The sequence below is a fragment of the Microtus oregoni genome, unplaced genomic scaffold (assembly GCF_018167655.1).
Source record: "Microtus oregoni isolate MIOR12 unplaced genomic scaffold, Mior012 000029F_ref0000214, whole genome shotgun sequence".
In the NCBI taxonomy this organism is placed as follows: Eukaryota; Metazoa; Chordata; class Mammalia; order Rodentia; family Cricetidae; genus Microtus; species Microtus oregoni.
In genome coordinates, this window is record NW_024543088.1 from 11,031,062 (window position 1) to 11,102,385 (window position 71,324).

Here is a 71,324-nt window from a genome sequence, read left to right on the forward strand (position 1 = left end):
GTAGAACTTCGTCTCGATTTTATTATTCATCGTTCATCATTTTCCACCGGGGCCAGTGGCAGCCTGTGCATACGGAAGTAAGTGGTTCGTGCTCCCAGGGATGATGGAAGAGGCGCTGGAAACCCAAAGGAGCTCCCCTAGCGCTCTGCCACTGCAAACCTGTCGCTCCCCGTCCCATGTGCAGACAAGGCTCAAAGCATTGTCTCTACATGGTCTTGAGTTCACAGGGCAAATAACTACGTTGCCTATGGTGTTTGCAGAACCCTTCTGCCTCTGGGCACCCTGGGAATGACACTAAGAACAGCGTCCGGAGAGACACACAGCCGCCAGGCACGGTGTGGGGCACAGGGCCCTATAGTGACAGATAGACTAAAGGAAACAGTGGGGGTACACAGGGGAGTCCCCAGCGCAGAGAGCAGCAAGCCAGGAGGGAAAGTAAGTGGCCCCGAGCCTCTGCAGCTACGGAAGGAATGATTCCACACACGGCACAGTGGGGGTTGGTAAGAAAATGCCTGCCCCCCCCCCCCCCCCCCCCCCGCAACAGGAGTGGCTTTGTTGGTATGGTATGCTTGTAGGTATGCTCTTGTTGGAGGAAGTGTGTCACTGTGGGGGTGGGCTTTGAACTTTCCTATGCTCAGGACACTGTCCAGTGGGTCTCAGTCAGCTTCCTGTTGATGTGGGAGTGTCATATATCGATCTGTTGATTTCATTGGTTAAGCAATAAAGAAACTGCTTGGCCCTCATAGGTTAAAACATAGGTGGGTGGAGTAAACAGAACAGAATGCTGGGAGAAAGAAGCTGAGTCAAGGAGTCGCCATGATTCTCTCACTCCAGACAGACGCAGGTTAAGATCATTCCTGGTAAGCCAGTTCGTGGGCTACATACATTATTAGAAATGGGCTAGTCCAGGTGCGAGAGTTAGCCGAGAAAAGGCTAGATATAATGGGCCAAGTGGTGTTTAAAAGAATACAGTTTCCGTGTAATTATTTCGGGGCATAAGCTAGAGCTAGCCATGTGGGTGGCCGGGTGGCAGGAAGCGGCCCGCTGCTCCTACTACAACATTCTGTTACCTGCACAAGATGTAGATCTCTTGGCTCCTTCTCCGGCACCATGTCTGCCTGCATGCCGCCACACTCTCTGCCATGATAATAATGGACCGACCCTCTGAAACTGTAAGCCACCACCCCAATTAAGTGTGTTCCTTTATAAGAGTTGTCATGCTCATGGTGTCTCTTCGCAGCAACAGAAACCCTAAGACAGACACTAAACTTTTCCTCATTTGATCATCTCCCCTGCCCAGGATGCCCAGCAAAAAGGGGGGTCTCTGACTACCCTCTGAAACTCTGGGCCTGCTATGGCACTGTTCCTCAAATTTAAGCACTATGAGCTAACATCCATGTGGCAGAGCTGGGATTAGGCCCAATGAGAAGCCACCCTAACTTTAGGACCAAGTAATCCAGTTATAAAGCAAGTGGGGACAGGAGAAGGGCATGGAGGGATGGATTGGCAGTTAAGACCACTGCTGAGAACCCAGGTTCCGTTCCCAGCACCCACGTGGGGCTTACAACTATCTGTTACTCCAGTTCCGAGGGATTGGAAGTCACAGACAGGCCTTCTGCTTCCCTTTCTCCCTACCAGGGCTTGGGTATCAAGGTAGAGCAAAGCCCCTCTCTCAGTTTTTAACCTAACATAAAGGACTGGAGCTATTGGCCAAGAAAACTTCCCAGCCTTCCTGGAAGGGCTTGGCTCAACCTCTATTCGTAACGCTCATGAATCAGAGGCAGGAGGATCACAACAAGTTTGAGGCCAGCCCGGATTATATAAAAAGTTTCAGGCTCAGCAAAACTACAGAGAGACTATCTCAAAAAAAAAAAAAAAAAAAAAATCAATGGGCCACCAAACAGCAGCCTGAAGTGTTATTCAAACAGTTCCTCCCGCACTCTGCTGGGACGTGCGTGGGCACCAGATGTGAACCCAGCCTTCTCACTTGAGCAGACTGGATTTGTCAAATCAGCTCGTCTGGGGGTGGGCATGAAAGGGGGTTTGCACGGGTGTGTTCTGGAGACTTCTGAACATACCGGACCATGGAAGCAGAAAAACTCCCTTGGGGGGGGGGGGGGGAGGGTTCTCCAACCATCATGATGGGGTGTTTTCTGCTTGCTGGGATGAAAGAGAAAAAGTCATGTTGGATCATAACTGTCCCATTATCTCTTCCCAAGCCTCCATTTCTTTCGTCTCCAAAGCAAAAAAAAAAAAAAACCAAACAAACAAACAAAAAAACCCACCTTGAATGTCCTATTATCTCTTCCCAAGCCTCCATTTCTTTCGTCTCCAAAGCAAAAAAAAAAAAAAAAAAAAAAAAAACCACCTTGAAAAATGTGTCCTCAGGGCCAGAAATCTCAGTGTGTCCCAAGACATCCTTGTAGAGTTCCTCAGGAATGACTGAGTGCCTCTCCAGTAAACCTTCAAACTATGGCCGGGCCAGCCCCTCTTTATTGCATAGGCTTTGCTGAATATGGATGGGAGTAGGGGTGACTTTTGAAGCTTGTTGTATGGTGCAGTCCTTCTGCGTGGGGTTACTGGTCTAGGGCCCAGGGAAATTCCCTAAGAAACCACAAGGAGACGAGTTATGCAGCCTATCACACACAGACTTGGCTGCAGCAACACCCCGGGGGTTGAAGAGGCAGCTGAGCTGACAGGGCCTATTGTGAAACCCCCAGCTCTTGGCCTGCGCTAACCAGGTGTTGCTCAGCAACCAGGTTGCCCAAAGACTCCCGCACTCTTTAAGTCCAATCAGGAATGTTGGAGTCGGTTTTGAGACCCAGAGACACAGGGAGACACAGGAAGAGCTGTGTGGTGTGTTCATGGCCAAGCCCCTTTAGCCTACCCACACCTCAATCTGTCTAAAGGAGACACACACATTGTTATAAGGATCGTTGCCAAGGAAGTCGGCGAGGCGGTTAGCACGATGCCTGGAGCATCAGCTAGATTTACTGCCTGCCCGCTTGTGAGACCCAGCTAGCTGGACCAAGGGAAACCAGGCGCTCGGCACACACCTACATCACGGCCAGGCCCCAAGCTTCCGACTTGGGAAGGTGGATCCCCGGAAGACCAAAAAGCCGCGCGATCAATTCTGAGAGTAGAATCCCACCCACTTTCTTCTCTGCGTGGTCTCATCTGTACTTTTACTGAGGCCAAATGATCATTACACCCACCTTCGCCCTGCACAGCTACAGACACACCACATTCGGCTGTGGAGACAGCTTTCCTGCCTCACTCGCTGCCTGCTCTCCTCTGCCTCTCCCTCGGTCCCCTAAAATCCGTGTGGCTACTGGTGCCACATCCCCAAAAGCACAAGACGGCGGACACAGGAGTGGGGCTGTCTGCAGGCCGCTTAAGCAAAGTGGAGCTGCGAGCCCAAACTTGCTCTTAGGAATTCCTGACCGAGACTCTAGGAACCACATGCTGCCCCAGATTGTGTGAGCAAAACCCAGGTGCAGCCAGAAGAAGAGAGGAAGAGGGGAAGGGACAGGAGGGAGGGGGAGGAGAAGAGACGAAGAGTAAGAGAGGAGGGTGAAGGGGTGTGGAAGAGGCGAAGGAAAGATGGAGGGGGGGGGGAAGATAAAGTAGGGTGAGGGTAGAGGAAGGGGAGAAAAGGGAGGGAGAAAATGTGCAGGGAGCCTGTACCGGGAAGGGGAAACGAAGCCTCCGGTAGTTGGAGTGGAAACGGGGCGGCCACGGAGTCCTTGACCTCGGAGCCTGGGCTTTGCTCTCCGTCGGGTCGGTCTGTCCAACAATCACCTATCACGGGTTCCTGGAAAGCTCCGTGCGCTCCTGGGGAGCAGAGCTTCCCTTGAACGGACCCCGCAGCCTCCTGTGGTACTCTTGGTGGGTTTTACGCTGGAGAACTACAATTCCGAGCAGAAGCTGTGTCCTGCAGGCTTCTTCCATGAGCTGAGCCGCGTACCCCGCCATGCTGCAAGGCCATCTGCTCCTGCATGCTGCACGGGTGAAACCTGGATTCTACACAGACTTTGAACTGTTTCGGTTGTGGTGGGTTAATATTGCCTCTCTCGATGACGTTGGAGAGAGAGAGAGAGAGAGAGAGAGAGAGAGAGAGAGAGAGAGAGAACCTTAGAAGGAAAGGTTATCTTTAGCCCTGCTGGAAATTACTTAAGTCAACATCCTCGAACGCGGTGCCAATCCTCAGAGTTATAATGGAAATAGTAGTAACAAATTTCAGCTAGCCTACAGTTCTGCAAAAAGCAGTGTGATGAAATCACACCAGGGGGTAAAGCCCGGAGATTGGCAAACTTCTTAGGGTGTTTATTGTGTTGTGGGGTAGTAAGACACACACACTGTTGGTAGCTCTTGGTGTGTACATGTGCGTACATGTGAAAGTCTTCAAATGAGAGGGATCATTTCGGCTCTAAAACAGCTTTGACCCTTAAATGTGGGCAAGTCCAACTTATGACATCCTCAAATGCTATTATTATTACTATTATTATTATTATGTTCTTCAAAATTAGCTCAAAGACCAGAGAATCAATCACATACTTAAAATTGGCCTGAAGATCACTTCAGAATAAGGCCCTGCAATGATATGGAAAATTAATAGGCCCAGTTGAATTTTAAAAAAAGAAAAGGCCTTCTGGCCACATCTGATCTACACCTGAAAAAGCTATGCCTGTTCCATTGAATCAGTCATACATACTAACCTTCATGTAGATGAGTTCTCAGAGAGGAAGCTGGGAGCCCCCGCTAAAGTCATGTCACAACTATGCGCGTAGCATCAATGCCCTGGGATCCTGTGTTCTCTCTAAGAGACTGTGTGGGAGCTCCAGGGATGGTATCGACTCATTTTGCAGCTTGTCTGGTGTCTTTATTGGTTCATTTTGTTTTGAGATCCACCTACGTCTGCCTCCCATGACATTTCCAAATTGGGATCACTCTCGAGGAAAGCTGGTCTTGGTGTCTTTGAAGTAGGACACTACCTGGCCCCTGAAGGCTGCCCTCTCTTCAAAACTGCAGGCAAGATCTATACATGTTCCATGTGACAACATAAGGACTCTTAACCACTGAGCCGTCTCTCCAGCACCCCCACTTTATTTGTTTGTCGTGAAACAGGGTTTCACTATGTCTGACCCGAAACTCACTGTATAGACCAGGCTGGCCTCCAACTCACTTGATCCGCCTGCCTCTGCCTCCTGAGGGCTGGGATTAAAAGTGTGGACCACCCCGCCCATCTCTAATTTTTTATTTATTATAATCTTATTGTTTTATGTGCATGGGTGAAAAACTACCTTCATGGCGTGTGTGTGCATGCAGTGCCCATAGAGACAAGAAGAGGGTGTCAGATCCCAGGGCAGGAATTACAGATGACTAAGAACACTGCTCTTCCAGGAGACTTGGATTTGATTCCTGGCACCCACAGCAGCTCACAGCAATCTCTTAACTCCAACATCAGGGGAGCTGACACCCTCTTCTAGTCACTGCAGCCACTACACACACGGTGCACAGACATCCATGTAGGCAAAACACTCACACACCATAAAATTTAAATATATTTTTTGTTGTTGTTGTTGTTGTTGTTGTTGGGCAGTGGTGGCATATGCCTCTAATCCCAGTATTTGGGAGGCAGAGGCCGATGGATCGCTGAATTGGAAGCCAGCCTGGTTTACAGAGTAAGTTCCAGGATTGCCAGGGTTACACAGAGAAACCCTTTTTGAAAACCTTTTTTGAAAAACGAAAACAAAAAAATAAAAATCTCTTTCAAAAATTTGGCTAACTTAATAGAATAAAAATTCAGAAAATTCACATTCTCTATTCCTTGCTGGATGACAGGCTTTCTCTTGAGCCACAAACATGCACCCAAATCATGATACGGAGACTTATTATCAGTTATGAATGCTTGGCCTTATCTTATGCTTGTCCCACTGGCTCTTATAACTTAATTTAACCTGTTTCTCTTCATCTATGTTTTGCCTTGGGGCTTTTTACCTTTCTTTCATTCTGTGTGTCCTACTCTGTGTCTGGCTGGACGGCCCTGGGCATCTCCTTCTCTCTCTCTCTCTTTCGTTCTCTTCTCTTTCTCCCCCATGAGCTTAGATTCCTCCTCCTACTTATTCTCTCTGCCAGCAGCCCCGCCTCTCCCTCTACTGCCTAGCTATTGGCCATTCAGCTTTTTATTAGACCAATCAGGTGCCACACATCTTTACGTCGCTAAATTCAGTATAAACAAATGTAACACATATTTGCCTAGCTAAAGTAATATTCCACAACATTGATGTAGTTTTTTTTCTCATTTTTTTTCCTTATAAGTTAAGGGGAGTAAGGATAACAAATGGAACTTGGGCCTCTACAAATCACAGTCATTGCTTAACAAGAACACGAGGAACATTCACTTTCGATTTCATGGCTATGTTCCCTTCGGTAAACTTACATTTAAGATCAAAATACCTGGAATGCAAATCTCTTCGTTCTAGGCTGAAGGTGAACACATCAAAAGATGAGGTGAGCCTGGTATGGTGGCACTCCTGTCATTCCAGTACCTGGTATGGCAGCACACATCTGTAATTCCAGTACCTGGTATGGCGGCACACTCCTGTCATTCCAGTACCTGGTATGGTGGCACTCCTGTCATTCCAGTACCTGGTATGGCAGCACACATCTGTAATTCCAGTACCTGGTATGGCGGCACACTCCTGTCATTCCAGTACCTGGTATGGTGGCACTCCTGTCATTCCAGTACCTGGTATGGTGGCACTCCTGTCATTCCAGTACCTGGTATGGTGGCACTCCTGTCATTCCAGTACCTGGTATGGCAGCACACATCTCTAATTCCAGTACCTGGTATGGCGGCACACTCCTGTCATTCCAGTACCTAGAACACTGATGCAGGAGGAAGCAGTCTGAGGTCGCCCTGGACTGTAGGGAAAGTCATCACATCTCTCTACACAACTCATCAGGAACTAAAACAAAGAAAAAATAAATAAAAGTTGGGTGTAACGGTGCCCTTAATCTCAGCACTCGTGAGGCAGAGGCAGGCAGATCTCTATGAATTTGACAGCATCCTGGTCTACACAGTGAGACCCTGTCTCAACAACTTACCCCTCTTTCTTTTTCCCCACCCTTTTTGTTGGCGTAGTGGTGGGAATTGTGGAATCCAGCGCCTGATACTCAGTAGACCAGCACTAACCACTGTGCCACTCCCCGGCTCTCCTCAGGGTCTCTTCCTATACTCAATGGGAACGAAACACTTCCCTAAACATCAGTTTAGAGAAAGCCCACACATCACAGTGAGTAACAAAAATTCTAGGATTTTCTTACTGGTGATGCTTTCCTGGGAGTCACATGCCTATACCATACTGTATGACGGACCTCCCGGGTTAGCTGTCGGATCAGTGTCTGGGAGGCGAATCTACTGTAGGATGTGGCTGGAGAGGCTTACACACGACTGCATGCGCTAATGCCGCCTACAAGACACAGGCTGAGGGAAAGGCATTCGAGGCCAATCCTGATGACTCCTGAAAGTTGTCCTGACCTGCACAGGTGTGTCAGGTGTGTGTGTGTGTACATGTGCATGCATGTGGGCATGGGCACCGCGCGCGCACACACACACACACACACACACACACACACACACTAAACAGAGGGAGACAAGGAAAGATAAAGGATCCAAGACTGTTCAACACGCCAAGGTTAATGCCCAAATGCCAGTACAAGGGCCTGAGACTCCAGCCGTTGTCTAAGATCCTTTCATTGACTCAGAACCTGAGTTTCCACATAGCAGAGCATCAGAGATGTACATGTTGAGGGGCAGCATAAACTGGCCACATTGTAGCCGGCACTGTGTAGGGTTAAGCCAGCCCCTTTAGGGGCGGGTTTGCCTCTGGCGAATGCATATGAATAAATCGGGCGTGCGGGAGGCAGCTCCTCCCTTTTCCTGCCTCCTGTGAAACGGCTGCGCAGGAACCTCGGTTCTGTAAGTTTATTTAAACATTAAAGCTGTATATATTCTTTAATATCAGTCTTGCATTTATTTACGCCAGTACAGCACTGCAGGTGAAAAGATGAGGTTCCAGCAGCGTCCTGCATCCCTCTGTGCTTTGCTTTTTTCTTTTTTGGTTTTTCGAGACAGGGTTTCTCTGTAGCTTTGGAGCCTGTCCTGGAACTTGCTCTGTAGACCAGGCTGCTCTCGAACTCACAGAGATCCGCCTGCCTCTGCCTCCCGAGTGCGGGGATTAAAGGCATGCACCACCACTGCCCAGCGTGAAGAAAAATTTCTACACACATTCATAGATACTTCGTTTAGTGTTGATTGACTGTTGAGACAGGATTTTATCGCGTAGCGCAGGCTGGCCTGTAACTTACTGTGAATCTCAAGTTGACCTTAAATTTGGCACCTTCATCCCTCTACCTCCTAAGTAGGTCCTCAGGTCACAGGTTTATGCCACCATGTCTGAATTCTGAAATTTATCTTTATTTTAATTTTATTGGCTCAGAGTAATGAATGAAAACTAGGTGATATCCTCTTTAATGCTGACTGACTGACTGATTGATCGACAGAGTCTCATGTATCCCAGGTTGATATTGAATTCACTTTATAGGCCAAGATAGCGTCCAGCTCTTGGTCCTTCTCCATATATCGCCCCAGTGCTGGGACCAAGACACCACTCCCCTTTTATGGAAGTGACATGGAAGATGGAATCAGGGCTTCCGCGTGCTAGACAGCACTCTGTCAACTGAGTTGTAACCCTGTCGGAGCTGACTTTTTTTCAGTCCTGAGGATTGAACAGAGAGCCCCGTGCGTGTTAGGTGAGCTCTCTGTCACTGAGGTATAGCCCAACCCTGAAGCTGACCATTAGAAACAACTTAAAGCTGCTAAAGGAACGAATGCGTCCTGCCGTTTAAATGGCTAACCTTCCAACTGATTAAGAAACTGCCCCGGCAGGTAGTCTGAGTCACCACGTGGCTCTGCTGGTGTCCCTTGGCCTTCGCTTTGCCCTGTAGACAGTATCTTTCCTCTCACCAACTCATGACGGTGCCGTGGGGACCAGGAAAAACTGACGATGCAAAGTTACAGCACAACATTTTCTAAATGCCTCAGGAAATATCAGGCTTTGAAAAAATAAATAAATAAATAAATAAATAAATAAATAAATAAATAGCCTCTTGTGAAACACAGTTGCTTCGTCAGAGACACAGGCACCTGGCCTTCTTGGCTCAAACAGAAGTATCTGTGTCTATAATTCAAAACCAGAGGAGGAGGGACGCCATGTAAGATGTTTAAAGGAGGAATTTGTGTCCTTTTTAGATCTGCAGGGCAAGGCCTGCTCTTTTCTGCCATCTCCAGAGAAGAAAACACAGTGGGTACAGTGGGCACAGCAGGCACAGCGGGCACAGTGGGTACAGTGGGCACAGTAGGTACAGTGGGTACAGTGGGCACAGCGAGCACAGCAGGCACAGTGGGCACAGCGGGCACAGTGGGTACAGTGGGCACAGCAGGCACAGTAGGTACAGTGGGTACAGTGGGCACAGTGGACACAGCGAGCACAGCGGGCACAGCGGGCACAGCGGGCACAGTGGGTACAGTGGACACAGCGGGCACAGTAGGTACAGTGGGTACAGTGGGCACAGTGGGCACAGCAGGCACAGTGGGTACAGTGGGCACAGCAGGCACGGTAGGTACAGTGGGTACAGTGGGCAGAGTGGACACAGCGGGCACAGCGGGCACAGTGGGTACAGTGGATACAGCGGGCACAGTAGGTACAGTGGGTACAGTGGGCACAGCGGGCACAGCGGGCACAGTGGGTACAGTGGGTACAGTGGGTGCAGTGGGTACAGTGGGCACAGCAGGCACAGCGGGCACAGCAGGCACAGCGGGCACAGCGGGCACAGCGGGTACAGCGGGTACAGTGGGCACAGCAGGCACAGCGGGCACAGTGGGCACAGCAGGCACAGTGGGCACAGCGGGTACAGTGGGCACAGCGGGCACAGTAGGTACAGTGGGCACAGCAGGCACAGTGGGCACAGCAGGCACAGTGGGCACAGTGGGTACAGTGGACACAGCGGGCACAGTAGGTACAGTGGGCACAGCAGGCACAGTGGGCACAGCAGGCACAGTGGGCACAGCGGGTACAGTGGGTACAGTGGCACAGCAGGCACAGCGGGCACAGCGGGTACAGTGGGTACAGTGGGCACAGCAGGCACAGCGGGTACAGTGGGCACAGCGGGCACAGTGGGTACAGTGGGTGCAGTGGGTACACAGTGATCTCATTGTCAGCATTTCATAGGGAGACTTTGGGGTCTGAAAGGCAAAAACCACGTTTGCTGATGCAGGCTGTCCTCTCTGAGCTCTCCTAACCCCTGAAATGATCACAGCCTTCTGAGGACTCCCTGACTCTGTCTTTTGTCCATTTCCAAATGAATGAACCAGACATATTTTTTTTTTTTTTTTTTTTTTTTTGGTTTTTCGAGACAGGGTTTCTCTGTGGTTTTGGAGCCTGTCCTGGAACTAGCTCTTGTAGACCAGGCTGGTCTCGAACTCACAGAGATCCGCCTGCCTCTGCCTCCCGAGTACTGGGATTAAAGGCGTGCGCCACCACCGCCCGGCTGAACCAGACATATTTTATGCCCTTGTGTGACCCCTCAAGGGGACTGAGTACACACGTGTGCAGGAATGCCCTCCACACACACATACAATAGTCTTGCCATAGGCGGCTGTGTAAGGACTCATCTTTCAAGTCAATATCCATCCCATCTGTACTTCCCACCACTAGGGCAAATTTAGTCACCAGCTTTGATTGAAATTTTAACACCAGGCAACAAACTTAGTTCAAAGGAAATCAGGGCTAGAGAGACGGGCCAGCAGTTGAAAACACTGACGATCTCACAGACGGCCCAGCTTTGATTCCCAGCACCCATGTGGCAGCTCATACTGTCCAGTTCCAGGGAATCCAACACCCTCTTTGAGCCTCCATGGGCGTCAGGCACACTGTGGCGTCTGAGGGTCTTACAAGGCCGGCCTAGGAGAGAGACAGAATACACACGCCCGTCGGTCACACTGGCTGGAAGTGTGATCAGGAAGAGGTGGGGCTTTGTAGAGGGTGGCACTCCCTGTGGACAATGAGATTGGACGAAGCCTAAGAAAGAAGGCCAAAGCAGACTTTTGGAATGCCCCGCCTGATGTCCCTCAGTCCCGTTACTGTCACCTAGCCTCTTCAAACTCCTGCTTCCTCCGTCAAATGAAGGCGAGGTCTGGGTGAGCGCTGAGGCTCCTTCCTGCTGTTCTGTGGTGATGGTGGCTCTCTAGTGCAGGTTTGGCCATTTCATTGACTCATGAAATACGTCACGCATGGCCATGGTCACTTCGATACTACGAGTAGAATTCCAATGGTGAGTCTTGGAGCTTAATAATTAGCTTAATAATAAGCAATCCACTTCAAACCTCAGCTCGTGTTCTTTCTTCCATAAGTCTAAACAGGGGACCCAATAACAGCAAACTGCGGTGAATTTCTTCCCGAGCAAAGATTATTTTGAACAATCAGGAAAGCTAAACATGTCTCTGTTTATACATGCTAATATGTGTACACACTGAAAAATATGTATGTATGTGCCGTTTGTCATTAAAGACAAATATTCCCATACTAAAATTATAATAATTAATAAAAATCATTTGGTACACGCCGTGTACAAAACATGGTTGAAGACTTACCATACACTGAGTGACTTCTTTATTTATTAAAGCCTATTTCTGTTTTATGTGCATGTGTGTGAAACTGAGCCTATGGATATGTACCATGTGGTTGTGTTAGCCCATAGGTGTCAAAGAAGATGTCAAGGTAGGTACTAGAGTTACCTACCGGAGTTAGGTAGCTCCGAGAAGCCACCTGGGTCCTGGGAACTGATCCTGGGTCCTCTGCCAGAACAGCACGTACGTAACCACTCTGCCATTCCACCAGCTTCTTGAGTGACTTTGTTTTTATTTATCTGCTTTTTAAAACAGGGTCTCTCTAATAGCCCTGGATATCCTGGAACGCACTCTGTAGACCAGGCTGGCCTCAAACTCATAGAGATCCGCCTGCCTCTGCCTCCCGAGTGCTGGGATTAAAGGTGTGTGTGTTTATTATTTTCACATATTGCCTTATTCCCAGGCTTAATAACCACAATTCGTTCCTTAAAACAAGAAGGTAAATAAGGCTAAAGTGTTTCGTCTTGCAGGTGTAGCTGTTGTCAGAGCTGGGGAGTGAGACACAGAAGGGGTCACAGTTTGACTTGGTAAAGACCTTCCTGGAAATACATTGATCACATTTATTCTCCTTTGAAAGAGAGGCAAGTCTCGGACTTCATGGTGAGCGAGATCTATTTCCACTGTGTTGTTTAATGTCGGTTGTGGGACGGAATCTGGAGTCAATGGGCAGGCCCTCCGGGCACACCTATGAAGCATTTTCTTGATCGGCTCAGCTAAAGTTGGAAGACCTCAATTTAGATGACCTCAATTGTGTCGGCTGCAGTCAGAATGTGAGAGCGACGGAACATCACACCTTCTGCTCTCTGTCAGGCCTGATCGGGTGTTGACTTCAGTCAGTCCCTCACAGAGTCTCCGCTCAGCCTATCTGACCCAGCGCTTGTTGGCCTTGATAGCCACAATGAACTCGAGTGTGGTGTTGTGTTCTGTCTCTTCAGGGCTACTCAGTGATCAGGAGATCTTGGTGACAGTGCGGGTCCAGCTTGTGTGTCCTGGCTCCTTCCTGAGGGTGTTTAGACTGCTTCTGGAGCCATGGTGTCTGTGTGTCTGGAAGGTGGGTGGTGTGCGGATCTTTTCATGGCTGCGAGCAACATTCCGTACTGCCTTTTGCTTTCAAAGCCTTCACTTTCTCCTTCGCTTTTGGTGCCATCTTTTTTTTTTTAATATTTATTTATTTATTTATTATGTATACAATATTCTGTCTGTGTGTGTGCCTGCAGGCCAGAAGAGGGCACCAGACCCCATTACAGATGATTGTGAGCCACCATGTGGTTGCTGGGAACTGAACTCAGGACCTTTGGAAGAGCAGGCAATGCTCTTAAGCGCTGAGCCATCTCTCTAGCCCTTTTTGGTGCCATCTTGATGAAAAGCTGGGCCTAGTTTTCTCAGGAGGATACTGGGATCAAACTTGGGGTCCAGGCCTTTCAAGTGATTGCCCTCTGAGGCACCCACAAGTCTTCATTCCTCTTTTTTGTGTTTTTGTTTTTGTTTCTTTAAGACAAGGTTTCTCTGTGTAGCCCTGGCTGTCCTCTGTAGACCAGGCTGGCTTCAAACTCACAGAGCTCCGCCTGCCTCTGCCTCCTGAGTGCTGGGATCAAAGGCACGCGCTGCCCCACACCCAGCCCTCTTTTTTTCTTCTTAGACAGCAGTCTTTTCTTTAAAATGTGTTACATGTGTTTAGTGTGTGGGTGGTGTGTGTATGTGCTCTTGGGCACTTGGGGGGTCAGAGGATCACTGGCTGAAGTCCCTTCTCTCCTTCTACTGTGTAGAGTGCAGAGATTAAACTCAGGTCATCGGGTTTGGCAGGAGGCACCGGTGTCTGCTCAGCCATCGCCCCTGCTGTTGTAAGGCACGATCCTCCAAGCCAATCTGCCACCATTTTCAGGAGTTTGGCTGGGCCTGCTCAAAGAGCCAATCACAACCAATCACATCAGTTGACTGTCGACCTTCCATCCTGGAAGGAGGGTTGTGGCACCCTCTCTGGAGCACCCAGCCATCTCTCCCAACCAGTTATTTGAGGCTCTGCCCTAACTGATGTAGTTAGAGTATGTCAGTAAGGAAGAAACAGTGGAGTGGGCTCCAACTACACACACACACACACACACACACACACACGCACGCACGCACGCACATGCACACCCTGCCCCAGAAGTCATCATCAGCTCTGGGGGTGAACTTTCTAGTGTGACTCCTTTTAGGCCACACTCCCCACTCCCGCCCACCCATGCTCCCACCCACTACTCTGTGAGGAGCCCCAGAGCAAACTGTGATGGAATCACACGTTGGGTTTGTTGTTGGGACTTAGGGAAGTGGTGGGGGACACATTTTTCACATCTTCCCCATGGAAGGAATTTTAGCACCACTTTTCCTCCCTCCTTTCTCCCACTCTTTCTACCCCTCTCTCCCTCTTTACAAGGTCTCTCTCTCTGTGTGTACCTGGGCTGGTCTGGAGCTCCCTAGATAGCCCGGACTAGCCTCCATCTTCTGGCCCCAGCACCGCACACCAGCTCCCTTGACTTGCTTTGCATTTTCACTGATGTTATTTCTTTGTGGGTTTTAGGGGGATGGGTTTTTTTTTGTTTTTTGTTTTTGTTTTTGTTCTTGTTTTTTGTAAATATAGACCCTTGCAATGGCTATTCTTGGTTGTCAACCTGACTACATCTAGAACTAACTAAAGCCCACAAGGCTATACACACCTGTAAGTGATTTTTTTTTGAAATTATTAATTAAATAATTTGGGAAGACCCACTTTCGATCTGGATCTTTTGAGGTGGGAAGATCCGCCTTTAAACTGGGCCACACCTTCTGCTGGCAGCCCGTACAAAGGAACTGGAAGAAGGAAGCCAGCTCTCTTGGCCTATTGGCTCTCTTGTCAAGTCCATCCTCCACTGGCCTTAGAACCTTCGTCTTCAGGATTTCAGCACACACTGAAGACCAGCCGAGACGTCCAGCCCCATGAACTGAACAACTACTGGATTCTAATGTATATATGTACACACACACACACACACACACACACACACACAGTCTATAAGTTCCTTTCCTCTAGAAAACCCTGACTGTTACAGACCCTAATAAATAGCTTATTCTGTAGAGGCAAAATAGTCCATACACACAGAATGCCTTGCTTTTTTTTTTTTTTTGGTTTTTCGAGACAGGGTTTCTCTGTGATTTTGGAGCCTGTCCTGGAACTAGCTCTTGTAGACCAGGCTGGCCTCGAACTCCCAGAGATCCGCCTGCCTCTGCCTCCCGAGTGCTGGGATTAGAGGCGTGTGCCACCACTGCCCAGCAATGCCTTGCTTTTTAACTTGCTGACTATTGCAGCTCGGTAGCTAAAGGCTAGTTTAGCTCAGTCCAACTGTGGATACATCACAGACAGTGCAAGTGGCTTGGGAATCCCAAACCCATGGCCAGATATAGAGCTACTAGGAAGAGCGGGTTCTCAGGGACTTTTCTTTTTCTTTCTCTCTTTGAGAAAGGGTCTCACTTTATAGCCCTGACTGGCCTTGAACTCAGAGATCCTCCTCCCTCGCCCTCCCCGCCCCTCCCCCCTCCCCCCCCCCCCCCCCCCCCCCCCCCCCCCCCCGTGCTGGGATGAAAGGGGCCGTAGGGACCTTTCCTAACCTAGCATTTCAAGTCGCTGCTGGGAACTGTTAACAGGAAGTTGGCTGGCACCTGAGGGTGTCCCTCACATGCATTTCTTCTGACAGACTGAATGGCACAAGGTGCCAAGTGGACCCCACATCCACCCATGTTCTGCGGAGGTTAGTGGACACCATGGGTCCACGCCATTGCAGCCCACAGGAGGAGACCAAAAGCACAAGGCAGCATCGGGCCCCCTTCTAACAACAGCGTTTTGATTTAATAACCGGTTTGTCAGAGAATGCGTAGGGTGGAATGAAGTGATGTGTGCTCCTGTAGAAATTCATACTGTAAATTATGTTTAAAATCGAGTGGCTCCCAACCCATTCTGACTTCCTTTAGGCTGTAGCTGTATGAATCGGAGGAATCAAATTTTTATAGGATGAATTAATCAAACCTATGCAGAACTATCAGCATTTAAATTTAATAACTAGCTTCTTAATAACTGCTTGGGATGGAATTAAGTAATGTGTATTCCCAGGGTGATGTATGATATCAAAGAGTCTAAATACTGACAAAATTATACATGGTTCCTCAGAAACCCAGCTGACCTGAGGCTATCACCACATGATTGCGAGAACTCAAACTCCTTGCTGAATCAATCAAAGCCTATCAATTCAGGCAGCTGGAGAGATGGCTGATCTTCTAGAGATCTTGGGTTCGTTCCCCGGCACCCACACGATAGCATATAACTGCCTGTAACACAGTTCCAGGGGAGCCTACACCCTCTTCTGGACTCCTTGGGTACTGCATGCATGTGGTACATATGCGTGTGCACAAGCAAACACACACAAGTAAAAAAAAAAAAAAAAACTAAAATCTTGAGCCAGCTGTGGTGGTGCACACCTTTAATTCCAGCAGGAGGCAGAGGCGGGCGGATCTCTGTGAGTTCAAGGCCAGCCAGGGTTACTGTGCTGGTTAGTTTTATGACACCTTGACACAAGTAAGTCATCTGTAGGGAGAGAACCTCAGTGAAGAAAATACCTTGCGGAAAGGATACTTAAAAGAAATCCCACGCTAGCTAAGAATTGAGAAATAGATGGTTATTTATTTAGGGGTGAACTCACAAATCAGAATTCTCTGCTTTGAATGGAGAACAGAGACCGAATCCAGCAGCCCGAAAGAGCCTCCGGGGAAGAAGGGGCAGATGCAGGCCCTGCATCAACATATATAGTATAAGAGGCCACGCCCTAGTAAGCAGGTAACCACAAACTGTAAGACTTCCTTAAGCTGTAATACCTCCTTAAAATTGGGCTGTAAGGCGGTTTCCTAATTAGTGATTAATGGGGGAGGGTCCAGTCCATTGTGGGCGGTGCCATCCCTGGGCATGTGGTTGTATAAGAAAGCAGGCTGAAGCTGGGCAGTGGTGGCGCATGCCTTTAATCCCAGCACTCGGGAGGCAGAGGCAGGCGGATCTCTGGGAGTTCGAGGCCAGCCTGGTCTACAAGAGCTAGTTCCAGGACAGGCTCCAAAGCTACAGAGAAACCCTGTCTCGAAAAACAAAACAAAACAAAAAAGAAAGCAGGCTGAGCAAATCATGAGGCACAATCTAGCAAGCAGTACCCCTCCATGGCCTTGGCATCAGTTCCTGCCTACAGGTTCCTGCCTCATTTGAGCTCCTGTCCCTGCTTCCTCTAATGATGGACTACAGTGTGGAGGTGTACGCCAGATAAACCCTGTCCTCCCCAGCCTGCTTTATGGTCATGGTGTTTGGACAGCTGCAGCGAGATCCTATCTCAAAAGAAAGAAAGCGGCTGCAGAGATGTGTAGTTTTTTTTTTTTTTTACTCTTTGGGGGCTCACCACCTAGCTCCCAAATAAATGCACGGAAACTAATTCTTACTCACGAATGCCTGGCCTTAGCATGTCTTGTTTTTAGCCAGCTTTTCTTAAATTATCCCATCTATCATTGACCTTGGGGCTTTTATCTTTCTCTATTTTATATTCCCTTCTTTCCTTCTTACTCCGTTGCAGGCTGGGTGGCTGGTCCCTGGCATCTTCTCTCTTCCTTGTCTCGTTCCTCCTCCTTTTTCTTCTCTTATTTATTCTCTCTGCCTGGCAGCTCCATCTATCCCTCTCCTGCCTAACCATTGGACATTCAGCTCTTTGTTAGACCAATCAGGTGTTTTAGGCAAGCAAAGTAACACAGCTTCACGGAGTTAAACAAATGCAACATAAAAGAATGTAATACATGTTTGCATTATTAGACAAAAGTTCCACAGCATAAGCAAATGCAACACATCTTAAACTAATATTCCACAACAGAGATGGCTCTGCAGTTAGGAAAACTTCCTGCTCTCACAGAGGATCCTGGTTTGGTTCCAGCACCCACACGAAGGCTTACAGCTGCTGCAACTCTACTTCCATATGATCCAGTGCCCTCTCTGGCCGCCTCAGGTAATGCCTGTACACAGGCACACATAGGCACATACATGTAAATGAAATACTAAAAAAAGAATAAGACAGATATAGTGCTGTGCATCTTTAATCCCAGCACTTGGGAGGCAGAGGCAGGCAGATCTCTGAGTTCAAGGCCAGCCAGGTCAACAGAGCAAGATCCAGGACAGCCAGGGCTACACAGAGAAACCCTGTCTTAAAATACCAAAAAAAAAAAAAACCCAAAAAAACCTTTGTAACAATATATGGTAATGAGTATAATTATTATTAATAAGTAATTATAATAATTATTATATAATTTGCTGCTTTTATTAAGGCAGCAGCTTTTTATTGAGCCATGGACATGTCAAGTACCACTGTGGATTATTTTATTCAACCCTCACCTAGATCATCAAAACCTTAGGAAATCGGTATGACTTCTATGCCGTTTTACATGTTGAGGCACAGGTACCTGTGGACTTGCCTAAGAACTCCCAAATAACAAGTTGCCAAGGCACACCCAGACAGGAGGACTCCAAATCCTGCTCGGTGATCTTTTCATAAACAGTGGCTTCTGATTCCAGCTTCTTTAGGTCTTTGGACTTCATTACCTTATCTGTTGAGGGCATTGGTTTATTTCACATTTCCCTGTTTCTGAAAGTTAGAGCCTCTCAGAACATACAAAAGCAGTTTCTGGGGCTCCTGGAAGAGAGGTAGGCCTCACTTTGCAGACAGTTAAAATGAAGGAGTTAAAATTTGACGTTAAGATCTCTCTCTCTCTCTCTCTCTCTCTCCCCCCCCCCCCCCCCCGCCCCATTTCCTGGCCAACTCAGAACACTTGTGTGCAATAGAAAGGGCCCTAGAAGCAGAGCCTCCACTTGGAGGAAATTGATGTATTTGCCGAAGTGTTTAACATTTCACTGAGGGGTCCAAAGAGACAGCTCAGCTGTTTGAGAGCATTTGTTCCTCTTGCAGAGAACCCAGGTTCCATTCCCAGCACCCAGTTACCAACTGTAATTCCATTTCCAGGGAATCTGATGCCCTCTTCTAACTTCCAAGGGCACCAGGCATACTTCTGGGGCACCCACATACACGCAGGCAAAATATTCATCACACATGAGAGAAAACAAGTAAATATAAAAATATGTTGAATTTAGTGGAGACCAAACCAAACAAATTTTAACTGAAAAATAATAAGATTATAATTGTGCTTCCCACCCTCTACAAACCTTATTTCAAAACACAGTACTGGTTACTCAATCTATATATGCAAAGAGTCTACTAAAAAGCAGACTTGGAGGCAGAGGCAGGAGAATCTCTGTGAGTTCCAGGACTTCTAGGACTGTGACACAGAGAAACTCTGCTTCAAAACAAACAAACAAACAAACAAACAAAAAAGGCTGGGGTTTTGCGGGTAATGGTAGCACGCACCTTTAATTCCAGCATTTAGGAGCCAAAGACAGGTGGATCTCTGTGTTCAAGGCCAGGCTGGTCTACAGCGTGAGTTCCAGGACAGCCAGGGCTACACAGAGAAACCCTGTCTCAAACAAACAACAAACAAAACCCAGCTAGTGTTTTATATACTGTGTATCTTGAGTCAGGGACGTATGTAGGCCAGGCTAGCTATGTGGCTGAGGATGGCTTTGAACTCTTGATTTTCCTGTCTACTGGGATTGCAGCATGTGCCATGATACCCAACCCCTTGTTTTAACTCTGGGGCTCCAAGGTCCTTGGGTTCTCCTGACTCAGACTCCCCGCTGTTGAGATTTATGAACGTGAGCCCCTATGCCCAATTCACCAGATGAACCCTTAACATTCAAATGATGAAAAATGTTTTGTGTATGTGCTTGCAAAACAACTCTAAGACAGAAGGAAGGGAATGTGGTCCTCTCCCGTGACAGGGTGTAGGACTGCCAGTCCTTGCTTGTGTCTTCTCATAAAAGCTGAGAGAAGCTAAAACTAACCAGAGACACTCCCCAGGCTCCCCAGTATCACAGGGCTGGTGCTTTCATGTACCTATAGAAAGACACTGCCATCCAGAGCAGCCTTTGACATTCAAGTGGCGCTCATACCTAGCATTTTCACCAGCCTGAAGGAAGGAAAGGGTTAATTAGTTCCTCTTTGGGAGACTGGACCTAGGGCACACAGGCAGAAAGCCCAGGGCTGCTCCCCACACTAGGCAGGACCCAGGCGGTGAACTCATGTTCCCTGAGGAGTCAAGCACCGGCCTCTGACCTGCTGCTGGAGCCGATGTCTAAAGCCTTCCAGAGGCCGAGGACCTGCACCCCAGCTCTGAGACCCCCTCGAGCCAACTCTCCCACCCCAGCAGAGCCTCCAGGGAGCTGTGTGGGGCCTGGGTCTGGATCTCATTTCCAGCAGGGGCCTGATGTCTGCAGTTACCATGACCTCCTCCTCACATCACGTGTGAAGCTGTGGCTGGCTTGGAACTCTCGCTGTATTCCAGACAGTCCTCTAACTAGTAATCCTCCTGCCTCCGTCTCAGTTGTAGGTCACCACACCTGACCCTTAAATTTCCTTATTTCTTTTGTTTCCTCCCTTCTCCCCCCCCCCCCACTTTCTGTTTGTTTTGCGACAAGTTCTCACTTTGTATTCGGGGTAGCAGCCCGGACTCATTCTGTAGCTCAGGTTGGTCTTGAACTTGTGACAATCCTCCTGCCTCAGCTTCTCAAATACTGGGTTCCAGGTGGCACTGTGCCTGGCTCTATACCTCCTTTGTTCTGAGACATGGTCTTACTAGGCAGTTCAAGTTGGCCTCAGCCTCACTGTGGAGCCAGGGTGGCCTTGAACTCTTGGCAATCCTTCTGCCTCTGATTCCTAAATGCTAGACTTCTTGGTGTGCCACTACACTGGGCTTACACCTTGGGCCTTATACAGTCAGACATTCCTATACTCCAGGTTCCTCACTGATGGATCAAAACTGCTTTCTGTCACTTGTGGAAAGTCATCTCCACAGAAGTGTGGGCTTTCCCCCCTCCATTAGCCACTCCAGAACACAGTCTAACAGCTGCTTCCTTCCGCAGCATCTGCACTGTTGGTCGCCTGATGACCGAAGCATGCCGGAGGAGAAGCGCATGTTCCGGGCACACATCCATCCCTTACAGAAAAAGACCTGTGGAGTTTTGTATCATCAGGGAGGACATGAACTCAACATCCTAAAGGACTCTGGGGTCCTTGTCGTTTGCATCTTCGGGAGAGTGTTCTGAGAACAGGATTCTTTTTCTCGTTTGTTTGTTTTGTTTCGAGACGGGGTTTCTCTGTAGTTTTAGAGCCTGTCCTGGAACTAGCTCTTGTAGACCAGGCTGGCCTCGAACTCACAGAGATCCACCTGTCTCTGCCTCATGCGCCACCACCCGGCTGAGAGCAGGACTCTTGTAATTGGCAGAAAACACGGGAAAGAAAAAAAAAACATGTAGAAAGGACCGAGGACGTGTCTTGGTGGTAGAAGGCAAGGCCTTAGATTCCGCGGATAGAACCGAAGGGTGTGGGGTTGCCTAGAGAGATCTACGATCCAGAACAAGAACCGAGCCAACTACTAGGGGAAAGACTGGACACCTTGAACACAGGCTGGGCTGTGTTCGTGGTTCGGTCAGCCAGCTTCCCAGGTCCTCACGTTACCTTTCCCCTCAGTGTCTGCAAAAGAGGTTACTGCCACTGGCTGACTCCCCGAGATGGTCTTGCCCTTCTCCTCTTCCCCTGCCCTCTGTCAGCGCTGTGCACGACAAGAAAACGAAAGCTACCCTTTGCACCAGTGCCCTGGCCCTCAGCGCTGCGGGCTGCTCACCGGGGCATGTGAGAGGCCAGAGAGGCCTTGGCTCCTGCCGTGGCAGCAGCTGGCACGCTGCCCGGGCAGCCACCTCCAGCTGCAGCTGTTGCTGCTATTTGCAACGCTCCACATCCTGAGGCGGCTCCTGAGGCCTGCCCCTTAGAGTGAAGACAACACGGGAGAACCTAAGGAAAGCAGGCAGGAGTCTGCCCCTTCCTGGCCCAGGAAGGGACTAGGGAAGAGAAGTAGCCGTACTTGGACCTGCAGGAGACGGGGGCCTGGGGTCCTGAGCATCAGCCAATGACCAGTTCCCATCCAAGCCACTGAAAGTGAGCACTTGGGACAGTTAGTAAAGTTTGAAAATGAACCAGCTCCCTCACAGAAAGTCCTCTTCAGACTGAGGGACGCCATCACCAGCCACTTGCTTTATTATTTTCACAACTTTAGAGGCAACGAAAATTCTCTTTACGTATGTGTTTCCTTGTTAATTGTGTGTTGAACCGTCAAGTAGGTCGCAGACACTTTGTGTGAGGGAAGTTGGTCTGTTTTGCTTCCGAGCCAAGCCCAGTGTCAGGCCTAACTGTTGAAGGAACGAATAGGCCCAAGACTAGCCAGCTGCCTAACAACCATCAGGTCTTTGGATTTTTTCAACTTTCTGTTTGGACTAGGTGATTTCATGCACCTCCTGAAAGGAACTGCTTATATTTGAGTGTAAAGACATGTATCTTTGGCTCTTCAGGGATGGCTGAGTGAGGCCAGGTTCAGTTTCCTGTTCCCACAGGGTGACTCACAACCTCCTGTAACTTCAGACCCAGGAGATGTGTCGCCCTCTTCTGGCCACTGAGGGTACGAGGCACGTCTGTGGTACACATACATAAATGCAGGTAAGAAACCCATACCCTAGCCGGGCGGTGGTGCCGCATGCCTTTAATCCCAGCACTCGGGAGGCAGAGGCAGGCGGATCTCTGTGAGTTCGAGACCAGCCTGGTCTACAGAGCTAGTTCCAGGACAGGCTCCAAAACCACATAGAAACCCTGCCTCGAAAAACAAACAAACAAACAAAAAAAAAAAAAAACCCATACCCATAAAATAAATATCTTGAAAAGAAAAAAAAAATGCATCCTTGGAACACAGCAGTTAGGAGCACTTGCTTTTCTTCCAAAGGACCCAAGTTTGGTTTCCAGAACGCACCCCACATCTGGCCATCACAACTGCCTGGAGCCCCAGCTCCAGAGGATCTGATGCCCCTCTTCAGCGTGCTCTTGTACGTACCCACACATACACATAAGAGGAAAGGAAAAAATCGTGTCTTTTCTGCTTTGTTATTTTTTTTTTTTCGAGACAGGGTTTCTCTGTGGTTTTGGAGCCTGTCCTGGAACTAGCTCTTGTAGACCAGGCTGGTCTCGAACTCACAGAGCTCCGCCTGCCTCTGCCTCCCAAGTGCTGGGATTAAAGGCGTGCGCCACCACCGCCTGGCTTGCTTTGTTATTTTTAATCTATTATTACTTATTACTATTACATTACTTATTATTATTATTATACCTTTAGAGGACAGGGTCTTACTGTGTAGCCCTGACTGGCCTGGAATTTGCTATAGAGCCCAGCCTGGCCTTGAGTTCATAGAGCTCTGCCTACCTTTGAAGTCCTGAGTGCTTCAGTTGCAGGCTTGTGCCACCACACTCGGGGGGGGGGGGGGGGGGGCGGGGGGGGCTCCTTCCTAGATATATTACCTTCCCAGCCCGCAGGGTAGAATTTGGACATAAGTGGTCTTCACAGTTCCTTTTGATGATCTATGTCACCTGTCATTCTGTAATGAACTCCCATGTCATTAAGAGAAGGAAAAATTATGGATCAGGTAGAGAGATTGATACTTAGTATAACCTTGAGCACAAAAATATAGACCTTCACTTAGAACCTGGTTAGAATAAGAACCCTGAACCCCGCTTTGGTGCAGTGACTCTGGCCTACTGACGGCTTCGCTGATTGGTGTTTTCGGGGAAACTCGGGCTTTGATCAAGAAGAACAAATGATCTAACCTTTATGGGGAGTAGAAAAAGACAAGATCTCCTGAGTAAATTGGGAGCGTGGGGATCATGGGAGAGGGCAGAGGGGGGAGGGAGCAGAGAAAAAAAATATATAGCTCAATAAAAAGAATAAAAAGTAAATAATAAAAAAGAATGAATGAAAATCCCTTATGTGTTCACGGGAGTGAATGGTTTCCTTCATTTAGTATGTGTGGGGTGTACATGTGTGCATGCTGGGTTGTGTGTGGAGGTCAGAGGGCAACCTCAGCAGTCAGTTCTGTTTCACCACCTGGGTTCTGGGACTGAACTCAGGTTTAGCGGAGGATGTCTTTACCCTCTGACCTTCCTCAGCCGTCTGGAAAAGGCTCCTTTTTGCTTCCTCCTCCTCCTCCTCTTCTTTCCTTCCTCCCCTTCCACTCCCCCTTGACCCCCACATCTGCTCTCAGTGGGTGGTTCTCCTAGCTCAGCCTCCCGGCTGCTGGAACCACGGGTGTGTGCCAGCACGATGGACTGCGGGGCATCAGCTCTGTGAGTGCTTCCCATTCCCGGGCAGCTCAGCAGCGCGGTGCTCTTCTAGCTAGCCTGTGTGTGGTCCTGCATGATTCCTAGCACAACCAACACAAGGGGAAAATTCTCTTAACAGTAAACACTTACACTTAAGTTTAAAACATATCAGCCGAAAAGGAAAAGACTTTCCAAAGTAGCCATGATTTCTAGTACTGATGCCCACAGCTAGAAACTGTGGTATGGTATCATGTGGACATATTATCAGAGGACAACATGGTATCAGTGAACAAGGCAGTGTCCATCCCCACCCCCCTGGAACACTTCCTCTATAATTATAATGCTATGTCCATATCAAATCCTTCCGGGTATCTGGGTCACAGAATATAAGAATCCCAGCTTATAGAAATGGTGTGCCCCCCCCCCCCCCCGATTCAGCATTAGGCAAACTGTTAAGATATATAGTTTGTTTCTGAGTAGGAAAGCAGTTCGTTCATGGATATCTTAGTTTTGCCTCCTTCCCTCTTTCCTCTCCTCCCTTTCCATGGCACAGTTTGCCTATGAGAGCAGCCAACTCACCATCCTCCTGCCTCAGCATCCTAAGGGCTGGCCCAGCAGGCATGCCCCATCGCGGGCGGTACGGCTGCCAACGGCTGGGATTCCTGATGCTTCTGGTCCTGACAAACCTGGAACGATGTTTAGCCATCGCTCAAGCCAAGTGAACTGTGCTGGGCCTCTGTGTAGTTTGCTTTCCGTTGCTACGCTAAACCCGCGCCTAACACAAACCTGGGAGGAAAGGGTTGGTTTTACCTTATAGGTTACAGTCCCTCACTGAGGGAAGTTGGGGCAAGAGTTCAAAGCAGGAACCTGGAGGCAGGAACTGAAGCAGAACCATGGAGGAACACTGCTTGCTGGCTTGATCCCAATAGGGTCAGCTACCTTTTTTACATAACCTAGGACCGGCTGCCCAGGCGTGGCACCGCTCACAGTCATCTGGGCCCTTCCACAGCAATCGACAATCGAGAAAACACCTCCACAGACTTGCCTGCAGGTCAGTCTGACAGAGGCAGTTCCTCAGTGGAGCCTTCCTTCTCCCCAGGTGTCTCCAGTGTGGGTCAAGTGGAAAAAACTAATTAGCACAGCCCCCCTCCCTGACGAGTTGATAGGAAGTGGAAAGTTAGTCTGGGTTTAGGGACTTTGCCTGAAAGCAGTGCCTGGTGATGAGGCCCAGCAAGCCCGACCCCATGATCCTACAGAGTTTAGAAACTAGAAGAGAAAGAATTGCGGGGGGGGGGGGGGAGGCACACGACCTTTTCACGGCCATGTGCAGACCTATCCTCCTCTCCTCAGTGGCACCTGGTACCTACCCCAAGGCCTGGTTTAGGCCTCTGAGGAAGTAGGGATCTTCTGGGTAGAAAGAACACACAGGACCAGCCGGGTGGTGGTGGCACACACCTTTAATCCCAGCCTTCGGGAGGCAGAGGCAGGTGGATCTCTGTGAGTTCAAGGCCAGCCTGGTCTCACTGGTGATCATCCTAGCTCTATCCCTGGCCAAAGCTCTACCCCTTAACTTGCCAAATGGTGACTGGTGAACAGGGCGCAGCTCTCGGCAGGGCCGACCACGTGAGTTTATCCAGTGCCTTCCTCTCGGCCCGCACAGTCACACGAAAAGAAGTCAAACGACAAAAAGCAAAGACATAAAGTGGCCGTGAGACTCGGACACGAGCAGGATCTAAATTCACTGATTTATTCCTTTCTTTCTTTCTTTCTTTCCTTTTTTTTAAACATCCTTTCCACAAATACTTTGGGGAGGCGTGGAAGCCAGTAAAGGTTTATGCTCTTTTGCTCCATTGGTTTGTGAGTATCCCCTTTCCAAGCAGAATACTGATAATAAAGCAAAACAGAAATGTCTTCTTCTTCTTCCTCGTCTTCTCCTTCTCCTTCTTCCTCTCCTTTTAAAGATTTATTTACTGGCCAGACGTTGGTGGTGTACACCTTTAATCCCAGCATTCAAGAGGCAGAGGCAGGCAGATCTCTGTGAGTTCGAGGTTAGCCTGGTCTACAAGAGCTAGTTCCAGGACAGGCACCAAAGCTTCAGAGAAACCTTGTCTGGGGTGGGGGGGATTTATTTACTTTTTACGTGCATTGGGTTTTTGTCTGCATATATGTCTGTGTGAGGGTGCCAGATCCCCTGGAACTGGAGTTACAGACAGTTGTGAATTGCCATTTGGGTGCTGGGAACTAAACCCAGGTCCTTTGTTAGAACAGCCAATGCTCTTAACCACTGGGCCATTTCTCCAGCCCTTTTTTTTTTTTTTGAGACATGGTTTCTCTATGTTGCTTTGGTGCCTATCCTGGAACTAGCTCTTGTAGACCAGGCTGGCCTTGAACTCATAGAGATCCACCTGCCTCTGCCTCCCAAGTGCTGGGATTAAAGGCATGCACCACCTCTGCCTGGTTCCAGCCCTTTTTTAAAAAATGATTTTTTAAGTGAGTGTTGGTTTGTTTTCCAGTTGTAGCTCTCTCTTGCCTGGAACTCCTATAAGAACCAGGCTAGCTGGGTGGTGGTGGCGCACGCCTTTAATCCCAGCACTTGGGAGGCAGAGGCAGGCGGATCTCTGTGAGTTCGAGACCAGCCTGGTCTACAAGAGCTAGTTCCAGGACAGGCTCCAAAGCCACAGGAAAACCCTGTCTTGAAAAACCAAAAAAAAAAAAAAAAAAAAAAAAAAAAAAAAAAAAAAAAAAGAACCAGGCTGGCTTTAAACTCCAAGGGAGCTGCTGGGATTGAAGGCCTGTTCTGCCTTACCCAGGGTCTTGGTTAGTACTTTCTTTTTAGTTCCTTTTCCGTGTATGCGTGTCTGCCTACATGTATATATGCTCACCACATGTGTGCTTGGTACCTGAGCACAGAAGAGGTTGCTGGGTCCCTAGATTGGTGTTACAGACAGTTGTGAGCCACCATGTGGCTACTGGAAACAGAATCTGGGTCCTCTGGAAGAGAGGTCACCGCTCGCACCTGCTGAGCCATCTCTCCAGCCTTGCTTTTGTACACAGTGCACAGCTGACTGGCTTGCCTGGGACCTGCAGAGGTCAGAAGAGAGCCCTGGGTTCTCTGGAACTGCAGTTACAAAAGATTGTGAGGCATGGCCCTCCCTGAGAGCAACAACAGGGAGTGCTCTTTGCCACCGAGCCAGCTCTCCAGCCCAGGGTTCAGCATTTTTGTGATAATAGTTGACAACCACTTGGTCCTAAAGTTAAGAAAGGAAAATTACATCTGGCAGAAAATAGAAGACATAGCCAAAAACATTTAGAAAGAAGGAAGGGAGGGAGGGAGGAAGGGAGGGAAAAAGGGAGGAAGGGAAGAGAAGGGAAGAAAGAAAGTTTGCATTTGTATTTTCGCCCCCCCCCCCCTTTAAAAATATTCCTTGCTGAGATTGGCGAGATGGTTCAGCAGTTAAGAGTGCTTGCTACTACTGCAGAGGACCCAAGGTGAATTCCCAGCAGCACAACGGCCTGCAGCACCAGTTCCAGGGAACCTGATTCTGGCCTCCCTTATCACCAGGTACAAACTTGGTACACGTACATATAAGGAGGCAAAACACCATACACATAAAATAACAATAAAAGTAAATAAATAATATTTATTGTTATTTAGAGCACAGGCTTTATCTGTTTGTTTTTAGACTTTTAATTTTTTTCATGTATATGAGTTTGCCTGCATGTATGACTATGCATCATGTGGGTGAAATCCCTGCAGGGGCCAGAAGAGGGCGTCAGATCCCCTGAAACTGGAGTGACACATGGTCGTGAACTGATATGCAGGTTCTGGGAATCAAACCCAGGTCCTGTGTAAGAGCAGCCAGTGCTCTTACCTGCTGAGCTTTCCTTCCGGTCCCTAAGCACATATTTTAAAGAAAGCAATTCCGGCCTGGCGGTGGTGGCGCAGGCCTTTAATCCCAGCACTCAGGAGGCAGAGGCAGGCGGATCTCTGGGAGTTCAAGGCCAGCCTGGTCTACAAGAGCTAGTTCCGGGACAGGCACCAAAGCTACAGAGAAACCCTGTCTCGAAAAACCAAAAAAAAAAAAAAAAAAGAAAGAAAGCAATTCCAACACAATTATTGACTAATATATTTGAGATAAGAAGGTTATAAAGAATGATAAAACAAACAAAAGCTGTGAAGTGTTCATGCCTTTGAAAAACTTGTTTTCCTGTCCATTCCAACTGACCAGACTCTACGGATTTGCATCCACAACTCAGCAATTACCTGAATATAAAAAAGCCTTTGTTGGTCGTAGGCCGGAAAGGCTGTCAGATAATGAGGACTGCAGAGGAATGAACCCTTCAAGCACTGGGTTTCCTTGGTTTGTCACACTTTATCTGCTCGGGTTTTATTTGCTGCTTCCTGCTTTCCGCTTTCCCTCCACTGTGGCCTTGAACCTTTACTGAGACCTAAAGAGCCAGACCTTCCCTCTTCCACTGGATGCAAAATGATCTGAATTTCAAAAGTTACATTTGAGAGAATTGTTGAAGGGAGTTTGGGGAAAGCCACCCAATGTGGCTCATCTTTTGCTGTAATTGTTTCTGGTGTTGATTTGACACAATACACTACAAAAGCTGTCTAACCTAAGAGATGGTTTGTTGTGGTCCCTAAGTCAAAGGTACAGTCCAGCAAGGTGGCAAAGGGTCGCCTCCAGCTGTGATGGCAGGGGCTCCAGGCAGCTGTCACGTCGAAGCAGGAAGTGGGGAAGACCTTGCGTTTGCAGCTTCCTCCTTTCCCCTTCCTCCTCAATCCCAGCCACAGGATGGTGCCCCCCACACAGAGGATGAGTCTTCCCTCCTTGGCTGTCTCTAGAAAACACCTTCATAGATACTTCCAGAAGGGTGTCTCCTAGGTGACTTCAAAACTCCGCAAGTTGACAGTACCAACCCTCACGTCCCCTGACTCAGCAATTTCACTGTTTGAGATATAGTTATATCAAAATAAGATAATCATAGACAGTGATGTGAGTATAAGGAATGGATAGTCATTGAAGCCTCTTTGCTTATAAAAAAAAAATCTCACACTACCTAAATGTTTGATAATACAGAGCTGAGCAGACCTGGGAATGAAAGCTGACTAACTGGTTAGGGCGCCAATAATTACGGAGAGGTTGGGATGTCGCGGGTCAGGAGCCTGCTTCGCTCCGTTAGCCACTTTCCTCTTAGGACTGTCATAACCTTCTGAAACGTTTAACTTAGCAGACCCCAAAACTAAGAGTGTCCCCCACTTGGCTGTGGCCTGCAACTATTTCCAATACTGTATTTTAAAAGCGTCTTTGCGGGTAGCAGTGCCGCACGCCTTTAATCTCAGCACTCGGGAGGCAGAGACAGGCGGGTCTCTGTGACTGACAGGCCAGCCTGATCTACAGAGTGAGTTCCAGGCCAGCTGGGGATACACAGTGAGACCCTGTCTTGAAGAAAAAAAGTTTCTTGATTTCCAACTGCCCTTGTTCTATTTCTGTAAAAACATCATGAAATTTTTACCTGACCAGAGCTTGGTCACCCATCTTTGTTATGCTCCTTGAGAGCTGTCTCCTCAGCTCCTCCAGCGGACTGTCACAGAGGTATTAGGTACAATGCGATTACAGACAGTAATGTCCAGTGGATACTGGGTCAGGGCTCAGTGGGAGGGTGCTTGCCTTGTACGTGCAAAGCCTTGCTTTGCCAGACCCAACATTATAAAAACAGACCGGCCGGCAGACACACAGTGGAGCCCGCGGACAGCATGTAAACATACTACCATTTTTTTGTTTTGTTTTGTTTTTTGTTTTTCAAGACAGGGTTTCTCTGTGGTTTTGGAGCCGTCCTGGAACTAGCTCTTGTAGAACAGGCTGGCCTCGAACTCCCAGAGATCTGCCTGCCTCTGCCTCCCAAGTGCTGGGATTAAAAGCGTGCACCACCACCACCTGGCATACTACCATTTTTTAAAAGAGCATGTACCGATATGCAAGGAAAAACACTCATACATATAAAATAAAGAATAAATACATCTTTTTAAAAGAATGATCAAGGGTGTAGCCCAGTGGTAGATAGAGCACTTTTGTAACAGGAGGAAGGTCCTGCGTTCAAATCTTGACAGAGAAAGTTAAGAGGTTCATTTTATATGTGCCACTTCAGCTATAAAGATACACATATATGCATATATGTATACATACAGTTAGCCTTTCTGACTGGTAGAATTTACTCTTTGTGTGTGTGTGTGTGTGTGTGTGTGTGTGTGTGTGTGTGTATGTGTGAATAAATTTAAATATCAAAGTAAGGACAACTGGGTTTTTTGAAACAGAGTCACTTTTTCTTTCATTTTTGTTTCTTGAGATAGAATTTCTCTGTGTAACAGTCCTGGCTGTCCTGAAACTCACTCTAGACCAGGCTGGCCTCAAACTCTGCCTCCTGAGTGCTGGGACTAGAGGCATGTACCACTCTGCCTGGCAAGCTTTGCAGAAGTTTTTTGTAGTATGGCCATTCTCCCTTCCATAATCTTCTGGAAGGTTCTGCTGCAGCAGCATACCCAAGCGCTTGCTGTACCCACACATCGGGAGGAGAGAGTTCAGGCAGTGAGGGTAAGGAAGAAGCCTAGAGGGGAAGGGACGGGAGGGGGCTTCCATGTTTCATGAACGCGAGACAGGCACCGCTAGGTTGATACTGCAGGAGTTGTCTGTGAGTGTCCACGGGCCACTGTCTACTGTGTAAAATGGTACAGGTTTGGGCTCCAGATACACTCCAGCCTCTTTGCCTCTGACATGCTACGGCCTGAGACTAAGGCTGCGCTGTGCCGTGCCCTGGCGTCGATGGCCTCCAGTGCAGGGATGTTCTTCCCTTTTGTGGAAAGAGGCTATCTAGTCTGCCTCTGAGCTCTCACTGCCTAGACTGTTCCCTTAGCCAAACCTCACGCAGGCGAGTCCATAGGCAGCGCCAGGCCCGGTGGGAAACAGACGGGATGGACGGACAACAGCAGCGACTGCTCTAAGAAACCTCCAGGGCAGCTGCTCTCAAGCGGGGCTCGAGACCCCTTTGGCAAACGTCTAGCTCTAAAAATATTTACGTTACGACTCACAACAGTAGCGACACACTTATGAAGAAGCAATGGAAATGGTTTTATGGTTGGGGTCACCACGATCCGAGGGGCTGTTTTAAAGGGTAGCGGTGTTAGGAAGGTTGAGAGCACTGCTCCAAGGCCTTGCTCTTCCAACCTCTCTGGACACAGTACATAACTAGTCTTTGTGTGCTCTAACTTCATGTTTCGGCTACTTTTAAAAGAGGACATTGAGGCCGGGCGGTGGTGGCGCACGTCTTTAATCTCAGCACTCAGGAGGCAGAGGCGGGTGGATCTCTGTGAGTTTGAGGCCAGCCTGGTCTACAAGAGCTAGTGCCAGGACAGGCTCCAAAGCTACAGAGAAACCCTGTCTCGGAAAAACTAAAAAAAAAAAAGAGGACATTGAGCCAATAAGCTGGCTCAGTGAGTAAAGGTACGTGCTGCAAAGCCAAGGCCAGAGTTCGATCCCCAGGACTCACACCATAAAAAGAGAGAACTGACTCCCACAAAACGACCTCTGATCTGCCTATATGCCATGGAACGCTGGATAGCCCGACCCTATCCTTTTGTTGTTGTTGTTGGTTTTCGAGACAGGGTTTCTCTGTAGCTTTGGAGCCTGTCCTGGAACTTGCTCTGTAGACCAGGCTGTTTTGAACTCACAGAGATCTGCCTACCTCTGCTTCCTGAGTGCTAGGATTAAAGGCGTGTGTGACCGCCTGGCCTGACAAGACCCTATCTTTTAAAAAAAAACAAAACAAAAACCAAACAACAAAATAAAAATTGTTTATTTTTGTAATGGAGTCAAAGAATAACAAGTAAAAAAAAAAATCTCGATTTGTTATAAAGTCCTTGTTAAAATGTTTCTTAGTGTAAGCACACCTTTTGGGGGCAATTAATCGATATCTGCCAAAGTGTTAAATCCAAGCATCCTTTGACTCAGCAATTCTACTTTGAGGCATTTATCCTGAACTTGTACAAATGCCTGAAATACTGTCAGAAACATCAGAAGGTGGCAGACAGTGGGTATCCGCCGTGAAGGAAATGAAGTATTACACTATGGGAGGTCATTTGTATATCTGATTATTTTAATTTTAAAAAAAAAATTCTAGGTGCTGGTGGCACATACCTTTAGTCCCAGCATTTGGGTAGCAGAGGCAGGCAGATCTGAGTTCAAGGCCAGCCTGGTCTACAGACCGAGTTCCAGGACAGCTAGAGTTACACAGAGTGTCTTAGTTAGGGTTTTATTGCTGGATTGCTGGATGGAGATACCAACTTTGGAGCCTGTCCTGGAACTAGCTCTTGTAGACCAGGTTGGCCTCGAATTCACAGAGATCCGCCTGCCTCTGCATCCCAAGTGATGGGATTAAAGGCATGTGCCACCACCTCCCGGCCTCCACGGTTATGAAGAAAACATTTAATTGAGGGGGCTTGCTTACAGTTTCAGAGGTTCAGTCCATCATGGGGAAAGCATGGTTGCATGCAGTGAGACACGGTGCTGGAGAAATAGCTGAATGTCTTACATCATGACTCAGAGGCAGCAGGAAGTAAACTGTCACACTTAAGGAAGCTTGAAGACCTCAAAGCCTGCCTCCACAGTGACATGCTTCAGTTCGTCCTGTGTCACCCAGGTTCCTCCACTAGCCCACCTTACTCCCACAAGGCCACACCTCCTAATACTGTCACCCCCTGAGAAACCCTGTCTCAAAAAACAAAAAAACAAAACAAAACAAAAAAAATTTAAAATTTTATGCATATGAGTGTTTTACCTACATGTAAGTCTGTGTACCACATTCCTGCCTGGTGCCTGTGAAGGCTAGGAGGGCATCAGATCCCCCGGAACTGGAATTACAGTTGTGGGTGGTTCTTACAGATGCTGGGAATATAACACCAGTCCTCTGGAAGAGCAGCCAGTTCTTAATGGCTGAGCCATCCCTCCAGTTCCATTACATATCTAATTATACAACTAAAGAGAAAACCAAGTCAGGGCAGAAACAGTTCAGAATTACCTTTAGCTGCAGTGAGTTCAAAGTCAGCTTGGGCTACACAGGACCCTGTCTCAAACAAACGAATAAACAAAACATAAATGGGCTGAACCAGTCCAGTTGTTACGATTCCTTCACAGTACCCAATTTCAGTTCCCAGCACCCACATAGCAGCTCACAATCACAGGTAATTTCAGCTCCAGATCTGATGTCCTCTTCTGGTTTTGACGGACACTGAGTGTATGTGGTACATACATGCATGCAGGCAAAGCACCCATACACACAAAATGTTTTAAATAGGCATGGTGATGCACACCTTTAATCTCAGCACCGGAAAGGCAGAAGTATGAGGATCTCTGAAGCCAGCCTGGTCGACACAGTGAAACCCTATCTCAAAACAAAAGTGTTTTAAAATAAAAAGAAAGAAGAAAAAAGCTGGTTGTGGTGGCACACACCTTTAATCCCAGCACTTGGGAGGGAAAGGTGGGTGGATCTCTGTGAGTTCAAGGCCAGCCTGGTCTACTGCGCTAGTTCCAGTTGAGGCTGTTACACAGAGAAACCCTGTCTGGAAAAACAAAACACAACAACAACAACAACAACATAATAATAAAAATTTTGAAACGTATTCTATGGCTTTCCGATTTTTCTTTTGGCACTGGAAATAGCACGTATCTATGCACGCACCTTCTGTTATAGTCCCAAGCCCTCCCTGCTGCTCTAGGCCTGGACTCCAGTTCCTGCACACCAAGCCCGCCATCACGGAGGTGGCTACTCCACTGCTGTGCTGCTTTTCCGTTGCTGTTCAGTAAACTCCACTATTCAGGGTCAACTCAGTGACCATGCTGAATGGACGATCTCTCCTTGGCAGTGTTTAAGTGTGGTGCAGTGTTGTGTATGGTTGGCATTCCTGTGCCAGTGCTATCCTGAAACTGCATTACTAGAGCACAGCAACATTCTGCCTCTTTACCCAAGGAAGTAACTTGGCTGAACCCCAGGGAATTTCCCAAAATTGTTAGCACTGCTTTACTTAAGAATATGTAAACGACGCACCTCACTGCTTTGATTACATGGCTATCTGAACTGTTTTGTCTCTTACCACATATTAAGAGGTTTCAAGTATCATAGAAATTGATGTAAACAGGAAAACAAGCTTAAGAAACTTGTTACAGCCCCTTATTTATGAACTTAATTACTGGGCAATGGTTCACTTATGGTTCAGACTAAGCTGTGATGTGTGCAGCTTGCAATAATGCTAATACTGACTTGTGCTTGACCTGGGACAAAATGCTATGAGGTTCTTGTCAGGTATGTTGTCTCAGGCAGACCTAGATTTGGGCTTGGCCACATTCTGCAAGCCAGACTGCTATTTCTTCTGCTGTGTGGTTCAGTACACTCACTATAGCATTCTGAGATACGCTTGATTCCTTAAGTACCAAGGAAACTGTTAAATTGAATGGCTGCGGTCTAAAGAACACTGTCCTCTTCATCACATGCCTTTGGCCCCTGTAGTATAAGCAGCAGTCCCTCTTCCCAAATAAGTTTTTGGGGTGGGAATGGTGGTAGAAGTAGGGAGCTTCTGCGTAGCACTGATAGTCCTGGAACTCTATGTGCAGACCTGGCTGGCCTCAAATTCAAAGATCCTCTGCCTCTGCCTCCCAGTGCTAGCATTAAAGGTATGCTCCACTGTGCCCAGCCCAAATCTCACCCTAAATGGAGCATACTTTCCAGTAGTTGAGAAGCTGAACTGTTTGAGATCAGCCAAATTCTACAACCCAGAAGCTAGGAAGTGAAATTTAGTGTGCCAGTGGTTCTCTTGCACTTATTCTGTGTGCTCGCATGAACATCAAGGCACACACCTGAGGATCAACGACCTGCAGGAGGAGTTATGGGGATCAAATTTAAGATGATCAGTAACAGTGACAAATATCATTTTTAAATCACAGAAAACCCACCATGTGTGGTGAACGCATCAGTAATCCCAGCACTTGGGAAGCAGAGGCAGGATGCAATCTTCTGCTATACAGTGAGCCCCAGGCACACCTGGGCTACAAGACCACTTCTTTAAACACAACTACCAAAACCTGTAAATTTTAGTCTTTAAGTCTAATTGTGTTGTAACCATCTCAAGCTTGAAAGTAATTCCTGTATCTTTCCAAAACTGTTTACAAAGTTTTATACTGTATTATTTAAGTAATCTCCACTCACTTTCATCAGCTTAAAATTTAAGAGCCAAACACACAGTTCCAGGGGATATTGCTTGGACACTGAGCAGAACTCATTCTCAAATTTAAGAGTTTTTTATTCTATTTCCTGATGTTAAGATCTGAAGCTGGTTAAGCAAGGCAAACTGTTCCCATTCTTAACATCTTTAAAAGGGTAGCTGTCACGACACACCCACTAAAGTTACAAAGAAGTTTCCTTGAGGCAGAGTTCGCTTTTAAAAGGATCCTTACTAACAACAGATGTCCACAATGGTGGCTCTAAAGCAACAGCACACTCCCATCTAAGTCAGTTACTTGTTCCTAAGTTGGTCATCAAGATCTCTACAGCCTGCTCCAGTCCACACCTTGGGTTAGAGAACGGATGTGTGATCTTTGAAACCAACCCCACTTTTCAGCAACTTTAAACTAATCTTAACTCAGTATTTTGAAAGATTACACTCATTTTTTATCCATATATATGGGATGTTTGACATAAACCTGTTTTTTCCAGTCCTTTAGCCTATTTATCATTTTAAACTTATTGAGTGCAGGTAAGTGGTGAGAACCTGCCGAAAGCTGGTTCCCTTTCCTGTGTCTGACGGCAAGCGCTTTACCCACTGCCATCTTGGCACCAGCCTGTGTTTCTAATGAAAAAAAGCCTAACTACTAGGCACTGTCATAAACAATGTGACAAAAAGCTTAAAGTTTTTAAGTGAAAGTCATTTAACTAATATTTAAAACCTCTGCAATTATTAGTTTATTAGTATCATCCAGGACTCATGTTCAGTATTCCTCCTCAAATTACATTAACAAACGCAAATGTAAAGAACCCAAGTAAAAATTATATAACAAACAGCACTCCATCACAAAAGCGCGTAAAATTACAAGAACGCTATTTTAAAACACTGGCACTTTAAGAGAATGATAATCTCAAAAAACCACAAAATTGCCGAATTGTTCCCTAAACTGCTAAGCAGATTAAACATGACTAATGAGTTTGGGTTTTATAAAGAAATACCAAATGGATTGGACAACTGGTACTAATACGCAGTTTATGGTCTTTTGTCTCCGATTTAATAAAGGGATAAATCACAATATAGGAAAATATACCCTTACTTTAATTTTAAATGTGGCATAATTTTAAGAAAAGCTGGCTCAACTAATTAAAAATACTTTTAAACAGTCAAGTTTCCTGAGCAATCCTGTATTTAGATAGATGGGCAAAGGCATTATAGCCAGTTTTCATCATAGCCTTCACTAGGGCTAATGTCAACAGAGTCTTATATGGCAGTCTTGTATTTTAAGCTCACGCTTTTGGGGATACATTCTCAGGTCTTTAATAGGGGAACTGCAGAATGTAACTGCCATTACATAGTAATGGAAGCTAAGAAGAGTCCTCATGTAAGGATTAGAACATACTTTTCTATTCGTCCTTCAAGGACAGACTTTCAGACTGTTTGATCCTAATAATCCTACGGTGTAATAGAACTGATCACTCTCAGCTTTGCACGTGGGTTATGTACTATCTCTTAACTGACTGATCACAATTTTGGAATTAACTATGGACGAAAATGTTACCCCCATCACAATATGCAGGGTGTGTAAATAAAAGCTCTTCTTCCAGCTAACTATATGAAAAGAAACACTGCAATAATTCGTGTGACCCAAAATGGGCAAAAGCAAAAGACTAGCTTCCCCTTGAGAAGAGAATTTTCAGACCTATGAAAAGGACAACAATACTAATAAAAAAAATTGTATTTACTTAGAAGCATTCAGAATGTCAACAAAACAGCTGCAATTTTTTTTGCAATTACAGAGTGGTATTCAGTTAACAGAACAACAATTATCTTCGTATAAGCTGCATCAGAGACAACTGAAGATGAAAAAAAAAAAAAAAACGAACAAAAAAAAAAACTACCGTCCCCATATATAACTAATTTGTGCTGTGCACCAACAAGAACCTGCTTTAAATTTCCATGCCAATTTACAACCCCCAGACTGTACCAGGCAAGGTTAGTGGCTATTGAAAATACCACTAGGACAGGGCTATCTAAAGACACATTCGGTAGTGTGTTAACTATACAAAAAAAGACACTGTACAGTTTAAAAACAAATCTTACACAGCCTTACATTTCAATTTTTTTCTTTAAAAGGAGTGAGTTGTGTACAGGGGGGTTAAATGCTTTATAGACAAGAAAAAAAAACTGCGCTAGAACCAACTTATTCATCATCATCATCTTCTTCCTCATCTTCATCTTCCTCTTCTTCCTCCTCCTCTTCATCCTCTTCGTCTTCCTCATCATCTTCCTCTTCCTTCTTTTTCTTGCTCTTTTCCGCCTTGACCACCCCCTTTTTCGCTGCATCGGGTTTTCCTTTAGCTCTGTAAGCAGCAATATCCTTCCGAAACAAAACGAGAAAACAGAAGACAAAATAAATAACGAAACATGACAAAACCTCAGTCTCTAAAAACCACAAGTAGGCCCACGGCACCTTCCCAAATAATTAAAAATAAACAATTAGCAAGCCACAAGTCACGAGGTGGCAGCCTACTATTTGTATTGTTGTGTCTCACTCGCACCTCATGGTAATTCCAGTTTATGAGAACTAGAAGACCGATCAAAGGGTAATACTGCCACCTTCTGAACACAAAACAGCATTCCACAGGTCCAGTCAGACCCTAATTCATAGTAGACAACGGGGGTGTGTGATAGGATGTAACTCTGCAGTTACATTAACATCCAGAAGTGGATTATTTTCAGAATAACTTAAAAAAAAATAGTTTTAAGTTTTTAAGCATTTCAATTTAGGCATAAAAATCACAACCTTTCTTCATCCTATTTATAATTACTTTGGCAGTCTTGAAATCTAACTACCTTTTTTAAAAATTCAAAGTGAACATAACATACTTGTGTATAGACTACAGTCATTTACAGTTACTTTGCATAACCTATTTTTATACTGTATGCCTACCTACCCATTTAAAAATCTTCCTCTCCAAAATTAACTACCAAATTTCTCCCAAAAGTTGGAGATAGTAAGAAGTAAAATTAAAACATCTTAAACATATAGCATCAGCTCAAGTTACATTATATGCAATTTTAACAATGTATTGGTCCTTCCTGTTTGAAAAATGGATCTGCAAACAGGAAATTAAGACAAGTTATCAAGTACAATCACCCAACATCTGGCATTCCTTTTCATTCTTGCTCTTTACCTTTTCGTACTTCTCCTTCAGCTTGGCAGCCTTCTTTTCATAGGGCTGCTTGTCATCTGCAGCAGTGTTGTTCCACATCTCTCCCAGTTTCTTTGCAACATCACCAATGGATAAGCCAGGGTGTTCTCCTTTGATTTTGGGGCGATACTCAGAACAGAACAAGAAGAAGGCCGAACTAAAACCAGAAATTAAATTTTAGGATTTTAAAACCAAACGCTGTCAAATTTTTACTGTTTTGCAATATAAGCACTTACTACTCTCATGTTCTGATGAATTAGTTAAGTAATTTCTAATGATAAAAAAGGGACAAAAAAAAAATCACAGTAAGTGGTATCCTGTGCAAAGGAGTCAAGTATTTTAATTCAGATGCCCTGGCTAATATTTTTATCCAGAATGAGTTACAATTTTGACAACTTAAGTACATAACCTGAGCCATTCTCAGCCAAGAAACCAAACAGCGGACACTCAAGGTGGGTAATTTATACCTACCATGAAACTCCTCAAAATAAAGCTGTACTTACGGAGGCCTCTTGGGTGCATTGGGGTCCTTGAACTTCTTTTTGGTCTCCCCTTTGGGGGGGATGTAGGTTTTCATTTCTCTTTCATAACGAGCCTTGTCAGCCTTGGCCATGTCTTCAAATTTCCCCTTTTCTTTAGCAGACATGGTCTAGAAAAGTTAATTGTAAGCTTAACACATAAATATTTAATAGTCACACACTATGACCACAGGCAGCAGCAGTCCTCCGTCCTAATTTGAAAGAACTGGCTGTCAGTGTCTAAATCCTTCTTACCTTCCACCTTTCTGAGCACTTCTTGGAGAACTCTGAGAAGTTGACAGAAGCATCCGGGTGCTTCTTCTTGTGTTCCTCCCGGCAGGTTTGCACAAAGAATGCATACGAGGACATTTTGCCTCTCGGCTTCTTAGGATCTCCTTTGCCCATGTTTAGTTGATTTTCTAAAAGAAAGCATTTGGTGTTAGTAACGACATTATGAAATTGACAAGCTGCAAACTACTCGGGGTGGCAAGACAAACCAAAGTTGGTGTTATTTAACCCAGCGGTGACGACAATCTCCCATGAAAAGCAGACAGAGCATTGCAAACGCTAACCAATTCCTAGAAGTGGCTAAGCCACAGAATGAAAAGACAGGACACAGGGAAAAAAAACACAAACAAAACGGTCCCCAAGTCTGATCACAACGTGTGGGCAGATACTCAAGCATTCGCTATCTGTGTCAGAATGACTGCCCAACCGGTTATCAAAACCATTTTTAAAACTAAAAAAAAAAAAAAAAATTTTAAGCCAACAAAACCCAAACGTCTCAAAAAGAAAACGCACCCTGTCCATGAGTGAATTCTGCAGCGTCCAAGGAACGGTCTGTAGACCTTAGAGAATTACAGGCCTAGCAAAGCCCAAGGGGGGCAAAAACCCAAACCACAACAATAAGAGCCCCTCGCGCAGGCCAAGTTTACCCCGCTCTCAGAACACCCCGGATTCGCATCAAACTTTGCTCGGGAGGGCGGAGACGGCGCTCGGACGGGGCCGGGAGAGGCCGCCGTTTCCTATCGCTTTGGCCCCGAGATGCGTTTCTGCTCTGACTAAACACGTCCGGTCTGAAGTTTCTCCGAGTAAACAAGGATGAGGGACAAAAGCCACTCCTGCCGCCACCCCCCTCTCGCTGCCACGGGGGTGTCTGGGTTGCTTGGCTTTTTTTTTTGGTGTTTTTTTTTTTCAAAACCGAGCCCGTGGAAAGTTGGGGAGCCCCGGCGCGCGCGGGAGGCCTCCCCCTCCCTCGGAACTTGGCCCGAGGCTGAGGGCCGCCACGTGCGCCCGGAAGGCCGCAGGCTCGCGCCGCCGCCCCCATTTTGTCGGCCGCGGCGCAGGGAGAAGCCCCGCTCGAAATGGGGGCTGGCTCCGCCCGCGGCCGCCAGGGCCGGCGCACGGAATGGCCGCTGCGCGTCTTCCCCGCCTGCGCCGCCGCCGCCGCGAGGGCGAGCGCGAATATGGCTCCTTCCCTTTGTGTGCGCGCGCGTGTATGTGTGTGTCTGTGTGTGTGCGTGTGTGTGTGAGGAGACTGAGGCGCGCGGCGGGCGGGGCGCTGGCGCACTCGCCATGGCGGCGGGGGAGGGGCGGGGGCGCGCGGCTCCCCTCCCCCCCGCGGCCCCCGCGCCGTCTCCCTCCGCGCGCCCCGCCGCCCCCGCACGGAGAACGCGGGGCTGTGAGGAGCGAGAGAGAGGGGAGAGAGCGAGCGAGAAGAGGGGGGGAGAATAAAAAAAAAGTTGCCTCAGAACTGCTGCGCCCAGCTTCCCCCGCCCGCACGCCCGCCTTGTTTTCTCTCCAGCCAGCAGCGCCGGGCCGAGTCAGCCATGTTCCAGCAAGCGCAGCGGCGCCGCTTCCCCCCCTGCCGCCCGCTCGCCCGCCGCCGCGCCCGGCCCGAGCCGCCCCGCACGGCTGCCCCCGGCCCACCCGCGCCGCCCTCGTCCTCGCCCGCAGCGGCGCCCCGCCCGCCGCCCCGCGTTCCCCGCCGCGGCCGCCCATGCAGCCGGGAAGCGCCGCCGCTGCCCGCTCCGCGCACGCCGCCCGCCTGCCTGCCCGGAACGTTCGGCCCCGGGGGCCGCGAACACGTTTTTTTTTTTTAAAAAAAATATTTTACAAAAAAATCTGAAACAAAAAAAAATTTAAAAAAAAATTTTTTTTTTGCGCCAGTGAAGCACGGACGCCACCACGGGTGGGAAGTGGCGGCCGCCTGAGGCCCGCGGGAAGGCTCGGCGCGGGGCAGCGTTCGCGGCGCCCGGCGGAGCCTCGCTCCGTGCGCAGTTCCCCCCACGGTCCCCCCTCATTTGCCTTTGTGTGGAGCCTGACCCGCCGGCTCCGGGCCGCGGGGATCCAGCCGCCGTGCGGGCGACGAGGCTGCCCGAGGCGCTCTCGCCGCCGCTCGCCGTCCCGCACTCACCGTCCGCGAGGCACAGAGTCGCCCAGTGCCCGTCCGGCTCTCGCTTGCCCCGGCGCTGTCTCTATGGAGCTCAATGTACTGCAATGGCTGTGAGAGCGGGAGCCAGACGCAGCCTCCTCACTCTCTCCGATCTGTAACATTACTCTCCAGCCAGCGCGCCTCCTATTGGCTACCGCCAACTCACGGGGCTCGCTCATTGGCCCGTTCCCTCCCATTGTCCTGACCAGAGCCCGCGCGCCATTGGTCGGCTCCTGGGACACGTCACCGAGGATTGAAACAGCGCGCAAATCTGAACGTGTGTGTGTGCGCCGGCCGAGAGGCTGAGGCGGGAGAGGCAGCGGCAGCGGCAGCAGCTGCTACGGGAAAGCCGAGCTCTATGGTGTCTGTGTGCCTGCGTCGGCCCCGAGCCGGCCCCACGCCCGAGCCGCGGCGCGCGCGCCCAAGGCCTGGCTTCGCCGCAGCGACCGCTGCGTCCTCGGGCCCGGGCGGCTCCCGCAGGCCCCCCCCCCCCCTCCCGCTCCCCGCTCCCGCCCCGAGCCGTTGAGGCGCGCGGCCCTGGCCGGCGGAAGCCTCCCCGAGTGGGGCGACCCGGACGTGGGGGGCTCTGCGAGCCTGGGGACGGCCGTGCTGCCGCAGCCCACCACGGGACACCCCGCACCGTGGTCTCACGGCGTCGGGCCCACCCTGCCCGGAGGCCTAGTCTGCACCCCCAAGTAGGCGTCCAGTTGCACCCCTGTTTCTGGGTTTGCTCGAGTTTCCCAGTACTTCTCGAACTTTGTTTTTTTCTTTTTTTGTCAAACACAAAGCACTGTTTTGAACTTCCCGGACACCAAAGCTTTATTCCAGGGAATTAATGCAGGGCCACTGGGTTTTGCTACTGGCTGCTCTCAGGAAATGTTTGGGAGGGCCCAGCTAGAATTAGCAAGTTCGTTAAAGCCCTCATCTCCCCACCCCCATCCGCACACACTGGCTGTTTTCTGGGACTTGGTGTGGATTACTGTTAGAATCAAACGAATCTTTGTGATCGCTATCTTCCATTCGATCACACCACTTAGTGCATACATGTACCTGCTCTAGGATTACCAGACGTTTAGGGCTACTGTTACCTGAAGGATTAGATGCAGGCGGAGACTGCTCGGGCTCAAACCCACAGGCCGGGCTTTCTCCCACTCACTAAGCTGGCTGGTAGTCACGCTTTGGTCTGCAGAGAAAATAGTCAGGCCAGTTCCAAAGGCCACAGGCTTACATTAACTCTTGGTGAATGCACTATCTTTCCCTTTCAGGGGCAGACCACACCTCTCTTCAGTTACAACAGACATCCCCCATTTTTTTTCCCACTCTCTGACATCCTATATACTTCTCTACCCAACAAAGAATTAATTCCTCCAAAATGCAATCGATCCAAGTCAAAACAGACCACACTGGGTTAGATTTCTATACCACTTCCAAGGCTCTATTATCTAATGGGTTTGCTCAAATTTATTATGCTTATTGAGAAAAGGGTTAGATAATGTTTTCTGAGCAGTGCTTTTAAACGTCCATTGTCGTTTTTGAAAACAAAAAAACACTCTTGGTCTCAGGGAATATTGGTGTGAATGGGCAGTACACAAAATATATACACAAACACAGACACACACAAACATGTAGTTGCTGGCTAGGATGGCATATGCCTTTAGTCCCAGCACTCAGGAGGCAGAGGCAGAAGAATCTCTGTGAGTTCCAGACCGGCCTAGTCTACACAGGCCTGTCCAGGACTACACAGTGAAACCCTGTCTCAAAAACAAACCAACAGACGATCCTTTATTGTATAAGATTGTTTTGGCTATCCTGGGTTTTTTGTTTTTCCCATATAAAGTTGATTATTGTCTTCTCCAGATCTGTGAAGAATTTTGATGGGATTTTGATGGGGATTGCATTGAATCTATAGATTGCTTTTGGTAGAATTGCCATTTTTACTATGTTGATCCTCCCAATCCAAGAGCAAGGGAGATCCTTCCATTTTCTGGTGTCCTCTTCAATTTCTCTAAGCCTGGGATAAAACCTGACTCACTGAACATAGCGGACGATGAGGACTACTGAGAACTCAAGAACAATGGCAATGGGTTTTTGATCCTACTGCACGTACTGGCTTTGTGGGAGCCTAGGCAGTTTGGATGCTCACCTTACTAGACCTGGATGGAGGTGAGTGGTCCTTGGACTTCCCACAGGGCAGGGAACCCTGATGGCTCTTTGGGCTGACGAGGGAGGGGGACTTGATTCGGGGAGGGGGAGGGAAATGGGAGGCAGTGGCGAGGAAGAGACAGAAATCTTTAATAAATAAATAAATTAAAAACAACAACAACAACAAAAGACCACTCTAGTATTAAAGGCTACGTGAACAAGCATTGTGCACTATCGATATTTAAAATATATGTTAAATTTTAAATTGTTATTCGCACTTGTATTTACCCTCCCTGATCCAAGCCAAGCTTTTTCCTTTAGATACATCTACATCATTTCAGACCTGTTGTGTCTTCTTAGTTCTTTATAGGATATTCGATAGGGGGTGGAGTCATGGTTCTTGGTCAAAGCACTTGCTGCTCTTACAGAAGACCTGGATCAGTTCCCAGCACCGACATGGCACCTTACATATGTACACACATACACACACATAATATATATATATATATACATATAAAATCTTAGAATAACTAAAATATTTCCATAGCATTCCGCATCACTAAAGTGTAGCTTCCATTTGAATGGCACCATCAGTATCTTGCAGCACTGGTCCTGGTCCTCTGCCCACACTGCTAGTTGTCTAGACTAGACCCTTGGGAGTGTAAATTAATGGCCCACAGAGCAAGAGGAGAGAAATGGACACGCATGACGTTTCCATCCGAGAAGGGCGGGGAGTAACAGGCCCCGGAGTTAAATAGCCAGAGGTTCAAATCTACCATCCCTGTGTATTGGATTTCCCATCCTTAAAGCAGATGGCCAAGGCTTACTGTGAGGACTACATTTTACTTTGGGAAAGAGGGTTTTGCTGTGTTGTCCGAGCTGGTTGTCTTTTCACATATTGATGTTTTTTTTTTCATCTTATTTAATAAAATTTGTGTGTATGGTGTTGCGGCCTTGTACCTGCAACCCTAGGATGTTACCTCCCCCCAACAGAGAGGTTATTCTCTAACTCATGAACCTCTTAGATGCTAGGATTCCAAGCATGTGGTACCATAGCTGGTGCCAAATCTGAACTCTTTTTTTCTTTTCTTTTTTTTTGATTTTTCAAGAAAGGGTTTCTCTGTGTAATAGACATGGCTGACCTGAAACTCATAACCTGCTGGGGATCTCCAGTTTGGGGCCCCATTACAAACCCCACCTTCAGCGAGCCAGACCGTGCCCAAAGAAAGCCTGCCAAACATTGGCTCAACCCCTGGAGGGTATTGAAGGTCTGTCTCGTAGGTTGCCCCTCGTGGTTTCTTCTGGTGGCTTCTTCTCTTTCCTGGGACCACCCGGGAATGTTTTTCTCAGATTAGACTTGGATTTATTAATTTGGCCTGATCTGATTTACTGAATCGGCAGAGTTACTCGCTACCGAGGGATTTTTACTTATCACTACCCAGCAAAAATGAATACTTTTAAATTTAAAAGCACAATCTGCCAGGCGATGGTGGCACACACCTTTAACCCAAGCACTGGGGAGGCAGAGGCAGACGGATCTCCATGATTTCGAGTCCAGGCTGGTCTACCGAGTTAGTTCCAGGGCAGCCAGGATCCAAGATTACAGGAAGAAACCCTGTCTCAAAACAAACAAAAACACCACAACAACAAAACACACACACACACACACACACCCCCAAACAGTACAGTCTACACTAGAATTTTTAGCCCTAATCTGGAAAGCTTGACACACTGAGATCATTTTACTTAGTTCTTGGGCAGTTTTCTCCAAATTATAACATTATCTAACTGGGAAAGTCTGAACGCCTCGTTTAGTCAGAAGAGTTACAGACCTTCCTGTCGCTTGAGACTAGTTCTCACTGCCCGGCCCAAGCGGCCCACCCTTCTGCCCCAGCCTCCACCGGGATGGGTTTCCAGGAATCCTTCCCGAGTCTGCGTTTTGTTCCCTTTGAGAGTCCTAGGGCAGATGCACGGCCTTTCCTTCCTACAATCCAGTGTCTTCTGCTCAGGGATGACTACACTCAACCGCGTAGTGGGCAGTTACTGCTGCTCTACTTGTCCCGCCCAAATCTTACCCCTCTCTTCCAGGCTGCCACTCAACTCCTGTTTAGATCCCAGGCACCCAGTACCGTACCCGGCATGTAGCCGGGTGCTCAGATTCATTGTGCTCAGGTTCATCGTGCCGAGCAAATGAATTAGTAGTGGCGTGAGTTTTAATTTTTCTTTTCCGTCTTTGGGTCTAAGTTTTATGTCTTTTTAAACCAGAAGATAGGAGACTACAATAAATAATATGTTGTTATACTCAGAAAGAGCATAGACACAAAACCCACCCCATTCCTGCAATTTTAAAATCAGGCCTGGATGTAGTGGTACACATCTTTAATCCTAGCACTCAGGAGGCAAAGGCAGACTGGTCTCTGTGTGTTTGAGCCAGCTTGCTTGCTTAAGAGAGCTCCAGGCGCTGGTCGGTGGTGGCGCATGCCTTTAATCCCAGCACTCAGGAGGCAAAGGCAGGTGGATCTCTCTGAGTTCGAGGCCAGCCTGGTCTACAAGAGCTAGTTCCAGGACAGGAACCAAGAGCTACGGAGAAACCCTGTCTCGAAAATCCCCCCCAAAAAGAGAGAGAGCGAGAGAGAGAGCGAGAGAGAGAGAGAGAGAGAGAGCGAGAGAGAGAGCGAGAGAGAGCGAGAGAGAGCTTTGGAACTAGCTCTTGTAGACCAGGCTGGCCTCGAACTCACCTAGATCCACCTGCCTCTGCCTCCCAAGTGTTGAGATTAAAGGTGTGTGCTACCACCGCCTGGCTTATTTTATTATTTTTTAAATTATTTTATTTTGCTTTTTCAAGACAGAGCTCCTCTGTGTATCCCTGGCTGTCTTTCTCACTCTGTAGACCAGGCTGGCCTCAAACTCAGAGATCTGCTTACCTCTGCCTCCCGAGGGCTGGGATTAAAGGCATGCACCACCACCACCTGGATTTTATTTTTAGTTTATTTTTATTGTGTATGTGTGTATGTGAGTGCGTGTGCAGCAGGCTATAAGTGGAGCCTAGATAACAGCCTTTCCCTCCCTCCCTCCTTTCCCTTCTGTTTTTTGAGACAGGGTTTCTCTGTGTAGTCCTGGATATCCTGGAATTCGTGTTTTAGATCAGACTAGTCTCGAACTCAGCGATCCACCTGGTTCTGCCTCCTGAGTACTGGGTTCGAAGGCCTGCCCCACCACTGGGCTCTGTTGGATGACTCTCTTGAGTAGATTTTCTCCTTTACCATGGGCCCCAGTGATAGAATTTATGGCGTCAGGCTTGTGCTACAAGCACCTTTCCCAAAGTGAACTGTGGCAGGCCAAATAAGCATTTATCACAGAAAAATGAAAGAGCAGGCTTAAAACTACTTTTCAAACAGGGCATGGTGGCGCGCACCTTTAATCCCATCAGTCCGGAGGCAGAGGCAGGAGAATCTCTTGAGTTCCCAAACAACATGATTGACATAATGAGTTCTAGGGCACCTGTGTAGAGAAAGTCTGTTTAAATAAATAAATGAAGAGCTCCCAACAGGCTTTGGAAATTTAATCTTTATGAGGGAAGACAAAAAGGCGAAACTCGGAGAACTTTTACTTTCTTTTTTTTTCTTTCTGTTTTTTTTTTTCCTTTTTTTTCCTTTTTTTTTTCTGAGACAGAGTTTCTCTGTGTAACAGCCCTGGCTGTCCTGGAACACGCTCTGTAGATCAGGCTGGCCTAAATTTAACTCACTGAGATCCGCCTGCCTCAGCCTCCCTAGTGCTGGGATTAAAGGCGTGCGCCACCACTGCCAGACAGACATTGAATTTAAGGGTCTCCGTTAGCTGAAGCGCAGATTTTCTCTGCAGGAAAGGGTCCTGAAGTAGGTCAGTGAACTCTTGTTTCCTCTTGTTTCTGAAAACGAGCGAAGAGTGAGTCAGAGCACATCACGCGAGCAAGTACACTGAAGATGTCAGGAGGCTTGGGAACACACAGCTCCCAGCCCCACTCTGGGGAAGCTGAGGCAGGGGGGTCCCAAGTTTTATGTTGACTACTACATACATTATTTCAGAAAACCAACACAAGCCAAAAAAAATCACACATACAAAAAGGAAAAAAAAACCCAACAAATTAGGGTGTTGAGACTAAAGGAGAGGGCCAGGTGTTGGAGGCGCAGGCCTGCAACCTCAGCACTCAGGAGGCAGAGGCAGGTGGGTCTCTGAGTCCAAGGCCAGCCTGGTCTACAGAGTGTATTTCAGGACAGCCAGGGATACACAGAGAAACCCTGTCTTGAAAAACAAAAACCAAAACACAAAAGACACCAAAAGCAAACCAACCAACCAAACAAACAAAGCAAAAACCCCAAAAAGGGAGAAAGAAACTAAGGCAGAAATGATGTTTGAAAAGAATAATAGATAGGTTGAAAGTTTGTAGGACTTCAAGTTTTTCTTGTTTACTCCTTTGCTGTCTGTATAATTAAAAAAAAAGTAAAAACCAAAACGCAAGCAGAGAGGTGGTGGTGCATACCTTTAATACCAGCTCTTGGGGGGCAGAGGCAGGCAGATCTCTGTGAGTTTGAGGCCAGCCTGGTCTGTAGAGTAAGTTTTAGGATAGGCTCCATAGCTACTGCAAAACCCTGTTTCAAAAAACAAACAACAGGCCGGGCGGTGGTGGCGCACGCCTTTAATCCCAGCACTCGGGAGGCAGAGGCAGGCCTCTCTGTGAGTTCAAGACCAGCCTGGTCTACAAGAGCTAGTTCCAGGACAGGCTCCAAAACCACAGAGAAACCCTGTCTCGAAAAATTAAAAAAAAAAAAAAAAGAATCAAAATGCAGTTGGGTGGTGGTGGCTCACGTCTTTAATCCCAGCACTCAGGGGGAGACAGCCTGAGTTCTGTGAGTTTGAGGTCAGCCTGGTCTATAGAGCAAGTTCCAGGACAAGCAAGGCTGTTATACAGTGAAACCCTGACTCAAAACAAAACAAAATGCTGTCCTGGAAGATTTATTGGGTGGGAGGGTGGGATGGACAGGAGACAGGGGATGGGTTGTTTTGTGTTTGCATACTAGCCTTGAATGTGTGGTCCTCCCACCTCCACCTCCCAAGTGCTAGGATTATAAGTGCACATACCTTGCTTTGCCCAGTGGAAGGTTTTTTGTTTGTTTGTTGGCTTGGTTGGTTTGTTTTGTTGTTGTTTCGGTTTTTTAAAACAGGTTTTTTTTGTTTGTTTGTTGTTGTTTTTTTATTTTTCTTTTTTTAATATTTATTTATTTATTATGCATACAATATTCTGTCTGTGTGTACGTCTGCAGGCCAGAAGAGGGCACCAGACCTCATTACAGATGGTTGTGAGCCACCATGTGGTTGCCGGGAATTGAACTCAGGACCTCTGAAAGAGCAGACACTGCTCTTAACCACTGAGCCATCTCTCCAGCCCCTTTTTTTGATTTTTCGAGACAGGGTTTCTCCTTAGCTTTTGGTTCCTGTCCTGGAACTAGCTCTTGTAGACCAGGCTGGCCTCAGACTCACAGAGATCCACCTGCCTCTGCCTCCCGAGTGCTGGGATTAAAGGCATGCGCCACCACCGCCCAGCAAAACAGGTTTCTCTATAGCTTTGGAGCCTGTCCTAGAACTCACTCTGTAGGCCAGGCTGGCCTTGAACTCTCAGATATACTCCCCGCCTCCAGAGTGTGGGGATTTTTTTTTTTTTGAGACAGAGCTGGGTTGTTTTTTTTTTTTTTTCTTCTGTGTAATAGCAGTCCTGGAACCTGCTTTTGTAGACCAGGCTGGCCTCAAACTCAAAGAGATCCACTCACCTCTGTCTCCTGAGTGCTGGGATTAAAGCATGTGCCACCACCGCCTTGTGCCAAGTGAAGATTTTTATACTCTCTCTCTTTTAAAAAAATTCTTTTTTTTATGTGCGTGTGTATGTCTGTGTACTACATGTGTGCCTGATGCCCAACGGACGCGCTGAGACTGGAGTTACAGACAGTTGTATGCCGCCACATAGCACATGGGAGTAGGAAATTGAGCCAGGGTCCTCTGGATGAGCAACCAGTGTTTTTAACCACTGAGCCATCTCTCCAGCCCTTTTATACTCTCTTTAAAAAAATCTATTGGTTTTTATGTTTTATGTGTATGAGTGTTTGAATGCATATATGTCTGGGCACCATTTGAGGGCATATGGTACCCGCATGGGGCCAGAAGAGGATGCTAGATCTCCTGGAACTGGAATTACAGATGGTTTGAGCCAGTGTGTGGGTGCTAGACGCTAAAAATCCTGCTTCAGTGGTCCTCTGCAAGAGCAAGTACTCTTAAACTTTAAGCTCTCTCTCTAACCCTGAAACTTGTTAAGTTAAAAATACTAGGCACAGGGGGGCTAGAGAGATGACTCAGTGGTTAAGAGCACTGTCTGCTCTTCCAGAGGTCCTGAGTTCAATTCTCAGCAACCACATGGTGGTTCCAAACCATCTATAATGAGATCTGGCGCCCTCCTCTGGCGTGTGGGTATACATGGAGGCAGAAAGTTGTATACATAATAAATAAATAAATCTTTAAAAAAAATACTAGTCACAGGACTGCAGCAATGACTCAGCAGTTACTATCACTGACTGGGTTCAATTCTGAGCACTCACATGGCAGCTCACAACTGCCTGTAACCCCAGTTCCAGGGGATCCTACATCTTCACACAAACATACATGCAAGCAAAACACCAATGCACAAAGATAAAAAATATAAATTATATAAATTATTTAAAAATATACTACATACAATTAGCATCTATCAGTCATAATATGTTATCGTTTATTTGTGAACTCCCTTCATCCTCATTTCTGTGGGACAAAATTATGTAGCCTAGGCTAGCTCACACTTGCAATCCTCCTGCCTCTATCCCTTGAGCATTAGGATTAGAGGTGTATGCCACCATACTCAGTTGTGGGTTTTTTTTGTTTTTTGTTTTTGTTTGTTTGCTTGCTTGTTTTGGTTTTTCAAGACAGGATTTCTCTGTAGCTTTTGAGCCTGTTCTGGAACTTGCTCTGTAGATCAGGCTGGCCTTGAACTCAGAGATCTGCCTGCCTCTGCCTCCTGAGTGCTGGGATTAAAGATGTGTGCTACCATCACCCAGAGAGGTCAAGGAACTCTTTCTTCAAAGGTCAGTCCTCCTTCTTCATGTGGGTCCCAGGGATCCACCTCCTGTCATCAGGTTTGCCAGCAAGCCCCTTTAGCCCAAGCCATCTTGCTGGCCCTCAGTCTTTCTTTCTTGAGAGGACTGATATGGGTTAGTCCAAGACTAGTGATCATGAAGATTGGGGGAGGGACCTCAGTAAAAGTCCTTATTGAAAAGTTTCTACACCCCAATAAGCCTCACCACCGACAGCAATCCAAATCAGAACAAATCAAACTGAATTAGAAAAAGCCCAGGTTTAATGGGTAAAATGGTCCTGGATGATTTTCTGCCCCCCTCCCCAGAGACTGAAAAACCACGTGTCTGTTTTCTGGGGGAGCTTTTTAAACACCCCGTGGGAGTGGTCTTGAACATCTCTAGGGGAGGGATCATTTGGTGGGCTTTCTGAGATGAGGCAGGTTTTGGAGAGAGATGGGGGAAGGTGCTTGAGGTAGACCTTCTACCAGAATATCCCAGACTCTTTGGGTATATGGATGCCAGGGGCTAAGGTAGAGATTCCACCAGAACCCTTATACAACAATAATCTAGGCTTAGAAACAGGCTCATGAGAAGACACAAGAAGTAAAATGCTCACTGTGCAAGCCTGATTCAGAATTCAGTCCCCAGAAGCCACAGTGCAAAGCAGCACTGACTCTTGAAGGTTGTCCTCTGACCTGCGCATACATGTGCAGTTACTGTTGTGCTGTGGGGTAATGCTCTCGTACACTGTAAAGATTTCTCATTCATATTGGTTTAATAAAATGCTGATTGGCTGGTAGCCAGGCAGGAAGTATAGGTGGGGAAAGCAGACCAGGAGAATTTTGGGAAGAGGAAAGGCAGAGAGTGATTCACAACCCAGACACGGAGGAAGCAAAATGAGAATGCCTTACTGAGAAAAGGTATCAAGCCACATATGTGGCTAAACATAGACAAGAATTATGGGTAATTTAAGTTATAAGAGCTAGTCAATAATAAACCCAATAGGCCAAACAGTTTACAATTAATATAAGCCTCTGTGTGTTTATTTGGGACTGAACAGATGAGGGACCAGGCAGAACAGAAACTTCTGTCAACAAATGGTACCCAAAAGTTTGGCAAGAATTTCCACATAATGCCTGAAAAAAGGATTCTAGACAGATTCTAGAACATGGCTCCTTTAAGAGAGGCTTCCTGCAGGACTCAGCATTGGTTACAAAAACCTCACAGTTCTTTTAAGAGTTCTGCCACCAAACACTTAAATGGTGTGTATAAGAAGCCGGCATCAGGTATCTTGATGGTGGCATGGACCTAGAAACTCAAAAGAGTTGTGGCAATAAACATGGCTCCCACCAGTACCTCCACTACTAAGCTAGACTCTCAGAAAGTTAAGGAATGAGGTGGAACCAGTAGCCAAAACGGCATCTTTAATCCTAGCCATATCGCTTTGCAGATTAAAGCCTCATGTGCTCAGAAAAAGATAGAGACATACAGTAAAGACAGATTAAAAAAACAAACAAACAAACAAACCTCTAAATGGTTTACAGTTTGTTTCAAATTATATGTAAGCTTGGGAGAGAAGAAAAAGGACAGAGAAATGATGTGGGAAGTCCTTTTGTGTATGTGTTGTTTTTATTGGTTAATGAATAAAGCTGCTTTAGCCTGAGATAGGGCAGAATATAGCCAGGCTAGAAGAGATATATAGGGAGAGTAGGCAGAGTCAGGGAGACGCCATGTAGCTGCCAAAGGAGACAGACACTTGGAACCTTTCCTGTAGGCCACAGCCTCATGGTGATACATATATGAATAGAAATGGGCTAATCTAAGATGCAAGAGTTACTTAATAAAAAGCCTGAGCTATCAGGCCAAATAATGTTGTAATTAATATAGTTTGTGTGATTATTTGTGTTTGGATGGCCGGGAAATGAATGAGCAGCCTCTGCTTACAAATAAAGCCCTTTAAAAAAAGAAATAGAGTAGCTGGGTATGATGGCACATGCCTTTAATCTCAGCACTTGGGAGGCAAAGGCAGGTGGATCTCTGTGAGTTTAAGGCCAGCCTTGTTCACAGAGTGAGATCCAGGACAACCAAAAATTACAAAGAGATAGCTTGTCTCAAAAAACAAAAATTAGAAATAAAATTAAAAGAAATAGAGAAAAAAGACAAGTGAAGATGGAAAATACACAGAGAAACTGAACACTGTATGTTATTGTATTGTCTTTGAATTGTTTGACTGCTGCAGAAGGAGCAACAGCTGCTAAAAGACATTTGATTGTAAATGCTGCTGGATTAATTCAATCTATATATTTTGAAAATGCCTTGACTTTAAAATTTAAGTTAAAAGATATGTTACTTTGCCAAAGAGGTTTTGCTTTTGTTTACACTGGAAATGAGAGGCTGTGGATTTATTCTGGGTTAAGAAAAATAAGGCTTGGGGCTGGAGAGATGGCTCAGAGGTTAAGAGCATTGTCTGCTCTTCCAAAGGTCCTGAGTTCAATTCCCAGCAACCATATGTTGGCTCACAACCATCTGTAATGGGGTCTGGTGCCCTCTTCTGGCCTGCAGGCATGCATGGAAGGAATGCTCTGTATACATAATAATTAATTGAAAAAAAAAGAAAAATAAGGTTTGATCAAGGAAGACCTCTGAAAAATCACTGATAGGAACAAATGACCCAGATGATCCAACATTTTAGGGCACCTCTCTTGCAGTTTCCTCTGAGTTCTACATCCAGAACATCTTGTGATGTTCTGAGATAATCCAGCCTTATAGAATACTCTTGTCATAATCCTAAATTTTCTTTGGATCTCCATGAGACTATCCCTGCCCACAATCAGCAGGAAATAACCTAGAAAACTACTCCCACATTATCCAAAAAATGGATTGTGGATGTTTGCCTTTGTTTAGTGTGTTGGTTACAAGTTGTTATGGATAATGGTCAGGAAAGAAGCTAAACAAAGGAGATTAGATCTCAGGGTCTTGTTTTGAAAAGAAAAAAAGGGGGAAAATACCGTGGGATAATGCTGTTGTACATTGTAAAGATTTGTCACTCATGCTGGGCAGTGGTGGTGCACATGTTTAATCCCAGTACTCTGCAAGCAGAGATAGGTGGATCTCTGTGAGTTCAAAGCCAGCCTGGTCTGCAGAGCGAGTTCCAGGACAGCCAGGGCTACACAGAGAAACCCTGTCTCAGAAAACAAAAGCAAACAAACATGAAAACAACATAAAAAGACCCAAAAAAGTCACTCATATTGTTTTAATAAAACGCTGATTTGTCAGTAGCCAGGCAGGAAGTATATGTGGAACACTCAGACCAGGAGAATTCTGGGAAGAGGAAAGGCAGAGAGTCAGTCACCAGCCAGATGCAGAGGAAGCAAGATGAGAATGCCTCACTGAGAAAAGGTACAAAGTCATGTGTCTAAACATAGACAAGAATTACGGGTGAATTTAAGTTGTAAGAGCTAGTTAGTAAGCCGGGGGGGGGGGGGTGGTGGTGGTGCATGCCTTTAATTCTAGCACTCGGGAGGCAGAGGCAGGTGGATCTCTGTGAGTTTGAGACCAGCCTGGTCTACAAGAGCTAGTTCCAGGACAGGCTCCAAAACCACAGAAAAACCCTGTCTCAAAAAACCAAAAAAAAGGGCTGGAGAGATGGCTCAGTGGTTAAGAGCACTGTCTGCTCTTTCAGAGGTCCTGAGTTCAATTCCCAGCAACCACATGGTAGCTCCAAACCATCTGTAATGAGATCTGGTGCCCTCCTCTGGCGTGTGGGTATACATGGAGGCAGAAAGTTGTATACATAATAAATAAATAAATCTTTAAAAAAAAGAGCTAGTTAGTAATAAACCTGAGTAATAGGCCAAATGGTTTATAATTAATATAAGTCTCTGTGTGTTTATTTGGGACTGGACAGGACAGAAACTTCCATCTACAACTTTTGCACCAGCACACACACACACACACACACACACACTCGCAACAAGATTAATTTTTATTTTATTTTAATAAAACATAAAATAATAATATATTCAGGAAAGCTCATTCTTTGTAGGGTTTGACCTGAGAAATCACATCAACATATCAAACTCGCTTCCCCCAACAAAAGTGTCCATTCTCTGATGGTGGAGGTGCACACCTTTAATCCAGCACTCTGGAAGTTGAGACAGGCAGATGTCTGTGAGTTTGAGGCTAGCATGGTCTACAGAGCAAGTTCCAGAACAGGCTCCAAAACCTAGACAGAAACTCTTGTCTCAAAAAACCAAAACAACAACAACAACAAGTGCCCAACAAATCAAAAGGTTTGATTGCACAAGGTCCCCACAGGCTTCTGCTCTCTGTGCTTGTTCGCTAGCTCCGGGCGCCATGTTGGGAGACTGGAAGCTTTGGGAGGTGGGGTCTAGATGGTGGAACCAGGATTCTGGGTGCCAATCTTTGAAGGGTCTGGCCTGTCTCCGGACCCCAACATGCTCTCTGCTGCTTGTTCTCAGAATGTGAACAACTTCCTGCCTGAGTTTCTCCAGCCAGGAACTCAGGGTCTCTGCCAGGACTCCCCATCTTAAAAAAAAAAGAGCACCAGCAAGTGTGGGCAAGCCTGTGGCAGTAGAATCCATACAGATTGCTGATGGGAAGAGAAAGTGATGGCAGGCACTTTGTGGAAAAGCCAAAGCTGTTTCTCAGGAGGCTTGACACACAGAGTTAGCGCAGGACCTGGTCACTCCTCTCCCAGGCCTATATCCGGGAGGAATTCACATCCACACAAAGACTTACACTGTTGGGGTTTCTGTCTTGCCCAGTTCCTGCAGTTGTTAGGTCCCAAAGAAACCACACAGAGGTCTACATTAACTATAAACTGATTGGCCCGTAAGCTCGGGCTTCTTATTAACTCTTATAACTTATATTAGCCCATTATACTTGTCTAGCCACGTGACTCAGTACCTTATTCAGCAAGGCAGGTCACATCTTATTTCTTCTGTGGTTGGGTCACGACTGAGGACCAAGCTTTCCTCTTCCCAGAATTCTTCTGTTCTCGTCGCCCTGCCTCTACTTCCTGCCTGGTTGTCCTGCCTATACTTCCTACCTGGCTAATGGCCAATTAGTGTTTTATTAAAATATAATTGACAGAATACAGGCCGTTGTCCCACACCATTGCACATCAGCATCCACTGCAGTGTTTTTTGTTATATATCCCAAGGTGAACACATTTCACCTGTCCATTGGCTAATGAGTTGATAAATAAAATGTGATATGTTCATACAGTTGGATCTTTTCCCAGCAGAACTTGGTTTGTGTGCTCCTCCCTCATCTTTTATTTTTATGTGTCTGTTCTACCTGCATGTAAAACTGCATCACATATGTACCTAGTTTCCTCAGAGGCCTGAGGAGGGCGATGGAGACCCTGGAGCAAGAGTTACAAATGCTTATGAACCATCATGTGGGTGTCAGGTCCTCTGTAGGGACAAGAAGTGCTCTTAACCACCACAGTCCCCATTTGCTTGTTTGTTATGTATACAGTGTTCTGTCTGCATGTATGCCTGCAGGACGAAGGGGGCACCAGACCTTATTATAGATGGTTGTGAGCCACCATGTGGTTGCTGGGCATCAAACTTAGGACCTCTGGAAGAACAGCTAGGGCTCTTAATGGCTAAGCCATTTTTCCAGCCTGTTTGCTTGTTTGTTTGTTTGTTTTGAGACAAGGTCTTCAGGGAGGCCTGGTTGACCTGCACCTATGTAGACCAGGCTGGCCTCAAACTCACAGAGATCCATCTGCCTCTGCCTGCAGAATGTGAGATTAAAGATGTGAGCTACCATGCCTGTGTTGTTTTTGTTTTCATTTTTGATTGAACCTAGGGCCTTCATCTCAATAGGCACAAATCTACCACTGAGCTAGAATTCCATCCTTTACTTTCTTAAAAATGTTGAGACAAATGGGTATAGTAGCACATACCTTTAATCCCAGCACTCAGGAAGCAGAAGCAGGAGGATCTCCATGAGTTCAAGGCCAGCTTGGTTTACAGACTAAGTTCCAGAACAGCCAGGGTTATAATGGGACCCTGTTTCAATTGCCCTTCCTCTCCCTGTAAAAATTAGCTTTTTGAGATAAGGTCTCACTCACAAAGCTATTGAGGCTGGCCTTGAATTTGTGAACCTCCTAGTTCACCTTTCCAAGTAGCTAGAATTACAGGCCTTCACCAGCAATCAGGCTTACTACTGTTACGCATTACCTGGCAGTCAAGGGGAACAAGGGCTGGGAAGATGGCTTAGCAGGTAAAGTCTTGGCCTGGAACCACGAAGGCCAGAGTTCATCTATGTAAAAAGCTGCACCTGGCAGAATGTATTTGTAATCCAAGTGCTGGGGAAGTGAGACAGGAGGATTGCTCACTAGATGGTCCGTCTAGCCAAGCCCCAGGCTAGTGATAGACCTTGTCTCAGAAAACAAGGAGGCAGTTGGGTGGTGACACACATCTTTAACCCCAGCACTTGGAAGGCAGAGGCAGGCAGATAGGTGTGAGTTTGAGGGCAGCCTGGTCTACAGAGTGAGTGCTAGGACAGACTCCAAAGCTACACACAGAAACCCTGCTCGAAAAACAAACAAAGAAAAAAAAAAGAAAACAAGGATGGACACTTCTGATGAACACCCAAAGTTGACCTCAGGCCTCCATGGGCACATGTATGTACATACATACATACATATATACATATAGGCCTACACACACACGCATGCACACATACTCAGAGGAGTGGAGTCTAACACAATCTATAGGGATAAAACGTTTCATCATGTGAGAGAATGCAGACACGAAAAGGACACGACCCACAGGATTATGAGATAAGCAGAGTAGAGAGGGCAGTGCCTGCCAGGGTTTTCGGGGAAAGGGAGTGCCTGCCTCGGAGGTTCTCTTCTGGGCGACTTCTGAAAGAGTTCTAAAATTAGACTGTAGTAATGGCCGCACAGCCCACGACTGCCCCAGACCACAGCACTGTGCATACTAAGTGGGTAAACTGTATGGCGTGTGAATTACATCTTGAGGAAGCCGTTTCTTAAAAAGGAGTAAAGGGCTCATGAGTGGTTCTGTTTAAGCAAGGGATGGGCAAGGTCCTGATTTGCCAGTCTTCCCAAAGCCCTCCCACTGGCCTGGGATTTGACACTGTGTGAGAAACAGTGGCCCTCATCTTGAGCAGGTGTGAATTTCACCTACTGCTAGAGTCCTGAGCTCTGGGCTGGAGAGATGGCTCAGTGGTTAAGAGCATTGCCTGCTCTTCCAAAGGTCCTGAGTTTAATTCCCCGCAACCACATGGTGGCTCACAACCATCTGTAATGACGTCTGATGTCCTCTTCTGGCCTGCAGACATATACACAGACAGAATATTGTAAACATAATAATAAATAAATATTTTTTTAAAAAAATAGAGTCCCGAGCTCCATGATTAATCTATATATTTGCTACAAAATATTAATCTTCAGAGAACCCTTTCTGGATTTTGGTTTTTTATTTGTTTGCTTGGTTTGGTTTTTTGAGACAGGGTTTCTCTGTGTAGCCCTGGCTGTTCTACCAGGCTGGCTTTGAACTCACAGAGAACCCTCTGTCTCTGCCTGCTTCTGCCTCGAGTGCTGGGTTTAAAAGCCACCACCGCCATCTAGCTCAGAGAGTTAGTGACTGGGGGTGAGGCAGAGGAGACAATTCAAACATGCAGCCTGGCCTCCTCCCACCAACGGCCTCCACAGGGTTAAAGGTGGTTTTAAAAGCTGGAATTTGGAGCTGGAGGGATGGTTCTGTGGTTAAGAGATTACTGCCAGGCAGAAGACCTGAGTTTGGTTCTCAGTCCCCGGTGGCGCCCTCTTCTGACCTTTGAGGGCACCTGATGCGTATAATGCACATAAACTCACACGGGCACACACATAGACACATAATTTTTTTCAAAAATCTTAATTTTCCACAATTAAAAAAAAAATCTAGGGGGCTGGATAGATGACTCAGAGGTTAAGAGCACTGGCTGCTTTTCCAGAGGTCCTGAGTTCAATTCCCAGCAACCACATGGTGGCTCACAACCATCTGTAATGAGGTCTGGTGCCCTCTTCACTGGTGCAGCCAGAACACTATACATAATAAATAAATAAAGTTAAAACCATTCTTAAAAAAATAAATAAATAGAAGAAAGAAAGAAAAGAAAAGAAAGAAAGAAAGATCTAGATAGTTGGCTTCTTTTGAAAAATCAGAGGTCCCAGACTGTGGCACATGCCTTTAATCCCGACACTAAGAAGGCAAAGGCAGGCAGATCTCTGTGAGTTCAAGACCAGGCAAGGCTATATAGAGTTTCGGGACAACCAGGGTTTACTTAGGGAAGACCTGTCTCAAAAAACCAAAAATGAAAATAAACAACCTCCCCCCCACACACCTGAGAGAAACACCAAACCAAAACCAAAAACAATTAGAGGTTCCATAAGGTAGACTTACATTTTGGGAGGGCAAGGACCTTACGTAGTGGAGAGTGGCTGCCTCTCTCCATGGAGTCTGAGTTTTCTACTTTGCCACCATGCCTGTGGTCCCTAAGGGAGCCCTGACTCTTACCCATCATGCTACCTGCCTAGCCCCTGTAGGTAGCTGCGTTTGCAGCTGGTGCCTGGGACCAGGAAGAGAGCTCTGAAGTGTTCTCTCTTCATTAGTAGCTCTGAGAATCACACCAAGGGCCTGTGGCAACAAGACCCACCCCTGCCACTGATTTACTCTGTCCTGTGTCCTGACTTCTCCCTTTTCTCCCCTCTCTCTGCCCCCATTAGTGACACGGAGGATCCCAGGGCCTTTTCTATGCTAGGCAAGGACTCATGGGGCCACATGGGGCAGAATCCCGAGTTTTACTGTGGAAATGTTTTTTTTTTTTATTTTGAGACAGGTTCTCTGTAAGTAGCCCAGGCTGCCCTTGAACTTGAAAGCCTCTTGTCTCAGTGCCTGGCCCACTTCCAGTAGCTGGGATGGCAGGCTTGAGCCCTCAAGGTGAGCCATGAAATACTTTTTTTGGTTTTCCGAGATAGGATTTCTCTGTAACTTTGGAGCTTGTCCTGGAGCTAGTTCTTGTAGACCAGGCTGTTCGTGAACTTACAGAGATCCACCTGCCTCTGCCTCCCGAGTGCTGGAATTAAAGGCATGTGCCACCACCGCCCGGCCATGAAATACTCTTAACCCGAGAATTCTTTTTTTTTTTAGATATTTATTTATTTATTATGTATACAATATTCTTTCTGCGTGTATGCCTGAAGGCCAGAAGAGGGCACCAGACCTCATTTCAGATGGCTGTGAGCCACCATGTGGTTGCTGGGAATTGAACTCAGGACCTTTGGAAGAGCAGGCAACGCTCTTAACCACTGAGCCATCTCTCCAGCCCCCGAGAATTCTTTTTAAAGCTGGTTTGGTGACTCGTCTGTAACTTGAACATTCAGGAAACTGAGTCTGGTGGTTTCAGGTTTAAGGCAAGTCTGAGCTGCATAAGAAGACCCCAACTATTAGGGCACGCACCTTTAATCCCAGCGTTTGGGAGACAAAAGCAGGCAGATTTCTATGAATTTGAGACCATCCTGGTCTATACAATGAGTTCCAGGCCAGTCAGGGCTTCATAGAGAGCCCTTGTCTCAAAAAAGAAAAACCAAAAAAAAAAAAAAAAAAAAAAAAAGAAGTCTCCAACTCAAAAACAAACAAAAACCTAGAACGTGTATTGTCATCAAACGGGATTAAAAGGGTCCTTCATGTGAAAAACCACTTGTGAGAAGTGCTTTTTTTCATTAAAAAATATTTTTAAACATTTTTACTCGTCTGCATATCTGTAGGCATGCATGTTTTGTGTGTGTGGGTCCCGGAAGAGGCTAGAAGAGGGTGCTAGATCTCCTGGAGCTGGAGTTACAAACAGCTACCCGATGTGGTGCTGGGAACCGAACTCAGGGCCTCTGGAAGAGCTGCACGCTTAACCACGGAGGCTGCTCTCCAGCTCCAGTGTGTACGAGTGTAGCCTGGCAGGTCTACAGAGTGCCAGGCAAGACTGAAAAATAAGCTTCACATAACGCAGGCCTTCTGTGTGGAAGCAATGCACACAGATCCATGTGTCTCCCGTGTGGAAGACACTGTACACAATTGACATCATTTGATAGATCTCAGCAGTAGCATGCTTTCCTGGCGTCTGTGAAGCCCTAGCTACAATCCCCAGTCTGAAGGGGTAGGGGAAAGGTCATTGAAGCTTCACGCTATTCTGGATATTCACTTTCCTTTACAGAAAACACTCTGAGATAATGCGTGGGAGAGACGTAGTGTGTCGGCTGAAATCACATGGCCGGTGAGAGCAAAGTCATCTTCCCGATTCTGACTGCAAAGCTAACGTGTCCCTGTTTTCTCACAACTGTTAGCCTCGCTAATAAAATAATGTATTGTGTGTTCCTACCCGAAAACCCCTCATTATCTTCATAGGAAACATGAAAGTGAGTACAAGATACACAGCTTTGGGTTTTAAGGTTTTTGAATAGGACCCGTTGAGTTTACAAAACACCCCTAAAACACTACTGACTATTAGTTCTATGGAGCTGATTATCGCTTTATGTCTAAGTCTGTTTTGTCTGCATGTCTGTCTATGTACCATTCATGTTCTTGGTGCAGGCAGAGGCCAAAAGCTGGCGTCAGATCCCCTGGGACTGGAGTTACAGATGTTTGTGCCCTGCCATGTTGGTGCTGGGACTCCTCTGCACGAGCAGTTGGTGCCCTTAAATGTTGAGCAGTCTCTCTAACTTCATTAGACTTATCTGTTTTCCCCTTAAGATTTAAATTTACTTTCTGACCCACCAAAGGGCTGTGCAGTCTGCCGAATGTTAGATTACAGCAGCGGTAAAGCCCTGCTTCCTGCCCTAGGTACCGTAGCCCTAACTGACAACGCAGGTGCTGAGGTCTAGGGAGTGGAACAAGGAGCAGACAGGAGATGCTCAACACCCGGGGCCTGTGGCCAAGCACCGCAGCCAATCAGCTGAGGCTGCTGCTGGCCCTGCAGGTTGGTCCTGGGGTCAGCGAAAACTCGGATGGGGAGGGGGTGCGCGAAAACTCGGATGGGGAGGGGGCGGCACCTCAGTCTACCAGGGAGGCCGGCCACAATAGGCCTTCCAGGCCTTGAGGAGTTGCTGAGAGAACTCCCAGCAGAACCAACAGCCACTGTCCTGCTCAAGTGGTACAGTCCTCATTTTGTATTTGCTGAGAGTCGAAGTCACCCGCCCGCAGCACAGGGATCTCTGCTTCGGGAACAATGGCCTCACCACCCAAGATCCCAGGCTTTTAGTTTCAAAATGCTTAGTCAACTCGGTACTCCCAGAACTAGGAATGTGGAGGCTAGAGTTTAAGGTCAACCTGGGCTACCTAGTTAGAGGGTCACAAAATGAAACAACACCCCCCACCCAGACAAACAAACAACCAAAAACCCCACTGAGTACATATATACCAGACAGACAGACAGACAAAAAGCCAAGGGGCATGGCTCAGTTATAGACCACTGGCCTGGCTTGCACCGGCCCAGCGCCACAGAAGGAAAACAACAGCAACCAAAATCAACCGCAAACCACTCAGGGCCCAAGGTGGCTCTGGGAGAGATGGGGAGGAAACGGGTCCTAACTAACGGTGTTAGTGTGGAGAAAGAAAAAATCCACTACAAAGCTTGCCTGCCTTTTGCAAAAGACTGCTGTAGATCCCACTCTGAGATTTCCTTTTGACTTCCAAGAACGGAAATGAGGAAGTAGGAAGACAATGTGACTTAGTGCATTCCGCGGGAGTACTCCCGCAATGGAGAGCCACCTATGGAAACGCTGCCGGCCACACACTGAAGCCACTACCCTGGCGACTTTGCAGCTAGGAAATAGTCACTGAACAGTCGGTAATTTCGTTTGTTTTTTTTTTTAAAGATGTCATCTTGTTGCTATGCTACCTAGTCTGGTATCCAACACGTAGACTCGAGTGGTTCTGCCACCGCAGCCTTCTGCTTTCTGGGAGCTAGCTGCCCGGCCCTGCAGAGTTCATTCTGATCCTCCACCTTTTTCGAGGCTGGCTTTCTCCTGCTTCTGCTGCTGTGCGCTGTATGGATTAGCTGGCTGAGTGTTTCGGGAGGATTTTCTTGTCTCTGTCTTCCCGTTCACTGTAGGAATGCCAGGATTACAGATGCCCACCACCTCCACATCAAACTTGCATTATTGGGATTGCATTCTGGCATTTTTTATTTGATGAGCCATCTCCCCTTCCTTCCTTCTTTCCTTCCTTCCTTCCCTCTTTTTTTTTTTTTTTTTTTTGAGACAGGGATTCCCTGTGTAGCTCTGTCTGTCCTGGAACTCACTGCAGACCAGGCTGATCTCAAACTCAGAGACCCACCAGCTCTCCTCTTTATCTGAAACAAGGTCTCATGCCTCCCAGGCTGGCACTGAACTCCCTGTGTAGCCCAGGATGACTTTGAGCTTGTGGTTCTAGCTCTTCCTCCTAAGTACTGGGATTACAAGTGTGTGCCACTGGGTTAACATGGTACTGAGGATGCAATCTGTCACCTCCTGCATGATAAGTGAGCCCCAACCCCTGAACCCCACATTCATAACCTTGATCTACCTTTATGCATGTTAGTGTTATCTCTAACAAATTTTTATAGACACTAGATTTACTGTTATACAAAAAATATACATAATATCTTGTCACAAGAAAAACTATTTTTAGAAGGAATTCTGATTTGAAGAAAAGCATGTGTGTTGTGTGAACCCCCGAAAAAGGCTGAACGAACGAATATACTACGAAGTGTTGATAGTATTTAATTTTGGCAAGAGACAATCTTTATTTTCTCTTTAGAATTCCCAAGTTTTCTACGATCAGTTTATATCAGCCATAAAAGCCCCTTGCCAGAGGTAATGGTGTCCACCTATAATCCTGGCACTTAAGGGTGAGGACAAGGAGCACCAGGAGTTCAAGGGCCTCCTCATTAACAGCAACTTTGGGCCAAAGTCTTTAAAGAAAGATAGGCTCAGCTGGGCAGTGGTGGCACACACCTTTAATCCCAACCAGTTTTGGTTTGTTAGTTTTTTTTCTGTGCTAAGGCTTGAACCCAGGGCCTCAAGCAAGTTCTCTACCACTTAACCATACTCCTAGCCCTTTGACTCTTTTAATTTTAATTTAATTAATTAATATTATTTTATGTGCATTGGTGTAAAGGTGTCAGATCCCCAGAGACTGGAGTTACAAACAAGTGTGAGCTGCCATGTGGGTGCTGGGAATTGAACCCTGGTCCTCTGGGAGAGCAGCCAGGGCTCTAAACTGCTGAGTTGTCTCTCCAGCCCCCTTATTTGTTTGTTTGTTTTTAAAGCTTGACAATGTTGGGGTTAGGGATTTAGTTCAGTGGTAGAGAGAGCGTTTGCCTAGCAAACACAAGGCCCTGGGTTTGGTTCTCAACTCTGAGTGGGGGGGGGGGGGGGAGGAGAAGGTAACTGACAGCTTTATTAGTGTTTGAAGTAAAACTTCGCAGGGTAGGCAAGCTGTCAATATTAGCTGAGTGTCTGTGACGCCCCCCCCCCCCAGCCTCACTTCTGGGGTGCTCTGTGGGTCAACAGCAGACAGAGCCCTGGGAATTAGACCCTCCCGGTTTAGAATCCTGGTCCTGATGCTCCCAGATCCTGTTACCAAGGCAACATGTAGGAAGTCTTGGGTTCATTCTCCAGCAACCCTGTAATTTCAGTACTCAAGAGGTTGAGGCAGGAGGAGTTTCAGAGTTAGAGGTCAGCCTGGGCTACATACAATGAGTTCCAGGACATAAAGTGATACCTCACCTAAAAAAACAAACAAATAAATAAACAAATAAAAGAGGAAACAAAAATAAATAATTTAAAAAATGGATATAACTTTTCCAGTGTCCATAACTCTACTGCTTTAAGACTTCTTGATCTGGGTTGGAGAGATGGCTCAGTGGTTAAGAGCACTGACTGCTCTTCCAGAGGACCCGGGTTCAATTCCAGCACCCACATGGCAGCTCACAGCTGTCTGTAACGCTAGTTGTAGGGGCCTGACCCCCATGGCAAAACGCCAATGCATATAAAATAAAAGTAACATTAAAAAACTCATTTTATTACAACATTTGCTTCCAGATTAACTACCAAGGCCTCCGCAGGTCCTCAGAGCTCTCTCTGAGACAGTGGACTTCCTCTCTTCCCCTCCCCCCACATCCTTAACCTTTACCAGTTCAGACCTTGCACCTTCCTGCCTCTGAGTCCTGGGCAAGCTGTTTCTTTGGATTATAATGTCCTTTCCCTGTCATGGCTGCTAAAGTTCAAGCTGCCCTTTGACCCTCCCTGACCTTTCTAATTGTCAACTCAGTGAGCTTTCTTTCAGTTTGGAATTTCCGGTCCTTTCCACTTGCTCTTGTCCAGGGCCCTTAAGGTGCTGTAGTAACAACTTAACCATTGCACATGCTATAACCCATATTAGTATCTCATGGTTTGTTCCCTCTTGTTCATTTCTCTCTCATATTCTTTCTTTTTTCCTTTTTTTTGAGATATGATCTTATTGTGAAGCCCTAGAATTTAGCATGTAGACCAGACTGGCCTTGAGTTCACAGAGCTCCACCTGCTTTCCCTGTGCTGAAACTAAAGGCCTATCTATGCCACTAAGCATGGCGTTCTTTGCTCTTCTGTCTCTGCAAATGAATATAAAGGGAATTTTTAATGTTTTTGTGACAAACTTATTGCATTGCTTGATTTTTTTTTCAAGACAGGGTTTTCTCTATGTAGCCCTGGCTGCACTAGAACTCACTCCGTAGACCAGGCTGGCCTCGAACTCACAGAGATCCGCCTGCCTCTGGCTCCCGAGTGCTGGGATTAAAGGTGTGAGCCACCACTGCCGGCTGTTCGATATTCAATTTAAAAATGTATATCTAGGAGCTAGAGGGCTGGATCACAGGTTAAGATCACCCAGCGATCTTTAAAGGACCTGGGTTCCATCACAGCACCCACACGGTGGCTCACAGCTCCCTGTAGCCCCAGCTCCAGTGTCTCTGATGCCCTGCTCTGGCCTCCTCAGGCACCTGAACACATGTGGTACACATACGGACAACCTGGCACACACATATACACGTAGGAACAAAATTTTAAAATTAAGTCTATGAAAAGACATTGTGTTAACATAAACAAAACCCCAAAATGAAAACCAACAGACAAGTACAGTAAAGACACAGCTATGTGTAGAATTCCTTTCCCTCTGGAGACTAGCTGTGCTCTCCCCCACTGGCCTTAGGGGCATGAAGCAAACATACCTTCTCACTATCACTGGTGCGGGCCAAAATCAGTTGTTGTCAGCAATTGCACGGGGCTGGATTTTATTTAGGTTGGTTCCTATCCTGATGATCTGGGCAATGTCTTTACAAACTGTTGCTTCAATTGCTTTTCTATTTGGCTTTTTGTTGTGTGCAATGTTGCCGCTTGTAAATGCATTTATGGGTCATTTCTTGTGTCTCATTAGAAATCTTTAGAGTCCAGCAACATTGGGCTTTTTCTAAGAGCTGGGGAGTGAACCCAGGGCCTTACACGTACTGAGCAAATGCTGCTACTGAATTCTGCAGGTTGTGTTTTAATTAAAAAAAAAATTAAAAAAAAAGAATTAATAACAAAATTTAGATGTATTTTTATGTGCATGAGCATTTTGCCTGCATGGAAATATGAGCGCCGTGCGCATGCCTGGTGCCCATTAGGTCAGAAGAGGGCATCAGATCTACTGGGATTAGAGTTACATGTGGTTGTGAGCCACAGTGGAACCAGGTCCTCTGCAAGAGCAAGTTCTCCTAACTGCTGAGCTAACTATCCAGCCCTTAAATTTTCTTTTAAAAAATAGATTTATTTATTATTATGTGTATGAGCATTTGCTGACATGTCTGTCTGTCTGTCTGCACACCACATGCCTGTCTAGTACCCAATCAATGAAGCCAGAAAAAGGCACTGGAGCCCTGGAACTCATGCAATGCTGGGAAGTGAGCCTGGGTTCTCTGCAAAAGCAGCATGTGCTCTTAACGGCTGAACCATCTCTCCAGTCTCTCAGCTCTTGGCGTTTTGAGACGAGGCCTCATTCTACAGCCTAGGCTGGTCTAGAATTTCCAGATTCTGGGGTCACAGCATGCCCCGCAATAGCTCTTTAAGTGATGTCATATGTGGAGCAACAAAGATGCTTTTGGAGATTAAAACAGTTGTGTGTCCACGCTACAGTTCTTTGTCCTTCTGCCTCAACCCCACTTTCACTCCCAACCCCCAGGCCCAGGTCCTGCTTTGTGTACTTGGTGCCCAAAGCATCTAGTTCTTGGGATTTATAGGCACCGATGGCTTTGGGGAACAATTTTTTTCCCTCTCAAGTTCAGCATCAAAAGGCATTTCTTTCAACACTTCAGGGGGAAAATAGCAACCAAGAGAATCAATAGTCCTAACCCAAGCAGAACGGATTTGGGTGAGGTTTTTTTCTACAGACCCCTGCCTGCCTGTCTTTTAAAATGACGGGTCATATCAACCTCTTATATCTTTCTCTTTCAACTTTACTAAGAAACAAATGTCGGCCGTGATGGTATAACTGTGATCTCAGTACTGAAAGCAGGGTCACCCCCATAATTCTGGGGCAAACAGGGCTACACAGCAACACTCTGTCTTTTAAAAGGAGGGAAGTAAGAAGGAAGGAAAGACATGTAAAAACTTTGACAGGTAGATAGTAAGTTCTAGGGACTAGAGAGATGGCTCAGTGCCTAAGAGGACTGGCTGCTCTCCCAGAGGACCAGGCTTTGGTTCCCAACACCCACATAGCGCTCACAACCATCTGTAATTCCAGTAACTCCAGGTATCTGCTGCCCTCTTCTGACCTTTGTAGGCACTGCATCTATGCAGTGCACAGACATGTGCAAACAATCATATATACATAAAAAAAAAAACTAAAAAGAAAACCTAACAAGAAAAACGTTCTGACCTTTAAGTATTATATGGCCGCAAGTCATCTTCATCACGATATGCTTATATTTTATACATTACAATTAGAAGGTTCAGAGCACATATGATTTTATTTTTCCTCAATGATTATACCTGAACTTGAAAGAGAGATTTTGAGCCAGGAGGTGGTGGTGCAAGCTTTTAATCCCAGCACTCGGGAGGCAAAGGCAGGCCTGTGAGTTCGAGGCCAGCCTGGTCTACAAGAGCTAGTTCCAGGACAGCTAGGGGGCTGTTACACAGAGAAACCATATCTTGAAAAACAAACAAATAAACAAACCAAAAATAAAAAAACCCAAAAAGCTCAAAGAGAGATTTTATTTTGTTTCAGTCTTGAATGTGCCACCCAAGTTGTAACTGACAGTCACAGGAGTTGGCATTTGCAGGCGAGAAAGCTGATGCCAGACACAGGACGATACTCTCCCAGGCAAAAATCCCCCTTTCTCTCTGCTAGGCTTCCTGCTGCAAGCCCGCCTTGCTGATTTTTTTTCTGGGAAGCCTATCTTTTCTGGAACTGAGGCAGAAGAATCATAAATGTCAGGCTAGCCCTGTGCTACAAAATGAGTTCAAGGCCAGCCTGGGCAATTTAGTGAGATCCGGTCTCAAAAACATTTTTTAAATTTTTAAAAATTTGTTTTATGCCTACGGATGTTTTGACTGCATGTATGTCTGTGCATCACACCACACGCATGCCTGGTACCTTCGGAAGCCAGAAGACAGCATCAGAGTCTCTGGATCTGGAGTTAGAGAAGATCGTGAGCCACCGTCTAGGTGCTGGGAACCCAACCTGGGTCTTCTGCAAGAACAGCCGTGCTTTTAACTATGGAATCATCTCTCTAGCCCCGTTTTAACACAGAGAGAGAGAAAAACTAGGGTTACAACTCAGTGGTGGAACTCCTGTTCTGGCTCCAGGACTGAAAACAACAAAAACCAAAATGCAGACAAGCTTACATAAGCTCACAGGAAGGCAAACGGAAGCAACGGCAAAGACCGGACATGTGTTCGCTACCAACTACTCTGGCGAAGCTGCCATAGCGGCCAGAGTAGACGGACAGGTCAGCTGAGTGGCAGCACCCCCAGGATGCCTTCCTCATACTCCGTGTGGAGCCCCCAGGACCTTAACATGTTGCCCTGAGGACGTGAGGGCATGCCTTAATTACTGTTCTATTGCTTCCAGGAGACACCATGATCAAGGCAGCTCATAGAACACATTTAGCCGGGGGCTTGCTGACAGTTTCCGAGGGTGAGTCCCCGATCATCACCATAGAGACTATGGCAGCATGCATGGTGCTGGAGCAGAAGCTGAGTGCTTATATCTGATCTGCAACATGGAGGCAAAGAGAATGAGACTGGGCCTGGCAGGGACTTCTGAAACCTCAAAGCCCACCCTCAGTGACATACCTCCTGTCACAAGGCCACACCTCCTAATACTTCCTAAACTAAGTCCACCAGCTTCAAACTAAGCATTTAAATACAGGAGCCAACGGAGGCCAGTCTCATTCAAAGCCCCCCAGGGCATCTGGCTTTGTCCACCTCTCATCTGACCCTTCTGGCATGACCCCCTTCACCTGACCCAGGAATGGAGTTGTCATCACCGATTCCTCTCCTTCCCACTGTCTTTCAGCCAGCAGATTAAGTTTGCGGCTTCTACCCTTGTAATGTCTGTCACCTCCCTCCTTTCTAGGGTCACCATCTCCTGTTTCATCTACTCCGTTGAGTGCTAACTACCTCATTAATATTCCTGGGCCTCTGCTTTAGAAAACTCCAAGTGACTTTCCATATCCAAGGGACAGTTATGTTCAAGCATCTTCTCCTTCTTCAAGGATCTCAACATGGCTCCCTGCAACTCAGCTCAAACTCCTTAGCACAGGTCCCAGGGTGTTGCGGGAGGTCCTCCCACTCCTCCAGCCTATCACCGTGAGGTACCAGCCCATTGGGGCATGGTTTCTCTCCCTTTAAAAAAGCGGCCACTTCCCTCTCCTCTCTCTCTTCACTTCCTGCTCCGCTGGCGACTAGACTCCTTTCCTGGTTGCGTAGAGGGCTGTTGCCTGGGACAGTGATCTGTAAGTTTTTTTCCCCTTTAAATAAATACCGCCCTAATAATCATAACCCCGAATTGGTGTGGCATTGTTTGTGACTTACGCCTTCACCAGGCCCTGCATACACAGGCCTGCTGCTGCTCAGCTCCCAGCAGCCACTGGGAAGCCAGGTGGGGTGAGGTGGGTTTGGGGGGGACAATGTCTTATTAGCCCATTCCTTTCCTCCCTCAGTCCCTGACACTAATCCTTCTCCCACACCTCTTTCTTTTTCACCTGACACCCCTTCTCAGGGACAGGCTCTGGGGGACAGTCTTGTCTTCTGTGTCCCAGCACTCTGAATCCACTGCCCCCGTGATCGTGGCCTTCAGTTTGTGTCTACTTGACACGCCACATCCAGCCTACCGTCTGGCCTACCAGAGCCGCTTGATCCACGAGGGAATCTTTAAATATGATAAACAGAGAAAGTAATGAAGAGATGTGAGTCTAACCCTGACCTTGCTCCCAACTACGGCATGGCCCCCTCCTCCATCGGCACGTGCTGTGTGCCTGTGCTGAGATATCACACCGTACCCCAGAAACATGTACAATTATCACATGTTAGAAACATATGATCAGGGAAAGAAAACAGTGGAGCCAAGTTCCCAGCACAGTGGGACCCTGAGTTCTGGTCTCTTACATAGTCTTCTCCATGTTTGTCCCCCCCACCCCCCACCCCCGTTCCCCCAGCTGTCACTCTTTCCCAGGGACCAGGATGTATCTAAGAGTGTGGCCACTATTGCGTGCTGTGCTGAGGTCAAACCCAGGGGGTGTAGCATGTCCGTGAGTGAGCACCCTACCTCTGAGCTATAGCCCCAGTCCTGCTTGTTTGAGCATGTTAAAATTGTATGTGCTTAGGGGCACTTTTTTTTTAAAAAAAAAAATACGTTAAAAACAAACAGGAAGATGGAAATACAGAGTTCAGTCCTCAATTCTTAGATGGCTCTTCTTCCAGGGTTATTAGTCAAAAGAGCCCTTCCAACTGTTGTCAGCGTTGGAGCTGACTTGTTGCTTAGTGCTGCGGAGCCGTGGCCCAGGTCCCACCCAGCACCCCCCACCCCCCCACCCCACCCCACCCCCACCCCCGCCGCCTCAAGGGAGTTTAGTGTGAGACAAAGGAGAGACCAACTCCATGTAGCAAAGACTGGATTGGCTTGGGAAGAATATTTAGACACACCTCTAAGAGGAAGGAATTTGGACTCCCACTCACAGAGCGAGCTAAGAGGCATCCTGAGATGTGAGAGACTCTAGTCGGCGGGGGCATCACCAGGCAATGAACAGCAAGCAGTTCAAGAACACTATGGAACTTCAGAGCACAGCGTGGCTGGAACCTGGTCGGGCATTCTGTCTGAGAGGCAGCAAAAGTTCTACACAGATGCCCTGGAGCTGGAGTTTGAGGCAGTTGGTAGGTGCCTGATGTGTGTGTGTGTGAGTGTATTGGGATCTGAACTTGGGTTTTCTGCTGTAGCAGTT

At 47.1% G+C, this 71,324-nt stretch overlaps 1 protein-coding gene across 3 annotated transcripts; it reads right to left on the reverse strand.

Moving 5' to 3' along the window:
* Positions 1-36,066: 36,066 nt before the first annotated feature.
* Positions 36,067-41,651, reverse strand: Hmgb1 (high mobility group box 1). 3 transcript variants are annotated; one of them, XM_041678229.1, is made up of 5 exons: positions 41,500-41,651; positions 39,339-39,502; positions 39,069-39,214; positions 38,548-38,722; positions 36,067-37,730 (listed from the first exon to the last, which is right to left on the reverse strand). In XM_041678229.1, the coding sequence occupies exons 2-5, from the start codon at positions 39,486-39,488 to the stop codon at positions 37,554-37,556; spliced, it is 648 nt and encodes a 215-aa protein (XP_041534163.1). In that variant the 5' UTR covers positions 39,489-39,502; positions 41,500-41,651; the 3' UTR covers positions 36,067-37,553. The 3 variants fall into 3 exon arrangements, with proteins under 3 accessions (XP_041534163.1, XP_041534164.1, XP_041534165.1); XM_041678230.1 differs by lacking the exon at positions 41,500-41,651 and adding an exon at positions 41,391-41,407; XM_041678231.1 differs by lacking the exon at positions 41,500-41,651 and adding an exon at positions 40,019-40,035.
* Between the last annotated feature and the right edge of the window lie 29,673 nt (positions 41,652-71,324).

What these genes read in the sequence shown, in the direction of transcription:
- Hmgb1 (XM_041678229.1), bottom strand. Translation starts at nt 39,488, where the DNA reads ATGGGCAAAGGAGATCCTAAGAAGCCGAGAGGCAAAATGTCCTCGTAT. An exon ending in AGTGCTCAGAAAGGTGGAAG is followed by an intron (nt 39,215 to 39,338) that starts GTAAGAAGGATT and finishes TAACTTTTCTAG; the next exon opens with ACCATGTCTGCTAAAGAAAA. An exon ending in AATGCACCCAAGAGGCCTCC is followed by an intron (nt 38,723 to 39,068) that starts GTAAGTACAGCT and finishes TTCTGGTTTTAG; the next exon opens with TTCGGCCTTCTTCTTGTTCT.